Source organism: Vigna unguiculata, chromosome 11 (assembly GCF_004118075.2).
Source record: "Vigna unguiculata cultivar IT97K-499-35 chromosome 11, ASM411807v1, whole genome shotgun sequence".
Lineage (NCBI taxonomy): Eukaryota > Viridiplantae > Streptophyta > Magnoliopsida > Fabales > Fabaceae > Vigna > Vigna unguiculata.
Window position 1 is genome coordinate 34825036 of NC_040289.1, and position 72089 is coordinate 34897124.

The 72089-nt window shown below is 28.7% G+C and overlaps 5 protein-coding genes across 12 annotated transcripts in view; 4 read left to right on the plus strand and 1 right to left on the minus strand.

The window, feature by feature from the left end:
• Window positions 1-16616: 16616 nt before the first annotated feature.
• Window positions 16617-20155, minus strand: LOC114169471 (ruBisCO large subunit-binding protein subunit alpha). The gene is made up of 8 exons (XM_028054631.1): window positions 19933-20155; window positions 19636-19810; window positions 19432-19553; window positions 19114-19321; window positions 18876-19021; window positions 18305-18611; window positions 17555-18006; window positions 16617-17196 (listed from the first exon to the last, which is right to left on the minus strand). Exons 1-8 carry the CDS (start codon window positions 19987-19989, stop codon window positions 16909-16911), a joined length of 1755 nt encoding a protein of 584 aa, XP_027910432.1. The 5' UTR covers window positions 19990-20155; the 3' UTR covers window positions 16617-16908.
• Window positions 20156-34401: 14246 nt separating this feature from the next.
• Window positions 34402-34893, plus strand: LOC114170396 (transcription factor TCP15-like). The gene has a single exon (XM_028055874.1). The coding sequence runs from the start codon at window positions 34402-34404 to the stop codon at window positions 34891-34893; it is 492 nt and encodes a 163-aa protein (XP_027911675.1).
• A 2738-nt stretch (window positions 34894-37631) lies between these two features.
• On the plus strand, window positions 37632-44156 carry LOC114169039 (ABC transporter G family member 28-like). Of its 2 annotated transcripts, XM_028054054.1 has the most exons (14): window positions 37632-38124; window positions 38229-38305; window positions 38567-38833; window positions 39050-39113; window positions 39198-39344; window positions 39494-39528; window positions 39851-39924; window positions 40144-41012; window positions 41219-41515; window positions 41875-42363; window positions 42453-42601; window positions 43086-43375; window positions 43463-43602; window positions 43689-44156. In XM_028054054.1, exons 1-14 carry the CDS (start codon window positions 37877-37879, stop codon window positions 43843-43845), a joined length of 3303 nt encoding a protein of 1100 aa, XP_027909855.1. In that variant the 5' UTR covers window positions 37632-37876; the 3' UTR covers window positions 43846-44156. The 2 variants fall into 2 exon arrangements, with proteins under 2 accessions (XP_027909855.1, XP_027909856.1); XM_028054055.1 differs by lacking the exons at window positions 43463-43602; window positions 43689-44156 and having other exon boundaries at window positions 42453-42597; window positions 43086-43270.
• Window positions 44157-51644: 7488 nt separating this feature from the next.
• Window positions 51645-57016, plus strand: LOC114168868. 2 transcript variants are annotated; one of them, XM_028053835.1, is made up of 10 exons: window positions 51645-52045; window positions 52574-52621; window positions 53574-53690; window positions 54174-54623; window positions 55047-55486; window positions 55623-55722; window positions 55807-55866; window positions 56030-56119; window positions 56206-56325; window positions 56564-57016. In XM_028053835.1, exons 1-10 carry the CDS (start codon window positions 51716-51718, stop codon window positions 56879-56881), a joined length of 2073 nt encoding a protein of 690 aa, XP_027909636.1. In that variant the 5' UTR covers window positions 51645-51715; the 3' UTR covers window positions 56882-57016. The 2 variants fall into 2 exon arrangements, with proteins under 2 accessions (XP_027909636.1, XP_027909635.1); XM_028053834.1 differs by having other exon boundaries at window positions 51648-52045; window positions 52571-52621; window positions 56564-57013.
• A 12864-nt stretch (window positions 57017-69880) lies between these two features.
• The window catches only part of LOC114168384 (BEL1-like homeodomain protein 8), a 6736-nt gene continuing 4527 nt past the window's right edge, over window positions 69881-72089 (plus strand). For 2 of the 6 annotated variants that reach the window (XM_028053169.1, XM_028053174.1), the window contains exons 1-2: window positions 69881-70021; window positions 70996-72089. The exon at window positions 70996-72089 is cut by the window's right edge and continues 143 nt beyond it. In XM_028053169.1, the coding sequence (XP_027908970.1) occupies window positions 71039-72089 (1051 nt within the window). In that variant the 5' untranslated portion in view covers window positions 69881-70021; window positions 70996-71038. The other 4 variants (XM_028053171.1, XM_028053170.1, XM_028053172.1 and 1 more) reach the window with 4 other exon arrangements.

Genomic DNA, 72089 nt, shown 5'->3' on the forward strand with positions numbered 1-72089 from the left:
AAAACAAAAACACTTTTTGGACGCTCAAACGAACAATAGACTGAATCAATTATACTTTTGTGTGATTTTTGTTTCTCAAGCGATAAATGATAAATCAAACAAGCGACATTTTATAACTTAAGAGTGAGAAAGTCAAATAACTTTCCATTTTTAAGTGAAAGCAAAAATGTTGTGTTCAAGCAACATTATTTGTTTCATTGGTTTATGTTTAAAATATATAAATATTTTTGCATGTGATATATGTTTATGAGATGGATATCATAATTAAATCACTATGAATTGATATTGATATAATTATATTTATGGTTTGAATGAGTTTTGAGTTTATGTGTTATTTGAATTGAATGAGGAACAATAGATACCTGAGATAGTAAATCGACCTGGTTTATAGTGAGTGATATTGAGTATTAAAATATAGTATCGAAAGAAAATATCTTAATGTCATTAATAGTTTAAATTGTGTAGATTAAGATATCAAGTAGTGAAAAGTTATAAGAGGTTATTATATTAAATTTTCCAATGCATTGAACTACTTTCAACATTTCTCATAGGCTTTTATATAAGTAAGTTGGTAGTCTCTAATGAAATTATGGTCTCTTAGTCATCTATTGATATAAGAGATATACATGTTGATATCTTTTTCTTTGGGACTTTATAAAAACAATGAATATTAGCCATGTATAATGAAAATGTGGAGATTATTAATATATTTACTATATATGGTTTATTATTTGTTATGAAATAATTTTATGTTAGCTTATTATTGTTTATCATTTTGTGGTTTGATCATTATGATCGAATGCATAAGAGTAAATGGAGTTTTGTATTAAAAAAATGTTTCCAAACGAAGATGATGAAGATCATCCTTTAAGAGTGAATTCTGATGATGATAAAAGCAAGTCCAAGAACTTAAAGTGATCACAAAAGATATTGGAAGACTTGTATTTTGTTTAGGTATTTGATTGAGCCTTTATAATAAATCATATATTAGTTAATAGATTGTTTGTAGAAATTAGCTTATAGAGTCATAAAACACCATGCACAAAAAAGTTATGTGATAATTGATTATCATTAATCAAGTTTCTCAAGAGGGTATTTGTGATAATTGATTATCACTGCTGATAATCAATTATCAATGTTGATAATAGATTATCAACGACAATTGTGACTTGATTCTTCAGTTTCTTGACCTAACTTCTAAAATGCCTTCTATAAGTAAAGTTATAGGTATAAGAGTTGAGCTATAACTTTGTGTGGAAAAGTTTTGGAAACCTAGCGTGGGTAAACGATAACTTTCATCCAGTGTAATGTTGAGTGTTGTTATCACTGGCAGATCTTCACCAAAATTTTTGGGGGAGCCAAAATAATATACTTAAAATTTATATATTTAATATTATTGTGACTAATTCAATAAAAATAATACATAATCTAGTATATTTATAATTATCAAAGAAATTACATATATTTAAAGAAATATTTATCGTTTTTTCATATTTTTAAACTCATGGTAATTGAATTATAATTAAATTTTTCAGTTAACTTTTTTCGATGTAAATAATCATATTTCTGTAAAATATTCATCTTCCATTTTATTAACATGTATTTGATTCAAAAAATATTCACAAGCTTTCATTTCATTGTTATGCGATAAACAACCACATTATCATGTTTTCATCTTCACCAGTAGTTTCTCTATCAATTTTAAAAAATAAATTTACTTTTTTTTTCATTAATATACCTATTTAAAAAATTTGTTTAAGACTAATAACTAATTTATCATAATCTAATCAAAAGTTGAGAGACATAATTACTAAAAAAAAAACTATGATAATCAAGTTACAATTAAAAATCGACTATGAAAAATCACATTGTACATTGTTTCTTCTTCTATATTAATAAAAAATGAATATACAAAAAGGTCATGAGTTAAAAAATAATGCTAAATGTTAAACAAATAGTTCACTATCAAGTGATATAAGAGAAAATTACCTTATTTATTTATTTAATAATGAAAGAAAAAATATGAAAAAATGAGAATAAAAATACTGAGTTTATGTCTAAATTTTTTTAGCAACAAAAGAAAATAAATAAGTACGAGAGAAGAATACAACATATAAAAAAAACTCAAAAAACAATGAAAAAGAAAATAAAAAATATCTTAATAATTTTATTTCTTTATATATTTAATTTTATATTTTTATTTATTATTGTACTTTATAAAATAAATAAAAAATACTTAATTTAATTTTTATTAATTTTGAATCTAATATTATTTAATTTTAAAAAATATAAATAGTTTTAAAAAATTTAAAAATTTATATAATTAAAAAAAATTAAATAAAAAATAATGAAAAAAATATAAAAGAAATTGGGGGAGGGGGGCCGTGGCCCCCGCCTGCCCCTTCCATGCTTCGTTGGTTGTTATTGTTGTTATGTGAAATTGTTCATCCTTTGTGTGATTCAAAGGAGGTGTTCATTTCTTGTGAATTCAAGGAAGATGTTTTTTCATTTCTTTTGTGACTCAAGAGAGGTGTCTTCATCTTTTTTGGAATCCAAAAGAGGTGTTCATCCCTTTTGGATTTCAAAGGAGATGTCTTTCATCTTTTGTAACTCCAAGAGAAGTTCTTTCTCTCCAAAATTGTTCTTACTCAAATTTGTAATTTTAATTTACTTTTAATGTTTAGTTAATCCCTTATTTAAGAGTGATTGACAAATGGACGTATCTATTGATATGAACTAGTATAAAATAACTTGTGCAATTTTTTCTTCCATACTCTCTTTATTTTATTGTGATTGTTAAAATAAAGAAAAGTTTTTAATTGAACTATTATTTTAAAAGGAAAAGTTTAAAGCAATGTTTTTAGTAAGAAATCAATTCACCATCTCTCTTGAATTTTGTCCAAACGTAAATATTTTGTTTGCGATTCAAACAAAAAAATTTCTAAAAGTTATATAGATAAATTAAGGTAAATATTACATTTTGAAAAAATTACCTTGTATATATTATGATATAACGTAAAGTTCATTATTTTTATATAACAGGTAAGATTGCTTTTCTTTTAAGATAAGTTTTAAATGAATAAAGAATTGGAAATGTTTAAATAAGTTAGATGTTTATTCTTTATTTTATTAAAAAAATCAATCTATCTAGAATTCTTGGTTTTAGAAATACTCTGAAGTTTAGAGAGAATTTTGACCATTGTAATTTTGCTATTTTATAACTCTAACGAGGAAACTACTTAATGAGTAAGATTTTTTTTTATCATGGTGAGCTTTGGTAAGCGATTCAATCTCAATTGAAGATTTTTTTTCTCTTTCTTCTTTGGTTCCTAGTAAAGGGGAGATGTTATTAATATAAAGATCGATAGTTGAAAGATTATATGGATTTCTATTGGAATTTCTTGAAGTAGTAAGTGACCCTCAAGTTTGTGAGCACATTACATCTAGGTATGATGATTGAATATTTTACATCTAATAAATGTTTTTAAATTGTTAGATGTCCGAGAAGCATGTGATGGTGTAATTTATGTTTAGAGTATCATGATGAACTAATTGTTTATTTCTATCATGATAAAAAAAAATCATGGATCAAAACCAAGATATTGCAACTAATATGATTAAAACACACTATCACACCCATATTCAAATTCATGAAGACTTCAATCAATTCTAACTCTTTAATCATCGCAAAGGATATTTAAATTGTCTTCCAACTTAATTGGTTAAGAACCATACTAGCCTTACCAGAATGATAATCAATTAAAAATCATAATCTCTCTTTGCCTCATATTTAATTATTTTCATAAAAAATATATATATTTCATACTCATAATATCACTAAATGCATCGAACATAACATAATACAAATAATGACTCCAAGTTTAAGAAAAAACCCATTTATGTCAACTCTTAGTCATGATTTGAATAGTTCATCTCGTGTATCTTCAATTGGCAAGAAATACATGCCACTACTTTCTTGTTCTTCATCAACATATAACCAAGACCTTGTATGAGGTATCACAATAAACCTCAAAAGGTTTATCTAGATCAATAAAAATCAACATTGATGCATTGATCAACCTATGTTTTGGTTTAAGAAAATTGTCCTCACATCTATCTTTTCAAGCAAAAGTTTGATCGATATAAGTTAATTGGGTTAATGAATCTCTTGAAGTAACCGGTTAAACTCATTGAAATTTTTAATGTTTGATTTTGGGATATTCTCGATGAAAAGTTGTCTCAACTTTAAAAGAATCAATCGAAACTCCTTGATTTAAGATAACTCGTCGCAAAAATTGAACTTTTACTATCTAAAACTCACATTTAGACAACTTGAAATGTGATTAGTTCTCTCACAATATCTAATGCTATCCACAAATGTTCCATGTATTACCACCACAAACTAATGTAAGAATGGATGAAATATCTTATTCATGTAATTAATACATATAGTTGGAGATTTTCACCCCAAGGACATGATACATATACTTATCGTTATTATATTTGGATTAACATGTTATTTTTTGTGTGCATCTTTGGCTTTTACTTTGATATGATGATATTCAAATCTTAAAACAATATTAAAAAACACCTTGCACCAAGATATATGTTGTTGTATATAGCAACATATCACAATTAATCTCTTAGAGAGGTGGATTCAATTGTTTAACTCACCGTAGATTAATTGATATAAATTGTTGTCTAATAACCATGTTAGGGTTTGAACAATGTTGAAATACATGTAATGATTGATCACTACTTGAGCATTCACTACTTGATGTTCAAGAAAAAATTGCATATCAATTATAACTAACCATAATGTTTCAAACACCCAAAATAAATTATTTTTCACATTAACTTATGCATGCATTCAATTCAAACCATAATTAACTATTTAAAATCATAAATTCAACACAAAACTTATATAATTGAGTTATACATAGTTCATCCCATTCTAATTCAAGGAAAAACTTAGTACCAATCCAAAATAGATTCTATTCAAACACCTCCAATTCAATACAAAAATGAAAAAAAAATGTTATTAATTAGTTTCCCCTACTTGGAGAGGTACCATGCCTTACAAGGAAAGCAACTCCATAACTTCATAACCCTACCAATTTTCAAAATGAATTAATAGAACTTTTAAAACTGTAATCCTACACAATCAATATCTCATATATTGCCATTAATTAAAACAAATAAGACTTATAAGAAGAAAGACAATATTTATTGAGAATAAAATATAACTTACCTTAATCAAGATTCTCATTCAACTTCCTTGATCTCTACTACCACATTGTCAATTATATTATCTATTTGTAAATTAGATGACTATTCAATAAATATTTTAAAAATATATAAATAATTTATATTTATAGAAAAATAAAACTTAAATAAAAATAAATAATGAATTAATTCTGATGAAATAATTATATAAAAAATTCTATTATTGATTTATCAGTTCTGGTGAAAAAGAAAAACGTTAATCCAATTTTTATTTTTATTTTCTAAACTTGCTGACTTCTCGAAAGTGGAAACTAAGGAAATACCACCCACCGACTGAAGGTCAAAAATTAACAACCCACACATTCAGTGTCTCGAATTATATATATAAACAATATTGGAGTTCGAGAAGAGAGACAATATTATAAATAATAATGAAAAAGGGAAATATTCGTAAAAGTGGGTGAAAAATAAAGATATAATCAATTAGTTTTAGTTTTACCATTTATCGTAATTAATGTGAGATTTCCATAATTAGTCTCATTTTTTCAATGATAAAAAAGAAATATATTATCTCGCTTCTTATTTTGATTAATTTTGCAGTTTAACAAGCAAACAAATAGAGATTCGACTTTACTTTCTTTTATAACAACGATAATAAAAAACATAAATAAATAAATATATATATATATATATATATATATATATATATATGATTTTATAAATTCGAATTAATGAAATTGTGAAGATGGTTCTGATGTAATTAAGAGCGAAAAAATGGGTATATACGGTAGAAGTGGGAAACTTGTGATTTAGGGAAAAGAACGTTGCAGCAACTGCACCGTCAGCATCGTGAGTGACACACGTGTGCATTGACACTGTGAAATGGCAACACGTGGGGTAAGTAACAGAAGTAGGGTTGACAAACTCACACGCACACATTTTCATATATTCTAATATGTTCTAACTTATGACCGTTTCATTTCGCGTTGGTCTCAAGATAAGTTTGAATTCAACATGGATATCAACTAATTTATTTATTTACTTTACATTTTCAAGAGAGTTTAAATTTATAATGATTTAAATATCAATTTTTATTTGTTATTAGAAAAAGAATTAATTAAGTTTGAATCAATTACTACGTTGATATATTTTTAATTAAATTTTTATTTAAAACAATCTTCTATTTAAACTGTTCTGTTTTTTTCTAATTCATCAATGAAGATTTCTTTTTTCAAATGACCGAGAAAGAATGGAAGACAAAAAATCCATTGAAGACAAAATTAAACAATAAAATCATAAAAATATTTAATAAAATAATGTTTGTATAAAAAAATAATTAAAATGTCTTCAGTTTACTACTTAATTTTCAAATGAACACTTTTTTTCAATATGCCTTGCTTTAACTTCCGGCAGGAACTTTATTGTAATGTTAGTTTAACTATTATTATCACTTTAAATAACGAGGAAAAAGAAAAGGAAGAATAGGAAAACAAATCAATGGCTTCCATTTTTTCAGAATAAATTAATGAAATTTCTCTTTTCTTTTTCGTTCTAAGCGGTGCCTAGATAGATGAGAAACCGCACAATCTCCCTTTCTATATATATAATGGAAAAATTAATTAAACAGTACTTAGTTTCAAATTTTAAATTTTATTTTTGTTTTAAAATATAAAGATGTCAGTTTCTTTAAAAGAAAACCTCTTCCTTTTTGTATACGATTAAAACTCCGGTATTTTTGAAACTAAGAATTATATCCAATGAATTAAAAAAGTTAACGTTGATGTCTAATGTAACATCTTATTTAACAAACAGTTATAGACCATTAAACAAAACAAGTTGTATATATTACAGTTTAATATAGGATACTAATCTATAAAATCATATTACAGTTATCTGTATCTACTAGAAGATTTCTCAAGAAAAAAAAACACTATAACTTCAAAAGAAAACGAAGTCTATACAGCTGTATCACCGCTACCTTGCATTGATCCAACTACAAAATTTTCAACTACTCATACTATTCAAGTGATTGTTACAAGACAAAAGAGACACAAGAAAACAAGATACAAAAGAAAAATAAAGGGTAAGCTAATGAATTTAAAGAATACCATCAATTCACAATACATTAATATAAATCATACATGAGTAATTAATTATTTTATACAGATAACTAAAGCTAAGACTCAATCTAATTCACATATAAGTATTGATGTCAAGTCATCGTAAGTTGTGCTGTTGTAGTGACATTCGATGCTCTGCAGAATGGTAGAAAGTACCATACACAAGGTTAATCCATCAACACCTTTGGTCAAGGCAAAACCCCTAGGTTAGGATCTATTGCTCCTCTCACCACATACATATTCCTCTTTATTTAAGAATTTAAATGGTTATCAAATCGTCGGGATAACTTTCAACTGAACTCCCAGATCAATGCTTACACTATGCAAACCATTATTAATTCTCCTTGAATAAGTGTCCACACACCCTTATTCATAAATAATTTTTAGAACAAACATACATAATAATCACAAGCTTCTAAAGTAGCTCAGAAATAACTACTAACTAAGGTTTTGATCTACTCGCTCAGCGAGCACTTCCGCTCACTAGGCTAGAGGTGCAAAATTGTCCTTTTCGACCAGCGACCAAATAGCTCGTCCAACGAGTTCATTACTGGGACTTTAGAAAAAAATCTTTCAATTAATTTGTCCATTTAGAATTACTCACCTAGCGACTCCCAAGTCAGAAAGCCCCTGACTTTGAAACTCGTCCAACAAGTAGCCTCCCCTAGCGACTTCCAAAGTTTGGGAGCTTCTGATTTGAAAACTCGCTCAACGAGAAATGGCTCGCCCAAAGAGTTTGCATAATTATGCAGAATGTGATCTCTACATAATTTTGCAATTCGAAAATAGCACCAAACATCCCAAAAACCTTTACAAATACTCCACACAGATCATACTGAGATTCATCACAACTTTCAATATCAACTTGATCTTAAAACAATACCAAGCATCACACCTTCTCAAACAAGCACATAAAATCTAATTACCATAGCTTTCGCATACCACATATCATTGTCATAATTCAATTACAACACCAATTCATATTATAAACATGTTATCCAAAATTCTAACATGGTCATTACTTAAATTAAATCAATTAGTTTCCTTACTTGTGAGACAACCCAAAAGAGTATCTAACCCCTTTCATATCTAACAGAGTCCACAACTCAACCTAGGAATAACAGGAAAGTGATCAGAGAACATTGTTAGAACCACTGATACTGAAATTTCATAAGACAAGCTCATATGAAACATGCGACTCAAAATTTTCCACATGCACATAATTTAAAACCAAACAGATAAAGGGATAGAAAATCAACTTACTCTATTTGAAAAATTGATCGAGTAGAAATAGATAGTTCACCTCAGAGATCCCCTAACAATCTATGATCGTTAAACAAATGAATACATAGATTTTTATAGAGAATGGAGAGAGCTTTAAAGAAACAATTACTATAGAGATGAAGTGTTTATAACCAATAAAATTCATTTTTAGATTTCTATTTATACTTTAGCATTTTAATAATAAAATAATTGAGTCTTCATTATTTTTAAACACCTATCCATTTTTGTTGGGTTATGATTATAGTTATTGAAAGATTGTGATTCTATATGATTATATGACATTTGATCTTACACATATAAGACATTTGACACCACTTTTACACAAAAACCTGAAGGCTTGGTATTATGGGTCTTTATTCTTATATAGTGTTTAACTTTGTCTTTTCTATCCAATGTGGGACTTTGACTCTTTTTCTAATTTCCCACATCTAAAATTATTTTTGTAGACAAATAATTATTATCTTCTTCCTTATATAAAGATTCTATACGTATACATCTGAATTTTCTTCGATCATGTGAAAATTTTCACACATTGTCTCACGTTCAACATTATTTACGAGTGAACTATTTTTAATAAGTTTAGAATAAATTATAATTCTAATTAAAAATAAATAAGTTTTAAATGTTATTCGATCTTAAGAAATGTAAAATAAAATTATTGGAATTCAACTTTTGAATTATTGAAATTAAATAAAAAATGACTTATTGTTGTTATTACAACTTTATTATGAAATGGTTATTGCAATAAGTGTTTACGTGACTTTGTTATATGAATTGAGATTGTCTTAGGGGCTTGCATCCGAGTATTGGTTTCGAAGTGTATTTATTAATCTTAGGTTAACTAATTGTTTCCCTTAAAACAAGTTTAGGTGCATTGTGAAGTGGTTGAAATCTCTTCCATACAAATAATTAATTAATTAATGTGAAGCAGTAGAAAATGAAAAAAACAACCATTCTTAAAATAAATAAAATAAAATTAAAATTATTCACAGTTAAATAAAATAAAAAGAACATATGCTTCTGAACTTTTAGATGAATGAGTCATTGACGCAATTATATTTTTTCGATAAAGAAAAGTTATAATTTACGTTATTCAACTTTCTATTCAGTGTATAAACGTGCTTTTAGTATCGTCCCGAAAAAGAAATTTGTTATTTAATTAGGAGAATATACATTTATGAATATGATGTGCTAAAACAAAAAAGCGCATTTCGACTAAGAAACTCAAATATACAAAAATAAAAAATAAAAAAAGTTCAAAAGTGCGTCTTGGTACAATTATTATCCGCCATTGGTTGATACGGAATTTATTCTAAGCTGTATTTAGTACCTTTCCATTTGGCAACTCCAAATTTGCATTAGTTAAGAATGTTTCCATTGTTGAACAAAAATAGATTTAAAATAGGTGTAATATAATGATAAATAGATAAAATCATTAAATTTTAATAAATACAATCAATTACTATTTTACAAATTAATTTTATGATAACAAGTTACATTTAAATTCATTTTCAAGATTGACATCAGATTTTATGGTGATAATATTAATCGGATGGATGTATTATCATATTATCTATAAATATATAATTTTAGTACGAGATGTTCAATTGTTTTGATATGAAAAATATATAGTAAAAAATTGTTAAATATTTTTTTAATTTTTAAATTTAAGTGAAATTGAAATTCGTCTTTATTTTAAAATTTGATATATTTTGATCTTAAACTTTAAAAAACTAAATGTATATAATCCTTTTAACTTAAAGATATTACTTTTCTTACATGTTAGATGATGTATCAAATTTACATTTGAGTTGTTTATCAATTTTAAATTCAAATGTCAACTTAAAATATCATTTGACATGTAAAAAAACTATGTTAATTCATTTTAAAAGTTTTGAAATTAAAATGTATCAAAATTTATAACATAGATGAATTCAGATTTCACATTAAAGTTTAAGGACTAAAAACACATTTAACCTAAAATAAATTCAAATGTCAACTTAAAACATCATTTGACACGTAAATGGTCTATATTAATTCATTTTGAAGGTTTAAAAACTAAAATATATCAAAATTTATAATGTTGACGAATTTAGATTTCACGTTAAAATTTAAGGACTAAAAACATATTTAACTAGAAATAAAATTACACAAAACAAATATGAAATTGATAATACAATAATACAGTTTCTCTTATGTTTATTTTTATACGAAATGTATTATATATTTATTGCATGATATGAACATGATATAGAAGATTTGATATGTCCTAATACAGAAAAAAAGAAGTGGGAAACAACGCAGCAAAAAAGTGAAAGGGCAACAAGAAAAAAAAATGTTGAAAATGTAAAGAGGTGTATATAATATAATGTAGGGGAATGCAAGAATGGTAACCATGAAAGAGGAATTTGATGCTATGTATATGCTCGAATGGTGCGTTTGAAATTATTTTGATTTAGATGCATTTTGTGTGTTTAGGGTTTGATTCAATAAAACAAGCATCTATCACATTTATATGATGGGATGCTTAAGTACTTTCCCATGACCTAATATCATTTCTCCACCATCTATACTTCTTTTTAAATATAAAGTTAGTTTAATAATTCATGTATATAATAAATTGTGATTCATGGGTGGAAGTTCCTACATCGACTAAAGATAAGGTCAATTCACAATATATAAGTGAATGTAATTCTCATCTTGCAAATCCTCATCTCACAAGTCAGTTTTGTGAGATTGAATTAGATTTAAAATTTACTTTTAACATAATATTATAGTGAACTAAAATAAATTTTATAAATCTTCAAAGTAGAGTGATTTTAAAAATATGAGAAATAATTGTTAATTGAATTAAAATTTTCAATTTGTTGAAAAAGAGACGCGGAAACAGATACTTTACAGCAAAAATGATAAAGGGTCAACAATCATGAAAGTCCGTTTCCCATTAGTGAGTTTCGTTACATTCAATTTTCTTATTCTTTTAATATTTTATGTACGATTCGTTAACATCAAGAAAACACATGTTTGCAAAATTAGTGTATAAATAACGAATAATAGTTCGTACGTGGATCATTTTAATATTTGTACTTCATGTAAATATTATTCACATTTTCAATTTTTTATCGTTTAAGGTCATAAACATTGAAAAAAAAATTATATTTGAAGTCTTTTTTTTTCTAAGTATATTTGAAGCCCAAGGACCTTGACCTATTCCTTTCTTTTCCTTTTTTTTTTATTCTTTAACTCTGGACTTCTTTTTCGTCTTTAAAATAACATTTCTTAAATATAGATTTATCAATTTAGAGATGACAAAATACAACACAATTATGTTGAATGAAAATTGAATTAATATTTACAATCAAATTTTGAACTTATAATCATGAGTATTTTGAGATTTTATTTGTCCCTGAGAAATAATATTTTTTAACTAATTTAACTTTCATTTTTATTTTAATTGTTTTAGTAATTTTTACTGAATTTCTAGAAATATTGGTGCATTTTACATATTCTTTTGTTATTATCAGAGACACATATAAGAATTTTTTATGTAAAAATATTTAATTTCAATGTGTTTTTATTTTTTACTTTCTATACATCTTAAATTAGTTTTATATTTAAACATTTTTTTGAATTTTATAATCATAATCCAGTATTTAAAATTTCTATTATTCACACAATTTTAAATGCATGCCCATTATATATAAATTATTATTATTATTTATAATTTAAACTACCCTCCTCTCCCATCTAGTAATTCTCAATTTTCATTTTAAACATTTTAAATCGATCTCACCCTTACACGTTATTTAGTTTCGTTATCTTAATAATTTAAGCTGAATCCACCTACTTGGGTAATTATGCCTCATTGAAACACCGTTCTTATTTGATTCAAATTAAAAAAAATAAACTATTTGTAAAGAAATATTTAGTAATTATATGCAAAGAATCCTAAAAAATAAACATATACATTTGGAAATGTTATATTATATTCATATTTATTTATAAAAATATAAATATTAAATAATAAAACCAAAAAACTACATTTCCCATCTAACCAGGCTCAACCAAGAATTCTCATTTCACAAAAAAATATACATTTGGAAACTTACCCAGTAGAAGCCATGATCTAAATATGTCTTTAAAAGAAGTTTTAATCTATTGTCACATAATTTTATGGTTCAATCTATCACAAAAATAGATTTTAAATTTAATTTTACTTCAAAAATTATATTATGAAATAAGATTTACATTTATTATCTATAATAATAATATATAAAGAGATTCCTCTTTTGTGTTCACATTTCAAAATTTTAATTTTATCATTTAAAATACAATTATTTATTAAATTTTTGAAAATTGACTGTTATTTTATAAGCTTTTTATAAAATAGTCTATCTCTATTTTTTCTATTTATCAACAATTATTCTCTCATATTTCCTGATATATTTCACTTTATTTTTAATAAATATAATTTTGTTTTATATATTAACTTAATAACATTACATTACAGTATTATCGCATATTTAAAAAATGCGTATATACAATTGTTATCGCGCCACTAGTATATTATAATTTTAATTTATGACATTGTGAACATCATTAGTTAGTTGTTACATGATTGGTTAGTTGTTACATAATTAGTTAGTTGTTATTATATGAACGAGTTTAAGTTGAAGTAAATTGTTTTAGAGTTGAATAAAGCAATGAAATAATAGTGTAAGATAATTAGAAGAAGATACAAAAGAGGAAACAAATGATTGTGACGAATGTGTGAAGATGAGACACACAGAAATGAATGCACCAATAAATGAATGATTAGTACCTTTCACAAACCCAAAACATTTTTCACGTTCACATTATGAAATTGGGCCTACCAACCAGTGTTGGGTTTGGATCACGAGTCTAAATTCGTAAATTTATTTTTAAATAATTTTGAAAATGTTGTCTCTTAAAATGTGTTATCGGAATAGGAAATTAGAAAAAAAATAAAATAAAGGGTTTCACATTGTAGAATTTTATACTTACGAAACTACAATACAAATTCTAAAATTTTGAATTTTATAGGAATCACAACTATCTTATTTCCATCCTAGAAATAAAAGTGGATTCTCATCCTCATCTTTATATTCATGTTTATCGGTTATAAAATTTTCATATAAATTAATTAATTTTTATAAAATAATAAAAATCACATCACTTGAAACAATTTATCTAAGGTTCGGTATCAAAAGTATTTATTCTCATTTCTTCAATTTTAAATATTTAAAAAGAAATAATAATTATACAAATTAAAAATCTCACTACAAAATAATAATTCAATAAACATTAAATAGTTATATAAAATATTAAATAATTACACATAAATAAATTTTATTAAAAAAGAAAGTTGATAAAATTAAAAAAATATTTTTTAAATATTAAAAAAATAAACATTCAAGTTTAGAAGTACTTCAAATGTTTTGTTACTTTGTTTACTTTAAATTCTACTAAGATATATTTTTTATACACAAACTGAAAAAAAAAAGCACAGAACACAAATATCAAAGGAATAATATTCAAATTTATATATAGATTTTGCATTTTTGAAACTTTAATCAATGATGGATGTTGTAAATTCAAATTTATATATAGATTTGCATCTTTGAAACTTTAATCAATGATGGATGTTGTAAATAACAATGGAGATAAAATATTATATTATAAAAATAATATTTCATTATCAAACAAGATAAAAGAGTTAGATTTTTTTTCAAGAATGTAACAAATGAAAAATAAAAGTAGAATATTAAGTTTGCATTTAATTTTATGTTTCTTTATAAACAAATAGAACATATTAGTAGAAAATAAACACAGAGTAAATTATTAAAAAAGGCGAGAGGAATAGAAAACATAATCTTATTAATTTTATTATATTTAATTTTACGTTTTATTATTTATTAAGACATATAAAAGACATCCTGACTCTTGCATGCTATGTTCGTATATATATATATATATATATATATATATATATATATATATATATATATATATATATATATATATAATTTACATGTATTATTTTATGTGTAAAATCTTCTTTAAAGACTATGACGTGTATTTGAATTTGAATCAGATTCTGGGGAATGTTGGTCTTTATATGAACTTGTATAAAGTTGGCATCAATAAAGATGCTACCTAAACGAAGAATCAAGTTATTGACTGCGTACACGCGACAAATATTTGAGATCAGTTTTGCAAAGTAACAAACCTAAGATGAAGAACATATATTTCTAAGTAATGAGAGTATAATAATAATATTTTAAATTAAATATAATTTTAATGTTTAATCTTTATATAAAGTTATTATGTTCTATCATATTATAAGATAATGTTAATGAGCTTCTTGTTGTCTTGCATATTTATTTTACTAGTCTCATCTTACATGTGAGTAAAAGATATGAAAAAATTATACTAATCTTAATTACCATCCATGTCTTTACATTCGAAGAAAGGAAGCTAAGAATATTCAATTCTTTTAAGATCCGTCAATGACTGTCGTTAAATTAAACATTTTTTTATCTATTTAACTTTTAATTTGTGTTAACTATTACAAAATTTAGAAATAAATAGATAAATAATAATGTTAAATCATGATGTTGTTGGATGAATCATAATTTTTTCTTTAAAGTATAAATTACTTTTTATTTAGTTCTCTAAATATATCTTGATCTTGGTAAAGACTTATGTTTTAATTTTTAAAATAAGAGTGTAATAATAAATTATAAGTGTTAATCAATTTTTAATTTGTTTAGGAGAGGTGCATGAATCATGACGATGCTATATGTAACCTCTCATTTATCATATAACTATTTCATTTTTGCATATAAATATTTACATATATTTATTTATATTTAAAAATTTGATGTTAAAGTGTATCGTATTCTTTAAAAGATAATAACATATAAAAAAGTGTGTCGAATAACAAATTTTCATAATTATTTATACTCACTTTAGATAGTTATAATTCTTCTATATCAAATGTGATTATAATAATCTCTACACAAACAAAATTACAAAATATAACAAAAAACACAATAGTTTTACATAATTAAATTGTACGTATAAAAAACAATTATAGTCTCTATATTATAAAATTTTCTCTTAATAAAAAGTATTATTTACTTATAAGTAATATCTGATGCAGAGATAAATTGGTTTATCCCAAATAGGTTCCATAATTCAAAGTTCGTGTGAAGTTTTATTTCTCTGCAAGGAGAGAGAGAGAGAGAGAGAGAGAGAGAAATTATACCCAAAACATTTTTCTACATCATATACTTCTATCTATTTTTGAAATGCACCTATTATATATTTCTTATTTATTTTTATCTCTTTCCTTTCATCACATTATATATCCAAACAATTTTTGTCTTTTATTTATTTCTCTCTCTAGGTGTAGATAAATGTTTTGAATATTCATGAAACATTTTCCAGAAGTAAAGAAGAGAGTGTGTTAGTAAAATAGAAGAGTGTAGTATCGACCCTATAAGCCCAAGAGATGAAGCCCAAGCCGGAGATAGAGCCCAGATATAAAAAATGGATGCCACTCGTCAGCAATATAAGAAAATTCTTGGCGTTAATACAAACATATTATACTTCCTAAAGTTGAATTATCTCGAGGAACAAGTCAGAAACGACCTATAAGAAATACTATGCATTGTGCTATAAGGAAGCACAACAAAACGAAATATTAGATTCCGTAATTTGATGATTAAGTGTAATTTACCTGCCGGTTGACCGTGTAAAACATTACCTAATTCTCTTCGATTAAAATAACAAACCGATTCATAGACTATTAAAGGCTTAGACAAAACACTGATTTTAGATTTCTTGACCATGTCCTTCAATAGAAAGTTAACACTATTTCACAGCAGTGTAAGTAAATTTTAATTTTGAGTCTTTCATACTACCATGTAGAATGAAATGGTAGAAACAATAGAACCATAGTTTCGGGGTAAAGCGAATGATAATTTTTTAAACGAAAGACTTAAAATTAAGAGTCAAAATTACCTATGCTTACACACTAAAACTTGGGTAAAAATATCAAATGACTACCTTATTTCAATCATAAAAATACCATGACTAGGATCCAATAAATAACTTCCCTCTTCTCCGAAGCCAATCTAAAACCGTTTATAAAATACATTTTTTTTTCGATTGAACAGACATTGAAACACTTACGCTCTTTCCATTTACTGCACAAAACTGTTCTTCGCCGTAGCCTAATAATGACCTAAAATCAAACAGTAAGGCCTTGTGGGGCACCAGCTACAGGTGCCTTGGGCTTTGGTTTTTCCACCACAATTGCCTGCGTGGTCAACACCATTCCAGCAACTGAAGCAGCATTCTGTAACGCACACCTTGTAACCTTGGCAGGGTCGATAACTCCTGCATCTACTAAATTCTCATACCTGTCTGCCATAGCATTGTAACCAACCTCCCATTCACCATTCTTTATCTTCTCCACAACAACTTCACCTTCTATTCCAGCATTTTGAGCAATCAATGCAGCAGGTGCTACCAGAGCCTATACATGTAAAGGCAGAAGGATCAGTATTCATACTATTTTTTAGATTTATATCAGGGTATCACATGACATATTAAGCTTATTCAGATTATAAATATAATACAAGATACATTTGTTCAAATGCATATAAGGAGAAAAGATAAATTTATCTCGAGTTATTATGTAGAAACCATTTTCCACTTGAGGCATCCTGAGATGTGAAGGGATTTCAACAAGTATCTCAACTAATAAGTTTCCGGTGGAATGGGATTGTAGCTTGCAGTTATTGCGGAACGTCTTGTGAAAGCAATAATTACAACATACTGGTCAAAGAAAGTGCAAATTTTTAAAGAATGTGCAAGTTGATAATTATTCTTACCTTTTGCACAATATCAGCTCCTAGCCTTTCGTCTGCATCCTCAAGCCTGTCCTTGATTGCTGGGACATGAGTTGAGAGATGAACCAATGCAGTGCCTCCACCAGGGACAATACCTTCCTCAATGGCAGCAAAAGTTGCATTCTTCGCATCCTCAATTCGTAGCTTTCGATCCTCAAGTTCAGTTTCTGTAGCAGCACCAACCTTGACGACTGCAACTCCACCAGACAATTTAGCTATCCTCTCGGCCAGTTTTTCAGAATCATACACTGAGTCCGTCTCTGACAGCTCCTTCTTTATCTGAGCAATTCTCGCTTGCAACTCATCCTTTGTTGCCGCATCAGCAATGATGGTAGTAGAATCCTTGGTCACGGTCACTTTCCGAGCCAAACCAAGCTGCTCCACTGTGGTATTTTCAATAAGCAGTCCCAAATCTGTCGCTTGGAACTCAGCACCTAGCAGTTCAACGTACACAGTTGTCAACAAAGTATCTCATGAAAAAAGCAAATTAAATACAATAATACTACAAAATGATACTTTGACAACAAATTTATGTTTCCTCCTTAAAGACATACTTTATTATAGACATCGAAACTGTGTCAGTTCCTACTTATAGAATAAACTTTGAAAATGAATTATAATAATACTTCTAACATGAACAGCATTAACAAAAAATCCACACTAGCCACAAAATAACGTCTGTGCTCAGACATTATCCAACTACAAACTTAGAACATATGTACGTTCACATACCAGTCATTATAGCAATGTCTTGAAGGAGGGCCTTTCGCCGCTCACCAAAGCCAGGAGCTTTGATGGCAGCAACGTTAAGGATACCACGCAGCTTATTCACAACAAGTGTGGCCAAAGCCTCACCGGTGACATCCTCAGCAATGATAAGCAAAGGAGCTCTCAATTGAGTGGTTTTCTCCAACAATGGAATTATGTCTTTTATTGCTGAAATCTTCTGGTCCGTAACCAACACTCTCACATTCTCAAATTCAACAATCAACTTCTCAGGGTTTGTAACGAATTGAGGTGAGATATACCCTCTGTCAATCTACAAGATTAAAGCCGTACAATTAGACTCATAAACAAAACAAAACTTTGGCTCTATTTAGATAAACTTAACAAAAGAAACATCAGTTAAACTTATGTTTCTCAAATTATAGAAAAGCTAAATAAGAGGGCTTCAATAGATTAAAGAGTATAAATTGATTTTAACTTATGAAAGAAATAAAATTCATGTTGTCTTCTTTTTTTTTTACAAGTACTTGTTGAAAAGTTTATCTTATATTGTCATTATTCTGCATAGAAGTCGCACCTCCATTCCTTCTTCAACTTCAACCGTCGTCTCAAATGAAGATGAAGACTCAATGGACAAAACACCATCAGGTCCAACCTTATCAATTGCTTCCGCAATCATTTGCCCAATCAACTCATCATTCCCGGCAGAAATAGATGCAACAGCTGCCATAACACCAACAGAACACATAAATAAGAGCTCTTAAAGCAGCATCTACCTAGCAACAACATAAGCAATACCAATATTAGAACAATACCTTTGATATCATCTCCACCTTTGACCGGCCTTGCTTTCTTCTCCAACTCCTCCACCAATCCCAGCACAGTTTTGTCAATTCCTCTTTTAAGAGACACAGGATTAGCCCCAGAAGTCACACTGAGAAGCCCCAGCTTAATAATTTCGCGAGCAAGAACCGAAGCGGTGGTTGTTCCATCACCCGCAGAGTCATTGGTCTTACTAGCAACCTTAATTGACATTTTCACAATCGTTAGTCTTACTAGCCACCTTAATTAACATTATTCCAAAAAATCTAAAAACACCACCAACAACAAAAACAACCATAACATTCACGAACCTCTCTAATAAGAGCTGCACCAGCATTCTCCATGGGATCGGGAAGCTCAATAGCACGAGCAATGGTCACACCATCGTTAACCACTTTTGGACTTCCAAACTCATCCAACACAACATTTCTCCCTAAAAAAATTCCAAGCAATGAAATAATCATTAATCTCTGTTCTACATAACAAAACAAATCTGGGATTTACAAAAAAGCCACCTCTCGGCCCAAGAGTGAGCCCAACGGCGTCGGCGAGCTTGTCAATGCCGGCCTGCATAGCGGCCCGGGAACTCTGGTCGAACGCAATCTCCTTCGCGGAGGCCTTCACTGCGAAACGTTTATTCGGTTGCCGGTAATTCACTCTTCCGTTCTGGTTCACTCTTCGGGCCAGAGACTATAAAAGAAGAAAAGAAAACCGAAACCGATTAATTACACACACAAACAGAGATGAGCAAAAAATCTTGGATGTTAATTGTTACGAGGAAAGTGGAATTGAGTTGAATTTGGAGAAGGAACCTGGCGGTTAGGAGAACGTAGAATAGAAGCTGAAGAGAGAGCATTTGCAGAGGCCATGGTGTGGAGTGAAAGGAAATGGATAAGGGAGTGGTAACTCTAATACACTGAAACAGAAGGAAGAAGATTAGGGTTTGGGCTTTTATGGAGAGGGTTGGGGTTCTAGAAAATTCCACCTATTCCAGAACCGTTGAGGAGGCTCTTGTGAATGCAAATTGCAACTTTGTATTTGTCGCTTACTATTATTAACTGCACCAGGTAAGAAAAGAAAACCATTTCCTAAATATAAAATCGACTTTATGAATGAAATACTATATTATAAACAATTTTATTTGTTCGAATTAGGATTTTTAACTGCGTGAAATGTAATTTGTTAAGTAATTATTGTTTGATTAAAGTTTAATATGTGTACCCGGTCTATAAATTATGAAGTTGTTACAGTTTTGTTTGTTAATTGGTTAATACAATTGTATTATTTTGTATTTTACTTAATTCACATTTTAAATAGAGATAAGTTCTTCCGAATGCTATATATGTTGTTTTAGAATCATAATCGTCATCATAAAAAAGTTCACTTTGAATTATAATAAAATAAAAGTAACGTAAATAATAATATTATAAAAAAATGTGATAATAATAATAATAATTAAAAATATTGTAATAGAACGGGATAGGCTTAATCTTGCTGTTTTACTAAATACATAATTTCTGAAGCATTTTCTTTGATAGAATCAGAGTTAACATTGTTGGAGATTAAGAAAGATGCATATTTATTTTCTGTAAATGTGGCGCACTAAGAGAATCATGTTACCTTATGATTAGAAGAGACTCTGGTAGTTTTGTATAAAGATTAAACATTAAAATTAAGCTTTTGCAAAATTATTGGTTAAGATTTCTAATGACAAGAATAATATTATTAAGGCTACAAGAAGAAAAATGTGTTGGGATAAATGGGTGGAAACAAATATATCCTATTAAGATAGGTGATAAGCTTCAAAGAAAAAGTTAAAATCGTGTATTATCCTTACCAATAATTCTTATTTATTTAATGTTAATACAGTTTCTATAATATCATAACAACTAATATGTTATAAATGTTAACGTTGTAACTAAGTTATCTAATAATAACATAATAGTAACTATATAATTATAAACAATTTTCCACTAATAATAAACAACATTCTATCAATAAATTCTAAATATTCTACTAAATCAAATATATTTACATCCCCTCCAATTGATGCTTTTAAATCAACAAGCAACAAATTACTAATCAAGAAACCATGATATTGACAACATAAAGGATTTGGTGAATATATCAAGTTAAACTAATGTAGATACATGAGACAAAGTGATAATTTGATAGTCATATTTCCTGATTGAGTGACAATATCATTATGTGATTCGGTCTTTCATGGTATACATGATTTGCTGCAATTTGTATAGCAATTGTGTTATAAACATGAAGTGAAGTTGTTGTTTATAAGAAACCAAGTTCTGAAAGAAGTCCATCTAACCAAATAATATTAGAACATAATGGAAATATTGCTTGATATTCTACTTCATTAAAAGATTTAGAGACATGGTTTTGTTTCTTAGAATTCCAAAAGATAATAAAATTACCTAAAAACATGCACCAACCAATAGTAGTTTTCTTGTGTCATGTCATCCAGCTTAATAAGCATCAATGTAGGCTTTAAGGTCTGATGATACACTAGTAGGTAAGAAAAGATCATGACTGGTAGTGTCAAGTAGATATCTAATAATATAGTGTACTATTGAGAGATGCAAGTGCTTAGAAGTTAGCATGAATTTGCTAACCGTATGGACAACAAAAGAAATGTTAAGTTTGGTGACAGTTAGGTAGATAAAATTACAACTGACTTCTGGTAAAAAGTAGGGTCTAGTAGAAGTTCCTCTTCAATTAGTCTTAAATATATTTCTATTGATTCACATAGCCTTTTTTTTCTAAAATGTACTTTTTAATCCTAAGAAGTAAGTAACTTGGTCAAGATCTTTCATGTTGAAAGTATTAGTTTCTTGATTATAGAGATAGCCTATTGATATGATATGGTAACTATATAAAATCATCCACATAAACAAACAATATGACAATTCCTTTTTGTGATTTTTTGTATAAAAAGTGACATATCACACTTGCTTTGTATGAATGAAAAACCAAGCAATGTGGTATGAAACTTTCCAAACCTTAAACCATATTGTAGATGCTTGTTTCAAACCATATAATGAATGCTTCAATTTGTAAATGTTATTAAGTAAAGATTAAAGCTTACCCTTAGGAAGTGTGATGTAAACTTCCTATATGAGGTAACCATGGAGGAATACATTCTTAACATCCATCTGATATATTTGCAAAGATTTAGAAACAACAATGTAGTAATAGTATGTACAGTTAGCCACATGTACAAAAGTCAACTCATATATATAGTCAATGCCAAATTCTTGGCTATATCTAAGAACAACCAATCTAGTGTCAAAGATAAAGGACAAGAAAAATCATATTTTTGTGGAGGTTTGTGAATACAAGTACTACAACATATAAGATCTTATTGATAGTAAAACATTGGATTAAAAATCAAAGATAGATCAAAAGGAGGTCTATGAGGTAATGTAATAGTTGAATGTCATTTAGACAACAAGGTAGGTTTTGGTGTTGGTTTTCTTACAGAAGTGCTTGAAAATAATGACAACATAGAAATTTAAGAAGAGATGTTGCTTGTGTTAGTTGGAATGTTATATCTACTTAAAATATTACATTTCTAGAAACTTGGAGCCTTTATAGATTAGGATCATAAAATAGAAAACCTTTTTTATTGCTTGAATAACCAACAAAAGCACATATAAGAAATTGAGTGCCTAGTTCAGTCAGGTGGAAGGAGATGGACATAACAGACACAACTAAAAGTGTGAAGATTGGATAAATGGATGTATATTCTAATAATCAGGAGAAGAGAGAATAACTGTTTAATGGTGAAGATGACAAAAATTAATAAGGCAGAGGGTTGTGGATAATGTTTCACACCAAAATCAAGGTTGTACAAAAGATTCCAATAGAATAGTTCTTACAACATCAGGAAGATGATGATTTTTTTTTTCAACTAATACATTTTGTTAAGTTGTAGAAGGATAAGAACTTCGAGATAAAATACCATTTTCTTGTAAGAACTTTTGGAATAAATTGGAAGTGTATTCTTCCCCCATTATCAAAACGCAAAATTTTAATTTAGAACGAAACTTGAGTCTTAACATAGGCGTGAAAAAAAATATGAATGTAGTGAATGCTTCATCTTTAGATTTTAAAAAATTGACCCATGTAAACTGACTATGGTGATTAATAAAATTTATAAAATATTTGTAATTAGAATGAGTTATAATATGTAATATCCTCCATAAATCACTATTAATCATATCAAAATGTTGATTTTCATTTGATTGATGAATCAAAAATGGAAAAACTTTACTTTTACCAAGTTTGCACGAAAGACAATCCAATTGAACAACACTAAGAGATGGTGAAATGTTATTACCAAAAACACCAGATTTTAGTAAGTCATGAAGAACATATGACTTTTAGTGACAATGATGTTTATGCCTCTTTTGAAAATTAACTTTAGCATAATTATACAAGACAAAAGGTAAGAAAGAACGTGGAGACAATGGAGAAAGGCATCCCACTTTAGCCCCATTCATTATTATCTTCCTTGGTTATTGATCTTGCATATGATAACTAGATTTTGAGAAAGGCTCAGAGAAATAAAATCTTTAGTTAAGGATGAGAAAATAACACGAATTGTTGTGATTAGTAAATTATTGTCATTTGTAGAGGTTTGTAAGAGTATCACTAATGTTGGCCACAGTGGCGGATCTTCGACCAATATTTTGGGGGTGCCAAATTTTTTATTGAATTACTCTTTTGGTCTATTTTTTGTTAAAAAACGTCAAGTTGGTTTTCTAATTTTTTTTAGTCTCAATTTGGTCTGATTTTTTTAAAAATTGATGCAATTTATTTATTTTCGTTCAATTTCTTGAAGCAGAACAATGATTTTTCATCATGTCAGTTACACCAACAAAGCAAATCATTCTTATTCAAAACTTCAATTTTAATTAAAAAAACTTTGATCTGATTCAGAAAATTTAACGAAAAATGACAAAATTGCATCATTTTTTCAAAAACCGAGATCAAATTGAGACTAAAAAAACTTTCACATTTTTAACGAAACAAAAGTAATTTCAAAATATTTATATAAATTGGTAAAAACATTGTTTTTACTTTTTTAAAGATAATAAAAAGTAATAAAATTATAATTATTGTTATCATTATAATTATAAAATAAATATAAATAATTTTTATAATTTTACTATAATTAATTTTCATTTATAATGGTTAAGTTTCAAATAAAAATAGTCAAATAAAAAAATAATTAAATTAAATAAGTGATCACTTAAAAGATAATGTTAATAAATTAATTAGTTTTATTTTAAAAATATTAAAAAGGTAAAATTGAAAATGTGAAAAAAAAATAATAGAAATATATTAAATATAAATATGTACAAAAATTTAAAACATCAAATATATTAAAAATATTAATTTTTAAATATATATTTAAAATTACATATTAATTAAATTATGTAGATCTAAAAATTTTGGGGGCCCATGACCCCTATATCCTTTCAAGTCCGCTTCTGGTTAACCATATGATTGGATGCCCTAAAATCAAAATGTAACTTCCATATTTTTAAAATACTACATTATTTATTTTTTACCTTAAAAATAAGATTTGGCCTTTACTCTTCTGATTAAGTTCATATAAAAGAATGTTTCATGTATTATCTAATAAAGTACGAACAATAAAAAAATAAATCAAGTACTTTCTAAGAAATATTGTAACTAAGTAAAATAAAAATAATAATAAAAATAAATAATAAAAAAGAAACAAAAAAGGAAAATATGTTTTAATATATATATATATATATATATATATATATATAATTATTTTGAAAAAAAATACTCCGAGTGATAAGAAGAAAAAATAAAAACAGAAAAGAAAAAGAAAGAGATAAGATAAAATAGGATAAGACTTAATTAATTGAATGTAATCATGATTAGGTATAAAGTGGACACATTCTTAACTTATAAAAGGATTAAGTGAAAGAGAATATGTGAAGAAATAAAAAAGGAATAATTTGAAGCAAGCGATAGCCAAAATTTTCAACTTTTAAAAACTATTGCTAGTTTGTCCTTCAATTAATAAGATAAGGGGAATGATGTTTTTGTATGTTAATCTGAATAAATTCATGTGTTTTATTAAGTATTTATTTATTTTTAATTATATATTATTTTATTTACTATGTTTTAAATTATTTTTAATTATTATGCTTTTTATTTATTTATATTTATATTATTTAGTTTATCTTTAGTATAGTTACACATTGAAAATATTTATTTAACTTAATTTATATTTGGTTATAAATTGATCTTATTTATTTATTTTATTTTATCTTCATTAATGTACACTTTTTTTATTTAACACACTGATCACCGGTCTGATTTATTTATTTAATTTAATTTATCTTCAGTTACTCACTTAATTATTTCTTTTAATTTGTCTAGGGTTTATATCCATTTATGCACTAATATACTTATTTATTTTTTTCATTTATTTCTAGTTATACACTCGTCCTTTATATTAATTTGTATTTTTGTTATTATATTTATTAGAACATTCTAGTCCATATATATTTATTTATTAAAATTTATGTTTTGAATCTTATTTTATTTGATCATTATTTTATAATTTGAAATTAGTCCCCTTCCAACATTTTGGACTAATTTAGTATCCCATCTTTAAAAGTGTGTGAATTTAATCATTTTAACAAAATTTTGTTAAGTTTATTTCACGTGTCAAACACATATTTTAACTAACATTGAAATAAAAATATATCAAGCAATATAAACACCTCAAATGGTATCATAAAACACATTTGAAATCTTAATAAACTTAATAAAATTTGGTTAAAAGAATTAAATCCACGCATTTCTAAAGTTGGGACTAGGCCAAAATTTCAAAGAGAGACTAATTTAAATTTTCACTAAAAGTTAAGGGACCAAAAATATATTTAACCAAAAAAATAAAAATAAAGTAAAAGTAAACATTATTTTATTCAGTAAACTTAGGTAAAAGAAAGTTAGTTATATGTTTTTATTGTTATTTTATACTATTCGTATTTGTCTTAGTGGTGTATATATTATTGGTCAAGAAAAATGACAAAGTTTAATAGTCATCACATTTTATGATATTTGAAAAATGTCCAAGAGTATGTCAATTAAGAAAAAGCCTTATGTTTGGTTTCAATGACTTGAGATAAAACCAATGTAAAAGCATTTGTATTTGGGAAGTCATAGTTTGGTACACTACAAATAGGGACCATGGTGGGGGTATAAGGAAATTTGTACCAAGTACGTGAATATCTAGATAATTCAGAATAACGACTTGGATTAGGATATCCACAGGCTAAACATAGGACTATCTGATACTTGCTTAGGATCGTCAAAGTTAGGTAATGAATATTTATATATCTTTTTTGGACCAATAAATGATTGATATTCTCAGGAAAGAAATAATTATGATTGTACCAATGATCTTATGATAAATACTCAACTACCCAATCACTTCCCTAGTAATTTTTAATGTTCATGATGGATCATCAGAAGTGGAATATGGGTTTGTATGTCTGATAAAATGAGATTAAATCTTCCGGTTGTAGGTCCAATTCTTGGCCCCTAATATCTATATTGTTTGTTAAGTCTTTTAAGATTGATATTTAATGTTTACAAAGACCTTGTTCTTTACACATGTACCTATTGTACAAGTAGAAAAAGAATCTACATAATAAGAGTTGTTAGGAAAATTGTTGGGAGATCTTCTGGAGATTAACTCATGGATAATTTATATTAATATTATTAAGAGATATTAAATATATAGACAATCTTCTATTCCGATATAGATATCTTAATATTATACAAAATATATATTTTTGCAATATTTTACCAACAATTAAATAAATGTAAAATATTGATATATATATATATATATATATATATATATATATGAATATGAAGTTATGTTATTATTAATATTCTCTCTAGAAAAATCTTATTATAAAAAAAATTAATTCCATTTTTTATCAAATAATTATTATTTATATAATAGTCGGGGCATTACATAAAATATAAAGATAACATGAATTAGAAGGTTTACTTTAAACTCTTAAAGCAAAAGAGCTTAAGTTTTCATTTGTTGGACCATTTTCGAGGTCAGGTTTGTATAGGAGCATGAACATTTTGAATGACAAAGCCACGAGCAATAGAAGAACAAATAAGTTATAAAAGTTGTTTAATTTTTCTTAGGAAGTATCATCCTCTAAGTATGCCTTGGGCAACATAAGCAAAATAAGTAAGGTAGATTTTTGTTAGTCTATTTGTGCTTGGGTTAGACATTATTCTTCACGAAGAAGCTCATAAAGGGATGCATTCAAGGTGGGACCAATAGTCCTATTTATGAGATTAGATAGAAGACCCCTAAAATCACATTTCAATTTCGTAAGAAATTGATCTATTTGAGTAGTTTCATGAATTTTTTTTTACTGCAATTTGATTTTCAGCAAACAAATCCTCATAATCATCCTTTTGTTTCTTTCTCAAGAGTATAACTTGTACCACGAGTATGACCCCAAAGACCTTCACCATAAACAAAGATCTTAAACTAGAATGCCCAAGATGGATAACTTTAGTAGTAAGACGACCGCACATGACATCATACTTTTCAGTAGACATGAGGCTAAGAATAAAACACTAGGAAGAAATCATAGAACAAGACTATGGCAAACTAGATTAAAAAAATAAGAGACTAACAATTTAGCATAAATATGGTAGGATCGCAACCTAATTTGATATTGTTCTTATCTAAAAAAGAGGGTAGATCTCCCGAGGTGGAGAGAGAGAATCTCCAAGGAAGTTGAACTCCAATCATGAGAAGGAACTACCCACAAATTCTCTAATGCTCAAGTTGGTAAGAGCACAAGAAAACTTATGAATATAGAAGTGAGTATGAGAATTGACTTAATACCTTATGTGGGATGAATATGTATTTATAGGATTTTGGGCCTTTCAAGAAAGGTTGAAAATATAATTAAAATAAGCATGAGATATAGTAGATTTAAAGGTGTCAAAGTGAGCCAATTCAACTCACACGGGTTGAATCACCACAGGTTAAGTTAACAATGAATTAGCTCAACCTGACTCACATTTTTATGAGACAAATGTTTTTTAACCCGACTCAACCAACCCACCCCGGATTAGTTGGTTAGTGGGTTGACTCACTTAAAGATGTTTTGTTCGTTCAATTTATTTTATATATTTATTGTAGTACAATCTAAGTGGATTGATTCGATTCATTGTTTTATAGAAGTACAATTGATAAGTGTAAAAAATACTAATTTTCATGTTTGATTGAACCTTTTAATTGTATCCATTCATGTGTTTTGTGGAAAGACTTAGGATATTTTTAGGTTTCTTTTTAAGATATGTATACTTTATCTTTTTCTCGAGATTATTGTATAGGAAAGTGAAGGATTGGAGAAGAAGAGTCAAGACCTTATCACCCAACGAGAATGTCTTGTCAGCCAGCAAGATTGCTAGGTCGCCCAACGAGAATGTCATCTCGCCTAGCGAGAAGACAATTTCTAAAGTGGTTAAAGTTTCGAAAGTTACACAAAACAAAAAGTTCTGGTGTGTGGGAACGCAACAGAGACAGAAAAACACAGGAAAGGCTACCCTAGGGCAAGAATAATTCAAATTCCTTCATTCATTCCATCAATTTCATCCAACTTTTGTGCTCTAGATGATTAGGAGTGACTACACTCCTTTTTCATTGGGGTTAGATGTAATGAATTTGTACTCTTTGTAATTTTCCTATGCAATATAATCTCTATCTTTGTTCATATGTTTTATCTCAATTATTCATGTGCATAATGGAAATCTTTGCTATTTGGTTATATCTAATCATTGAAAAACAAATTGGAACTTAACCTTTGATAGAACAACCATAAGATTGGGTTTAAGGAATAAACGTAATCTCTAGGTCATTCTAGACATTGTATCTTATTGCAAGTCTTGTGTTAAAATAGTTAAGGAATTAATGTTTTGACACATTGACTTAGAACTTGCCTCTAAGGAATTAGGGCTAATATGCTTATTATGTGGATGTTTGAGCAAGATAAAGATATTGTGTAGGAAATATTGCATTATTATGGTTATCCAACCTTAGTGAAGCCTACCCTAAATTATTTTATAACTTTATTGTTTAGTAATTTTGTATGTTTATCTTGTGAATTAAATCAACCATTAATGTTGCCACCATTGCTAAAATCAATAAATAATTATAATTAGACGAACAAACATAAATCCCTTAGGAAAACGATACTTGGAGTTCCATTTTAATACTTGTAACAGATTGATACACTTGCCAAAGAGTTAACAATCAAAGTGTTAACCTATTTTTCCAAGTGCTATTATAAAGATAATAGTTAAAAATTAAACGGTAAACCTACATAATTTAACGAACAAATAAATTAAACATTTAACTATTAAAACATTATTGAATAACATTGTAGTATTTAAAAAGATCAACTTGTCAACTTAAGATAGTAAATAATTATAACAAAAAAGTCGTGAAAAAGTGATAAAAAATTACTAAAGAGTTGTTGTTGGTGGGTTGTGGGTTAACCCACATTTAACCTGGCTCAAACTCATAATGAGCTACATTGACTCTCCATTATGACATTTTTAAGTATGTTATTGAATACCTGCAAAAGATATCATCATTCAGTTATAATTAATATCTTTTATATATATATATATATATATATATATATATTATATATATATATATCCAATTTATTTGGATAAATAGATAAGTAATTTGTCATAAATATTTGGTTATAATTATATCTCTTAATTTTGAAGAATTATCATTTAAATAATGATAATACAATATGTATGATATATAACATTAATACGTTATAAATGTTAATCCTTTGACAAATAATATAGTTGTGTTGACTTAAAATAACTTTTAAATATATGAAAAAGGAGTAGAAGTCACAAAGGACTTCAATTCTAGATAAAAGAAACAAAAACTTCAATTAGCTTTAATCTTCATTTTTTTATTTGAAATAAGGTCGTACATGAATGACATGAATTTAATGCATTTTTATTTAAAAAATATACATTTTGAGAATTCTGATTTAAATAATGATGATACAATATGTGTGATATATAACAATTAATACGTTATAAATGTTAATCCTTTGACAAATAGTATAGTCGTGTTGAATTAAAATAACTTTTTATATAAATGAAAAAGTAGTATAAGTCACACAGGACTTCAATTGAACAAAGAACTTCAATTAGCTTTAATCTTCATTTTTTTATTTGAAATAAAGTCATATAGGAATGCCATGAATTAATGCATTTTTATTTAAAAAATACATTTTGAGAATTCTCATTTAAATAATGATAATACAATATGTATGATATATTACAATTAATATGTTATAAATGTTAGTCCTTGGACAAATAGTATAGTAGTGTTGACTTAAAATAACTTTTATATTAATGAAGAAGTAGTAGAGGTCACAAAAGACTTCAATTGTAGGTAAAAGAAACATAAAACTTCAATTAGCTTTAATCTTCATTTTTTTTATTTGAAATAAAGTCGTATAGGAATGACATAAATTTAATGTATTTTTATTCTAAAAATACATTTCGAGAATTCTCATTTAAATAATGATAATACAATATGCGTAATATATAACAATTAATACATTATAAATATTAATCATTTGACAAATTGTATAGTCGTGTTGAATTAAAATAAATTTTATATAAATGAAAAAGTAGTATAAATTACAAAGGACTTCAATTGATTATAAAGAAAAAAATAACTTCAATTAGCTTTAATCTTTATATTTTTTTTATTTGAAATAAAGTCGTATAGGAATGACATAAATTAAAGTATTTTTATTTAAAAAATACATTTAGAGAATTCTCATTATAATACAATATATATATATATATATATATATATATATATATATATATGATATATTACAATTAATACTTTATAAATGTTAATCCTTCGACAAATAATATAGTCGTGTTGCCTTAAAATAAATTTTATATAAATGAAAAAGTAGTATAAGTTACAAAGGACTTCAAATGCATATAAAAGAAAAAAAAGAATTTTAATTACCTTTAATCTTCATTTTTTTATTTGAAATAAAGTCGCATAGGAATAACATGAATTAATGCATTTTTATTTAAAAAATACATTTAGAGAATTCTCATTTAAATAATGATAATACAATATATATATATATATATATATATATATATATATATATATTATAATTAATACATTATAAATGTTAATCCTTTCATAAATAATATAGTCGTGTTGACTTAAAATAACTTTTATATAAACGAAGAACTTCAATTACAAATAAAAGAAAAAAAAATTTAATCTTGATTTTTTTTAACTTAAAATAAAGTCGTATGGGAATAACATAAATTTAATGCATTTTTATTTAAAAAATACATTTCAAAAATTCTAATTTAAATAATGATAATATAATATGTATGATATACATTAATATGTTATAAATGTTAATCTTTTGACAAATAATATAGTCGTATTGACTTAAAATAACTTTGATATTAAAGAAGAAGCAGTAGACGTCACATAGAATTTCAATTACATATGAAAGAAACAAAGAATTTTAATTAGCTTTAATCTTATTTTCTATTTGAAATAAAGTTGTATAGGAATGACATGATTTAATGATTTTTATTTAAAATATACATTTCGATTTAAAATAAAATTATGTCAACCTTTCATAACTCTAATCCAAATCAAAATGCATTGAAGTAATGTATTTTGATTAATTATTTGTATTCAAATTGTTATAATTTTTGTTTGAGACATCTTGCACCTTTATGAAATGTCATTGCTAATAATAAAAGGGTTCCAAATAATTATATTGTTGTTGCACGTTCTTCATGGATGATTTAAAGAGCCTCATGTCACGGTGGTTTAAGTACAACATGATTATTGTATACAGAAATTTTGTGGATAAATAGAAAAAAAAAATACTATATATTTAATATAAAAATATATATTAAATGATGGAGTCAAACTAAGTAAAATAAAATACATTTTTCCATGGGTTTCAAAAGGACAACATCCTTTCACAACCCTACTAAATGGAAGATAAAACATCTAATCCTAAAATGAATTTTCCTCTAAAATTCAACCTGTAACAAGTAAAATATTGTAAGAATTAATATTATATTATTCCTTCATAAGGTTATACTATTAGAAATTCTCATATTATATGATATTTTTCTTGCAAATTTGTAAAAAAATTTACAAAAAAAGACTTTTTACTACCATTTTTTCTAAGATTTTTAATTGGCAGGTAATTTTTTCGTGGTAATCATTTCCTACAAAATTATAAAATTTGCAAGTATTTCTTACAAAATTTGTTGCGAAAAGTGTTTTTTACAACATATTTTACAATAAAATTGGTAACAATTTCTTGCAAATTTTTTTTCACAACAAAATTTGTAAGTGTTTTTTACGAAAAAATTTTGAAAACAAAATTGACAAGAAATATGAGTTTTTTTATATTTAACACAACTTTTATAAACAATATTAATCCCTTTAATTGATTTTTTTTTAAAATACAACATATAAGTATTATTTTACATTTAAAGCAATTAGCAGTCAGTTTTATCACGTTAAAATATTTATCTATGTATACATGTTCACATTGAAACATATGTATACTCCACATTCATATGTTTTTGAACGTTTTTTCTGTATTGCCAAATCATGAATGCAATAAGGGAGAATAACCATACACCTCATATACATGAATTCTTAAATACTTTAGTATTATACTTTTTCAATTATAATTATAATTTTATCTTTATAATTGTTTAATCAAAGTTTACATTAAATTTAAACTTATGTTAGAGTTCGGGTCTCGAGATCCCAAGTCTAACAATAGAATTTTTGTCGATAATCGTAGGCTTCCACTTCTAAATGACGGAAAACTATAATCATGAAAGAAAGGTTATTTAGGTGGTCTAATGCATATTTTTATATGGGACAATAACATTTTGACTACTAATTTTAACAACTTTCTCTTACAATTTTAGGTAACATTTTTTAAGTGGTTCTCTGTTTTTTCATTTTTTTTATTTTCAATATTTTAAAACCACTTAAAAGACACCACACCATGTTGTAAGAGAAAATAGTTAAAATTTAGTAGTCAAAAAATCATTTTTGTTTTTTATGTGAAAACTAGAAGCAGGAAGTGTTATGAAACGGTTTCTTTGTGAGTTCTTATATGTTCCATGCTCATGAGTTGTCAACTTGATTTGTTACAGTGCCTAAAGAGAAGACAACTAAGATGCTTTAAGGAGCAACGTTTAAAACTTAGATTGAACCACCAGTGCAGAGAAGACAACTAAGCTTCGTGTGTTTCAAACGTTTTAAGTTCTAAACTTGAGTGCTGTAAAACTCACATTGCTTACTTGTCATGTATTTTTACCTGCACTTTCCACAAAAAGTTAATGCAGCTTCTAAAAATGCACCAACTTTCCTTCAAATACCACCAAACATGGGATTAAAATGATTGAATTTGAAACCTTGAATAACACTAAAAATGCTCATTTTGCTCAGGCTTTCTCGGGCGTTACAAAATGAGGCATTGAATGTTTTATCACATTCAGTCACAAGCCAAAAATTCAAGCTCAGATTATGCTTAAACCTTCCCAATTTGAAACTTAAGGTAAAAGAAATATGATCTGCTGAACTGTACGTCAAAGAGAAAAGAAAGTTGTATTAAATTAAAAACAGTTCCTTATTTGTTAAAACAGTACTGTCATATGGTAACTCATGTTAACTTTTAATATAAATCTTTATTACATATATAAATTACCAAAGTGAATCCTGATCCTAATTGAGAATAAAAAAATTATTTAAAGAACTACATCTAAAATCTGTCCATTTAAGCAACCATCCAAAACAGAAGAGTCTATCAATTAATAGGAATAACTCTACATTTTTTACAAAATTTCTTACTGTTCATCCAACTCGTTTTATGTGGTAAATAAGTAGTAAATTTTTTAACTTTAAGACATTAAATACATTTATTGTTTTAATGAATACTTTCTTTATAAAAATATTTTTTAAAAAAATGTTATATTACTATTACTCCATCAACAAACGTTTCTTGTGGTGGAGTGGGATGATTATAGTATATAAAGAGGGTTGAGTTTATTAGGTCTTGTTCACATAAAAATTCTCTGGTTAAGCAAAAACCATGGCTTCTAAAACCCCAGTTCCTCACAAACCCAGCAACACAAAGCTACCACCTCTTAGGGCAAAGAAAGATCGACACACGAAGGTGAATGGCAGAGAAAGACGTGTTCTTTTGCCACCTTTGTGTGCTGCTCGAATCTTCCAACTCACTCGTGAGTTAGGTTACAAGACTCACGGAGAAACCATAGGGTGGCTTCTGCGCCAGGCGGAACCCTCCATTATTTCTGCCACTGGCACTGGTATATCACCTTCCATCGTTGATTTAACATCATCGTTGTCATCACCGTCTTCATCGTCACCACCGATATCTCAGGACAACAACAACAACGTTGTTGGTCAGCATGCAAGTTCGGTGCATGTGTCGATAGACAATGAGATCAATTCCAAAGAGACGTTTCTGCCATTGGATTTTGATGTGTTTTCAAACTTTAATGTGGAGTTTTCTGCTGCTGAGATCGAAATGCTCCAATCATTGATGACGAGGTTGGGCTGAGGTACAAGGTGGTGAAGGGATAGAAGAGAAAGAATGAAGTGATATCTATGGCTTTTCTTAATTATTTTTAATTACCAATTATATACAAAGTTAATCCATGTCCTTGGTATTAATTAGCATATATAATATAGCTTGTTCAATTGGTTGCCCTAATCACATGGAGATTACAATGTCCTGTGTTGGGTTTTTTTTTTTCTTTGTTGGAAAAATTTTATCATTACTAATAAACCAACATATATAGTAATTTACTGCACCTAGGCGGACTAAGGAGACCACACTGCCAAGACCGCCTACATATAACCTCATAAATAAAATTATTAAGTAACCAGTCAAACAGATACATATAGCAGCCCAGCCCGCCTATTTCAAAAGATAAGGTATAATAGGTTGATGACATTAAACTTAGAATATTGCAGAAAAAGGCCTTGATATCAACAAACACTAACACAGGGCCTGGGCCAAGCCCAGACCCTCCTAGAAATTCAAGTATTGACCAAGCCCATAAAGGCAACCATAATTAATGACTCTATAAATATACGTGGACCCCAACAATTAAGAGACACGTTTTCATTAATTCCTTAATCCAAGATTTGACTTTTTTGAGAACCATTTTGCTGACTTGATCGTCGGAGTCCTCTCCGCAGATAACCTTAAAGGTCCAAACCGAATATACTGGCAGATGACATGCGCAAACCGAGAAAGAGTCAACTCGAAAGGTCAAAGATTGAAGTAAAACGTTGTTTGTGTCCCTAATCTCTATTATTTGTTTTTGCAGGAACAAGTAATAAAATTATCGCACTCTCGTCAGAAATATAATCTTAAAAGACTAAAAAAAAAACTCAGACAATAAATAAAACTTTACACATCAAATAATTTGATTTAGTTTTGTACTTTTTTTTTCTTACCTATAAATTGATGAAAAAAAAGTACGAAATGAAAAGATAGATCACGCCTTTCGTGCAACTTATTAATAGTAAATATAAAATAAATTATACATTTTATTGTTATAAAAAATTAATTTAAAGTTCAATTTTGGTTTTGTAAAAAATTATATATTTTTTATTCCTTTAATTTTGAAATATTGAAATACGCCAACTAAACAATAATTAAGGCACAATACTTTTATACTATTAAATTAGCATTTTAATTTTCTGTATATCTAGTTTGATCTTCATCTATCCAAAGCAAAAACGTATCGAGCTTTGAAGTACAAAAATCTGAAATAGTATCATACTAAGATCAATCGAGATCGATGTTTATGTTCTTATAGAGTATAAATGCATTCAAAAGACAGAATCAAAGGGATAAAAGAAATGTCTAATTACATTTGCAGAATGAAATATTATAACGGAGTGAAGTATATGAAATAGGGATAAATAGAGATAAATAGAGAGGGTATGATAGTTAGAAGATATATCAGATGGAAAAGTATGTAGAAGTAAGCACGACCACTCCTAGAAAAACGTTGTCAATTTTATTTTTAATTTATTTTAAAAAATATTTATAAATTTTGTTATGAATAATAATTTGCAAGAATTTGTTATCAATTTTTTTACAAAATATTTTTCATTAAAAATTTTGTGAAAAATAATTATATATTTTATAATTTTGTAAAAATAATTATTCATAAAACAATTACTACCAATTAAAATTTTTAGGAAAAATAGTAAAAAAAAATATTTTTTTACAAAATTTTATAATAAATTTATAAAGACTCTCAAATACTTCATTTAAAAGCTTTAAAAATTATCATGACCGAAATATTATTTTTTCTGTATAATGATATTTTCAACTTGCAAACTAAAGATCAGAAGGAACTTATATCTTGTCAACCAAATCACCATGCACAAACATATATTCATTTGGTGAATGTGTCATTTTTTAATTATCACCACAACTAAGAAAGTACTATCGTTGTCAATTTTGCTACACAAATGTTTCACCGTATTCTATTTCCTTTCTATGATAATGTTTGAATATAACAAGTATCACTTTCAAACATTCTATGTTCTCGTTAAATGATGTCTTATTTTATATATCAATTTACTTCCGAGAATTTATTTCTAAGGAGCATTTTCTATTTAACTCATTTATATACATTTTCACATCACATTAATGTATTACTATAAAGAGATAAAGATTAATTTGTTTCACATTATAATGAAAAATTAAACTGTATTGATATTTAAATAACATTAACCGCGTGTGACATGGAACTTTGATTTTTTCACAAAAGATATATGAAATCATACCTTTACATACAATAATCTCATTGACATTAAAATCCAGGGATACATATTTACATTCTACGTGAACAAAAATTTCATATAAAAGCATACTTCCAAATGAACTATATACACAGAAGTAAACTTTACATTGTGCATAACTAGAAAATTTATATATCATTACTAATGTTTATTTTTTATATATTATTAATTCCGCTTTAATATATTTATTAATAGTAAAATAGTTATATAAAAATAAACGTGCCTAATTGTACTTAAAAGTATATATATACACGTTTTGGATTGAAAGATGTTAAAATGGTAGTATTAGTGAAAATTAAAATATGATGCAGTGTGAAGTTACAAATGAGTCATTTAATTATGAGTGTGACACTTGTCTTAATTGCAACACCATCCTAGCAAAAATGCATATGTTTTTGTATACATTGGTTTTGATCGGTGAATTTATAGGTTACATAAAATGTACTCAATCATGATATCGGCAAATGTTGTTTCCCTATACATAGCAAACTCTTCCTCTTTGTCGCCATTTCCTTTACGAAAATGTGAATACGCAACTCATGCGCTTTCTTTCTCTCTCTCTCCATCTACATTCTGGTTCTCAATCCTCCATTGTCATCTTAGCCTCTATCTGTTATTATGCTTCTTTTCATCATGAATCCAACCCTATGTACCTATAGTTTTTTCCCTTTCTTCTGATACAAACTAATAAATCTTCCACATTGTAAATAATATATATGATGATGAATCTTCCTAACCAGACAAGGAAGGTTCCTTTTGTAACATTTGTTGTATTAATAAGCTTCGTTGTGGGGCCAAAGCTAGTTTTTGGCCAGAGTAGTACCGGAGGAAGCGCTGGAGGTGGTAGTGCCGGTGGTGCTGGCCTTGAGATATTCGCCCAAGAAGTATATCGTGGCATGTCCAATTATACAACTGTGTTCAAGAAAGTAATAAAACAAGAGTTGGGTTATTGCGTAATTGATGTGTGAGTCCCATCATGAATGTTTTTTCATCACAAGCTGTGAACAAATACCTTTATTCTTGTCTTAAATGATGTCGATTCAAATGTGCCGTTTTGTTTTCCTCCAGGGACGCTGATTGGAATGGGGCATTCAATTTCAGCAAAGATCTCACCTTTTTGACCATCTGTGCCCAGCAAATGAAAGGTTCTACTAAATTACTTTCATCGTTAAACATTAGACTTCCATTGAGATGATTGTGTAGATGATAAATGCACAAAAAATTTCATATACTCACAAAGAATCCATATGAATGATCATGTCAGTATTGATGATGATGCAGGGAAAAAGTTGTTTTGGGAACCTTTTTATTACCATTTTTTGATACACCTTGCATGAATCTTTGTCAAGTTGTTAAGTTTTTTCTGAAGTTTTTGGGATAACTTGTGTTTTGTTTGGGTATTTTAGGAGATATTACACAACGCATGTGCACAGAAGCAGAAATACTAGCTTATGGCCAAAGTTTTAGTGGGAAGTCAAGATCCAACTTCTTGAAGCCCAACATAAATTGTAATTTGACCTCATGGGTTAATGGTTGTGAACCTGGATGGGGTTGTAAAGCTAATCAGAAAGTAGATGTTGACAGTACCAAGAAAGATATACCTGTTAGATCTGTAGATTGCCTACCTTGTTGTGAAGGGTTCTTTTGCCCTCGTGGTCTCACTTGCATGATACGTAAGCATTTATGTTCATACAGCAACATCATACCATTAGTTATTGCTTTTATTTATCTATCTGTCTATCTATCTGCTATTGGCCTTGTCCATTGATGTGATATACAACACTCTGACAGGTTCAAATCAAAGAAAATTGTATATAAGTAGTCATGTGAATGTGTTTGGATGTTCTAATTTCATTCATTTGTTGCATATTTTTGGTTTACTACTGAAGCTTGTCCATTGGGGTCTTATTGTCCTCTTGCACAACTCAATAAAACTAGTGGAGTATGTGAACCGTAAGTCCTTCCCTTTTAGTTGTAATCGTTCTACATCCTTGTTTTTGGCACACTTTAATATTTATCAACAGAATCAATATGCAGATATCGTTATCAGCTACCTCCTGGAAAGCCTAACCATACTTGTGGTGGGGCAGATATCTGGGCAGATATTACGAGTAGCAGTGAGGTATTCTGCTCATCAGGGTCCTTTTGTCCCTCTACAATAGTAAAAAATCCTTGCAATAAGGGGTATTAATATCTATACCTAAAACTCTTACTTTCTAACTGCTTATCATGTTACTATATGCTTTTGCAGACTCTGTTATAAAGCACTTGTTTTAACTCTTATTTTATCACTCATTTGTATATTCTAAACTACTTTTATATATGAATTATAGGTATTATTGCAGAACAGGTTCTACTTCTCCAGAGCGTAAGTTGTCGAAGCCTATTAATTATTTGATGTTTCTATGTTGATTTTAGTAGTAATCAATTTTTTGTGTGGCCATTCTCATTCTCTATTCTAAAGTTAAGGAAATCTGTACAATGTGAATGCAGGTGAGTTATTAGTTGAGTCAAGTATTAACGAATAAAGGAGTTGACAAACATGTTAACATATATATCACTCTTAATCTTTTGATATATTACTTTAATTTTACAAGCAATATATTTGTTGGACATCATGGGTATGAAATGTGGCATGAAATAACTCTGACGAATATTTCTCTCTCTGCCTCTCTCTTTAACTTCTACAGGGTGTTTCAAATTGGCAACTTGTGAGCCTAATTCAGCGAATCAAAATATTACTGCATATGGTGTCTTGATTTTTGTGAGTAATATTTACACATTTTCGTTTTAGAAAGCATATTTTAATGCTAGAATTTATCTTTCCATGTCTTTCTTTTTTACTTTTGAAGGTAACTCTATGTCATATTTAGAGGCAATGAAGAGTGTGGGAATTCAAAAATTTCCGGATACAATTTTTAGCATGTTTAGGTTTCAGGTCCATCATGATCCAATAGAACTAACTCTTAATTTTTCAACACAGGCTGGCTTGTGTTTTTTGCTTATTATCATATACAATTGTTCTGATCAAGTTCTTGCAACTCGAGAAAGAAGACAAGCAAATACACGAGAGAGGGCTGTTCAAAGTGTGAGGGAATCCCAAGCCCGTGAAAAATGGAAATCTGCGAAAGATATTGCTAAAAAGCATGCAGTAGGACTACAATCGCAACTATCACGTACATTTTCACGCAAAACTTCAAAGAAGCCAGAGTTGAAAGGTTTTGGTTCTAAACATTCAGATTCTTCTATACCACCTATTGGTAAAGGCAAGAAAAAGGATAAAAACAATCTCTCAAAAATACTAAATGATATTGAGCAAAACCCCGATAATCCAGAGGGCTTTAATGTTCAGATAGGAGATAAAAATGCGAAAAAGCAAGCACCAAGGGGCAAACAATTGCATACTCAAAGTCAAATTTTCAAGTATGCATATGGTCAGATTGAAAAGGAAAAGGCTTTAGCAGAACAAAACAAAAACTTAACCTTTTCTGGAGTAATTTCAATGGCTAGTGACATTGAGATTAGGAAGAGGCCTACCATTGAAGTTGCTTTTAAAGATTTGACCCTCACTTTGAAAGGGAAAAACAAACATTTATTGAGATGTGTAACCGGTAAACTATACCCTGGTAGAGTTTCAGCTGTCATGGGCCCATCTGGGGCTGGCAAGACAACATTTCTTTCTGCTTTAACTGGAAAAGCAACTGGATGTCACACAACTGGTCAAGTTCATGTAAATGGTCAGGAATCTTCTATCAGGTCATACAAGAAAATCATTGGGTTTGTGCCACAAGATGATATTGTGCATGGAAATTTGACAGTGGAGGAGAATTTATGGTTCAGTGCTAGATGCAGGTATATTATAATATATATGTTACACATTTGTTCTCTAGCACGACTTTTTATGCCAAACAAGTACGATGTATAACATGTTCAGGTTAATTATTTGGCTACGTTTCTTCACAAGTTCTGTTGATAAAACGTTTATGAGTGTATTGAATTGAACACGTTTTCTTACCATCTGGTTTTCTCTTAACTTTTTTATTTGTATGTCATTGTAGACTCCCTGCTGATCTACCAAAAGAAGAAAAGGTGTTAGTGGTTGAAAGAGTCATTGAGTCATTAGGTCTACAGGCAATACGAGATTCTTTAGTTGGAACAGTGGAGAAACGAGGAATCTCTGGAGGTCAAAGGAAGAGAGTGAACGTTGGATTGGAAATGGTCATGGAACCTTCCCTTCTAATTTTGGATGAACCCACATCTGGTTTGGATAGCTCATCTTCTCAATTACTTCTTAGAGCACTTAGACGTGAAGCTCTTGAAGGTGTAAACATATGTATGGTCCTTCACCAACCGAGGTAATTTTCACAATTTTTCTACACAGATCAAAACACATCTTAAGTGAACCCCCCAAGATTAGTCTCTTGGAATTCTAAGACTTGGTTACTTCAATCCTCCACTTTTCTAGACCCTCTTTAAATCCATGACAGCAAAAAGTCACTCACTTCTCTTCTTAATAAAAAATACAGTATAAAAAGATAAACAAATGACATTTTTCAAAGTTTAGAGCTGAATAAAGGTTTTGAAAAATTCACGAACTAGAGTGGTAGACACTTACTAGTCTAACCTGTGAGTTTGCTTAAAATGTACCTGATATATCACACAATGGTGTCATCTACTGAAAATAATGCCTTTTTTGTGCATCCATGGTCTCCAGTTACACCTTGTTCAAGATGTTTGACGATTTTATACTGCTTGCAAAAGGAGGTCTTACAGTGTATCATGGACCAGTGAACAAAGTGGAAGAGTATTTCTCAAGCATGGGCATTAATGTCCCCGATCGTGTCAACCCTCCAGATTACTTCATTGACATTTTAGAAGGAATAGTAAAATTAAGCCCAAGTTTAGGAGTGACCTACAAACAACTACCTGTGAGATGGATGCTTCATAATGGGTACCCTGTGCCCATGGATATGCTACAGAGTGTTGAAGGAATGTCAGCCCCAAGTGGTGAAGGCTCATCAAGTGGAGCAGCAGCTGGTGGAGAAGAAGAGGCACCTTCTTTTGCTGGAGAACTTTGGCAGGATGTAAAGTGCAATGTTGAGATGAAGAAGGATATCCTTCACATTAACTTCTTAGCTTCACATGATCTGTCCAATCGGGTTACACCTGGAGTGTTCAACCAATACAAGTACTTTCTTGGAAGGTAATAAATTACAAGAAGAGGGAGGGAATATTTCAATCAGTTTTCAGTTTTATTTTTTTATTTTTTTATTTGATTTTGGTTCATTGCAGAGTTGGTAAGCAAAGACTAAGAGAAGCTAGAACACAGGCTGTTGATTTCTTGATTTTGCTACTAGCTGGCCTTTGCTTAGGTACACTTGCCAAAGTGAGTGATGAATCATTTGGAGCAACTGGTTACACATACACAGTAATAGCAGTATGTAAGTTTCATATGAATTTGTTAACGTGTAAAGTGCTAGTAATACACTCTTTAACAACACATACTTTTGAACTCACCTTCCTCATCGATTGAAATTTATTAGAAATCACAAAATACTGTGACTCACTAAATATGAACTGGGGTCCATCTACTAAAGTGATTTCTAATGAATTACATTTAGTACTACTAATAATAAGTATGTTGAAATGGAGTCTAGATTCTCTGGGTCTTTTCTGTGTTGTCCTCTACTTAGCATTAAAAATATATTATGTTAGTACTTTAAAAATCTTTTTAATATATTTTAAAATTCCAAAATCAATGGTCATCATTGTATTTTGAAGATACAGCAGAGGAATAACATAGAAAAACTTAATAGAGAATCTAAATTCGTTGAAATGAGTGTATTGCTAGCAATTTGTTGTTGTTGTTGTTATTATTGATGTCAGGTTACCTACTTTGTAATGTAACTGATGCTTTACTTGCAGCACTCCTTTCTAAGATTGCGGCATTGAGATCATTCTCATTGGATAAGTTGCACTATTGGCGAGAAAGTTCTTCAGGCATGAGTAGTTTGGCTTACTTTCTATCAAAGGATACTGTTGACCATTTTAGCACAATTATCAAGCCACTAGTTTATCTTTCCATGTTCTATTTCTTCAACAATCCAAGATCATCAGTCACAGATAACTACATTGTTCTACTATGTTTAGTCTATTGTGTCACTGGCATAGCTTATGTGTTAGCAATCTTCTTACAACCAGGTCCAGCCCAACTGGTAAGCTTTTAACTCTGGTTTCACTTTAGGTGATTTTTCTGTCTTAACTAATTTTAGTTGTTACAAGTAATTTGTTGCATTATGCAGTGGTCAGCGTTACTTCCAGTAGTTTTGACTCTAGTAGCAACCTATGAAAATGAAGATGATAGCAAATATGTTAAATATCTGTCAGATTTGTGCTACACTAAGTGGGCTCTTGAAGCATTTGTAATATCAAATGCTAAAAGGTTTGATTTATATATCAGATGCTAAACTATGGCTTTTTTTTTTTTCTTTTCCATATGCTATTTTAAGACGAGTTTCTCCCATGCAGATATGCTGGAGTTTGGTTAATTAGTCGATGTGGTGCTCTTTATTCTTCTGGGTACGATCTTAAACATTGGTATCAATGCTTAGGCCTTCTTATTGTGATGGGAATAATTAGTCGCATGCTGGCATTTTTCTGCATGATAACCTTCCAAAAGAAGTAATTTCAACAGTTCCAATCCCTCTAGTTTCATCTTGGGCGAATTAAAGATGTTTTGTCCACAACTCTGATCGGTGATACAACTTGTGGTCTGTGCCCGACAACTATGTAAAGTAACATCACATGAAAAAGTTTGGTAGAGCTAGTTTGATAAGTCTTAGGTGTGGATAACAATATTGCGTTGTTCTTGCTATTGAGCAAGTTGTGCATAAAAGACTAAGCTTCAACAATTTTGAGTTTAACATTATCATTCATGACTCCATCATTCTGTTAGTGGTGACATTATCAATTAATTTGTATAGGTTTTTATTCTTCTATCTTTCAAGTACAGTTTCCTGAATGGTTGGTGGTAATAAACTGATAATATACGTGTGCTATGTAAAAACACTTTTTAGTGTGGATTTGTGAACACATTATAATAACCTAATAACCCATTTCATTAAACAAGAAAAAGAAGAAGATTGAACTTAGCATCTCAGTTTAAAAGAATGAGTGATGTTAGCCACTCATTGATTTAAAAAAGTTAGAGCTACTAACCTTCGTATAAAGGTTCAACTTTTTTTTTGTCTGAATAAATATAATTCTCTTTCACTACCAAGTCAACTTTTGTTTTAAAGAAAATTCTTGATAATAGTTGTTTTAAGGATGTAATTAAAGTTTTGATGATCCATTTGTTGCTATGATGAGGTCATAATTAAAATAAGAATTGGGTTTACGTGTAAATTTTATATCGATAAAAGTAAAGTTTCGGGATTTTTTTCTTTTTATTTTTACTCTTATAAACATAATTTAATTTTGTAATATTTTTTTAACTAATATAAATTTTAATAATTATATATTATAAAATTTGTTTATTATCATAAAAGTAAAAAATAGATATACAAGTGTCTCGTTGCTATTTTATTATTAGAAACAAAAAAATTTGTATTTATATAGATATATGGATATATTCATGAAGAGCAAAGTTACATAAGAAAAAACAAAAAAGAAAAAACAAAAGAAAAAAAAAGGACAACATAAGAATCATGTTCCAATAACAAAATTAATATTACTCTTTTTCATTCAAGTTGAGACGTCTTTCTATATTTTTTACCTTTGTTTAGAATTAAGACATCATTATAAGAAAACTTTCGTTGTCTTGTGGGACATATTATTATCTTGATGTTTATTTCTGTGCAATTTGAGTTTATTTGTTACGCAACAAAATTGAAGTTATGTTTACACACTGGTTTGTCCCACATTTCCATCTCTACTTCGTTGCCAACAAAATCTACTCTCATATAAAGTATAATCATTTCAATTAACACATACAAGAAAAATAGTTGATGCCTTGGGCATGTTCATGTGCTCACTAAAGTGAGGAGGAGCTCGTAAGCAATGACATATTGAAATTATAATGATGTTTATGTTATGCTTAATGCTTTTATAATGTTTATTTATTTGGTTGTATATACGCTATATACACGTACTATTAACATTAAAATGCATGATATGATGTATGTATGACATATATAGATCTTATTTGGATCACTTATGGATGATCTTTTGTAGGTGATAAATCCTATTTGGATCACTTATATACATGTAAATGTATTGACATATGAGTATATAAGGTTTGAGTTTGGATAGGGTGTTCTTGAATGAGTGGTGATGGATTCCCTATTAGGCCTTGGGTTGTGGTGATAAACTTGAGACTCGTTTAATAGAGATATCCTAACTTCATTGTTGTCTAGTTACATATATAAGGTTTTAAGTGCTAAAAAGCTAAAAGAGGTTTACATTTAACTTGGTGGCATGTGTACATCTAGCTAGATAGATGTTTTACATCACATTGACATTGTGAACCCATACATGATTCCAGTATGTATTAGGTGTTAACCTCATGTGGAACATGTTTATCATAGTTTGTAATCTTTCGGATGATCTCTTATATTTAATCATGATATGATGTGTGATTATATATGAGTTAGTTTCATCCATATGCATGTTAATGATATGTGTATGATATAATGATGTTATATTTATGTTTCAATTTCATTAGCTCATTTTTGTGCATTAGTTTGTGCCCATTGCGATGATTGTACCTGATATAAAAGCACATATTATTGACCGTACTATATTTTTAGGGTTGTAGAATATGAACACGAGGTATATGTGTATACAAATTAGTAGACATAGTGTGTATGTATCATGACTAACTGACAGAAATAAATATAGTGGCGGTTATAACCGTCAGTAAACTACACCCTTAACTAACACTAAAAATTAAAATTTTAGTAGTATTATCTTCATCTTCAAAATTAAAATTTATATTTATCATTCCCATACCCATATATTTTTTTTATCTCATTCTTATCTCCACTCGATAATGGGTATACTCATACTCATGACTGTATCCTCATTTTTACTGTTTCAATATCATTTAATTAATTTTTATAAATAAATTATGATAAAAATATGAATTATTAAGTATTTTATATCAAAAGAACATATTCAATATAAGGTATTTAAATATAAATGATAATTGATAAATTTTAAATTAGAGTATCAAATGACAATTGAATAAAAGTAAAATAATTATATAAAGTATTACAAAATTATGCATAAATAAAATTTCATAACAACAAAAACATCCATTAATTTTGAAAATGTGAATGAAATAAAGTTGATAAAATATTTTTTTTATAATTATATAAAATTATCCAAGTTTAAAAATATTTCAAATATCTATTTACTTCATTTCTCTAAATACTAATATTTTTTTATATATTAATAAAATTATAATATACTACTCGAATGAAATCAAACAAAAAAAATTAAATTAATAACAATTCAAATTTAAACATTGAACATTTATCTTTTCAACTTCATGACAATGAGATTAAATGATTATACTACTAGAAATAAAATATCTTTATACAATTACGATGGTAAAATTATATTTATGAGAATGAGGTAAAAAATAAAAATAATTGCATAAAAAATCTATAAAACAATATTCTACATGACAGAAAAAACAACCGATAAAACAATATTCTACATGACCAATTTTGTCTCTATTGAATATGTGACCAAATTTAATTTTTATATCAAAGTTATAATGATGTGAATTTTAATATATTATATAAAAATATTTAATAAAAAATATGAATTTTAATATAAAAATTAAATTTGGTTTCAATTTAGAGAGAGAACAAATTGGTTCATGTTAACAAAAATTGGAACTAAATTGAACAAAAATAACAAATATAAGGACCAAATTGAATATAGAACATTGACTTTGACACGTGACACGCCGCTGGGTTGACACGTTGACATTTAAAAAAAGTTTTAAAAAAATTAGAAAAACAAAAATAATTCATAAAAAAATAAAAAAATCCACGAAGTGACACATAACAGTCACTATTCATAACCGTTAATGATTTAAATGGTGTTAACAGAAAAGAATCTAATTAAACAAAATTAATAAAAATTAAAACTTATTTAAATACAAAATTAAAATTAGAATTTATTTAACGAAACTTTGACAAAAATTAGGATAAGAAAAAGTATTTAAACCTTTTAAAAATAATATGAATTCAAACTTTTGGGTCTCGCGTGGTTCCTTCGGTTTAATGTGTCAGATCCGTAGATCTCTAGCAACTTACGCCACAAGGATTCAACAATCCGTTCTTCCAGAAAAGGTTAACAATAAATTATATTAAAATTTTAAATTGACACTTTTATCTTTTAAATTTTAATGATATTAAAAAGTTCAAAAAACATACTTTATTGGTGATTATTTTAACGAATTAAATTTTCTTATAAAAAAATAAATTTTGAAATAATTTTAACATATTTTATATTTTTATCTATATAAATTAAGTTTATAAAATAATTAATTTTAAATGATAATCTCACATCCACCAAATCAAATACATTAGAAAACTAAATATAATAATATTATATTTATTTTACTTTTAAGTTAAAATCCTAACACACGTTATTATATTATTGTAACAAGTTGTAAAGTGGATAAATACTACAAGAAAATAATTAATTAAATAGTAATTAAATTTAGAGATAACAATTAATTAGTTATTATATTGGGTATGCTAGACCATTTTATAAATTAAAAAGGCTTAATTATGTTTTAAGGACATGATGAATTTGAAATTGAGTCCCTAATCAATTTTTATGGTCACTTGAATATTAAATAAATTTTAAAATTTTCAATTGAATAATTGTTGTTAAATTTTATTTCTTGTAATCAAGTGATGTAGTTGTTAAGTGTCTGACATGATTATTATTTTGTTATGTCATCTTATTAGGTTGTCGCCAAATATAATTTTATTATTTTATTATTTTTAAAATTTTAATACTTATAATTATTATTTATGATTTTATGATTTTATAATTTTAAAATTTTAAAATTTTATAATTTTATCGTTATGTCGTCACATCGTTATTTCATCATATTGTTATATTGTCATATCGTTATATTGTTATATCGTCACATCGTCATATCGTCATATCGTCATATCGTTGTATCGTCGTATCGTATCGCTATATTGTCATATTGTTATATCATCATATTTTTTTTATTTTCATATTATTATATCATTATATCGTCATATTGTTATATTGTCATATCATCATATTATATCGTCATATTGACATATCACCATATTGTTATATTGTCATATCGTTATATCGTTATATTGTTATATCATCATGTCGTTATATCGTCATATTGTTAAATCATCATATCTTTATATCATCATATTGTCATATCTTTATATCGTCACATCATCATATCGTTTTATTATTATATCATCATATTGTTATATCGTCATATTGTCGTATTCACTATCAAATCTAAGATCCTAAGTCAGCGGGGACAATTAGAAATTAATATGTTATCAATCAAGCAACCTTTTAAATAAAAAGTAAAGAATTAAGGAGAGCTAAATCAATTTTTTTTTCTAGATATATAGTAATAATTTTAACAAAATCAGGAGGTGTTTGCTTACGCAGAACTGCATGTAGATCCGCCACTGGTCATATATCACATTTATAAAATTATAAAATTATAAAATTATAAAATCATAAATTATAAATTTGTAATTTACAAAATTTTTAAATAATAAAATTACATGTGACGATAATTGAGCAAGGTAACATGACAAAATAATAATCACTTGAATCACTTAATAGACATATTAAAGGTAGCAAAAGAAGTTAACAATGAAATCAAATTGAAAAAATTAAATTTAGTGAATACTTGATAGATCATAAGAATTTATTAGAAACTCAATTAAATTTTTTTAAATTTATTATGAACATAAAACATAATATTAAACTAACTAAAAATTATTCTGTTATTAATAAAAAAAGTTATAATTGATTTGTGAATTAATATTTTGGTCTCTTATTATTAATTACCAAAATTTTAGTTAACTTATTATTATTATTAGTTCTAAATTAATCTCTAAATTAAAAATATGAACTAATATGAAATCAACAATAGGAAGTAAGTAAAACTTTGTTAGATTCAATAATAAATAGTTTTTCTTGTATTCTCTTCTCCCATGTACAATTTTAATATTGTTGTCTCATAACACCTTCACTTTTATTATTGAAAACTCGAACTACAAATAGAAAAATAATTAATTGAGTTTATTTTAATAAAATTATTTCTATTTTTAGATATTTAAAAAAAATTATTTATCTATATTTAACATTTGAATAAGTGGATTGTAAATCTTATTAAACTATAGCACAGGACAAAATACATAAAACAATTCTTTTTATCTTGTAAGCTTTAGTGGAAAATGAATATATACAAACAAAATTTTGTATAAGATTCTTTTAACATTAATTATATCAACAAAATTGATAATACTTTATATTGTAAAAAATATATTATATTATAAACATATAATATCATTTTACAAATAAAATGAAACATAGAGTATAAGTAGTTAAGACTTATTACTATTATTGCACGTGACTTTCTGGATATATAGCTCCATTTTTGTTTTGACCTAACCCTCCAATCAAGCACAGCGTCTTGACTAAGCTTAGCTTCTTCATAAACAGTTTTTAAATAAAGTAAGTTTGTCTTCATAAGGCAGCAAAATAGAGCATTTGTATCGTACGCATTAAGTATTACCATTAATCTAGTTGCTGCATCAAAATCTGCCACAGCTTCTGCATAAATATAAAACCTTCGATTGAACAAGGAAAACAAAAGCTGGTTTCAATTTTTCACACTGCCAGTACTTAATCACAATATTGCAATAATCTCTCTCTAAACTTGGCAGATAAATACAAAATAAATCTTTATTGAGTAATCATCAAAATTTCATACAGAAAAAACTGGGTATAAATATCATGGCTTCTGCGAGTAGCATGACGAAACAACATAGAGGTAGCATGAAATCAAAGCATGGGCACCACACACTCACCCTTCATTTCTCACAGCGAGCTATTTTACTGTGAATAATTACAACTAAATTTTTCACAATTTTTTTTTTTTATAAATTTAAGATGACATTTTTTAAATGCTTTTGAAATATAAAAAAATAAAAATAAAAAATTATTTAAAAAATGTGATATGAGATTATAAGAAAAAGTTGTAGTTGTTAAAAAATTTTGGATTAAATACGATTTTGGTCTTTCAACTTTTGGTAAAAAATAGAATTAGTCCCTCTTTGAAACTTTGGACTTAATTTAGTCTTAAAACTTTAGAAAATGTTAAGTTTATTTGACATTTCAAATGCATTTTATTATAAAATTTATGTTAATATTAAAGTGAAAATGTATCAAATAGGTAAATAATTCAAATATTATTATAAAATGTATTTAAAACGTCATATAAACTTAACAAAATTTGGTTAAAAGGACTAAATTCACGCATTTATAAAGATGAATGACTAAATTGATTAAAAATTTTGAAGAGTGATTAATTTTAAAATTCACTTAATCTTGGGAGAATAAAATTTAACTCAAAATTTTTATTTAAAAGAATTCGATGAATAACGTCTCTTTATCAGAAACCAATAGTAAAAACTAGTTTCTTGTTGCCTCTACAATTTTTTTTTCTTCTTATTTTTCTTATTAGTTCATATATTGAATAATAATAAATTTTTTTATTTATTAAATATTATAAAATTGAAACTTTTCAATGAGTGACTCAGAAAATTTAAAATATTTAACTGAAATAAGAATATTCAAATAAAATTAAAGTAAAATAAATTAACTTTCTTTTCTATATAAATATATTTTAGAGACAAATGTTATCAAAAGAAAAATATTTAATGATAATTCTTAATGGTTTGTTAATGAAATTTGAAGTTTTGTTTTGAAAATTAATATTTTATTAAATATATTGAATATTAACAAAGAAAAATAAATAATAAATAAACAATAATTTAAGTTTTCATTTAAAGGAACGGGATTCTGTATTTTGAAAAAAGTAATGATAATGTGACACATTTTGTATACTTATCTGATATTACTTTTTATTCTTTTTATTTTTTTTATTTTCTTTACAGTTATAAAATTTTCATTTTTTATGATTATTTCACCTTTGTAACGTATGTTAAACAAATATAATATATGTCAAATTATCATTAAAGAAAAAACTGTAAAAATGTATTATATTGACCCCTGACAGTTATGTGTGATACAAAGTACAAACTACAGCTACAAAACCACCTTTAACATCATCAACCAAAAAGGAAGAGGATAGCTTTACTTAAAGTGATGTAATTAGAAAGGAACTTAGGATGGGAATGAATCTCAAAAACTAAACCAGAATTGCAAGCTACGCCAAGAGACCAAACCAAACATCACCGTCTTTATTTTTTTTTTTTTTTTTCACTCTGTGCATGATGTCCCACTCCCACCAGCATCCACAACCTCAACAAAGACGGTTATTATCTCTGTGTCTGAACCAACTTCACGAACACCCTCCTGAAAGCTCCTTCTCATCTTCTCAAACACTCTACAAAACCAAAATCCCCTTATGTCTCATTCACTCTCTAACGTCAACCACTCCTTCATCAACCCACCAACACTTCCACTTCCATGAACCTCACACCCCCTCCCTCCGTTCCTGTTTTAATGTCTCTTCCAGACGTTGGGCTACCTTCAAGCTTGGTTGCACCTCCATGGACCCTCTAGATCTCTCATCATCGCTTCACTCTCCGCAGATTATTGTAAGTCTATTCATTTAATGAAGCTGAAAGTACCAGAGATAAGATAATTTTATAATATATAAGTAAGATGTAAACCTCACCTTACAAGTCAGTTTTGTAAGATTGATTTAGATTTACACTCCACTTCCTAACATATGATCCTATCAACCTTAGTTTTGTAACTGAAATTGTGATTCCAGAGGTTTCAACTCTTTCTAATATTATCACGAGTATATAGTTTATTGCAAGAAAATTGTCCCGTGTGTGTTTATTGTTTTGCTGAATGTAAACATGATAATGTAATATATACATGACGGTTAATGGAATCAATACGTACATGGCGTATGTTAAGTGTTTAAGATGAAGACACATGTGGTTGGTTTGTTTTATGTGTATTTCTCTTCTCTCTCTTCCTGTTTTGGTGTTGCTTCTTTTGTATTCTTTTATAAAGCAATGCACTTGTTTGCATTCAGAATTTCGGATAACAAAAATATGTGTACGCTGTTCTAAAACACTTTTCCCGGCGGTTTTGTTCTATGTTTGCAGAAGAAAAAGAAAATTACTGGGCGGCAAAAGAGGGAGGAACTTGAAAGAGAGGTATTTGCACATTCATACGTAATATTTTGATGGAAAATTCTAATTACCATGTAGAATGAATAGTATCTTGTACAAACAGAGGATGAGAAGCTAATCTCTTAAATTGCCTTAATCTCTTCCACTGTTGCATGAACATTTCAATGAGTGTTGATTCAATTCATATACTGATAAGAAAAATAAGTTTTCCCTGTATGAATAGTTGAGTTTTTCCTTTCTTGAAAACATGTTAAAGAAGTCTATAGTCTACGGGAGATTTTTAACATCACTTACACGGAGACATATATATTTTGACTGTCTAACTAAATATTAATTGGTGATCTAACAGTAGATGATTAATGGGTAGCATGGTTTAATAAATAATAAATCTCGTTAAGATATATTCTAATTCATAATTATGATACTATTCTTAGATTTGTTGATTGCAATTTGCAAAAGAATTTGATCTACATGAGGTTAATTAATATAACATGTGCTATTTATCGGCACCCATAACCAAAAGTGTGAAGTAAATTATTGATTTGATCACGGTGTAGAGTATGGCTCTATATAGGTTTTAGGCATAGATGTTGGTCTGCAACAGTAATGGATACTTTTACTAGTCAATCAAAGTAGGAATGAAAAGTGTCGCTCTCCTTTTGAAAAAGCTACCACTGGATTCATCATTATGTCAAAGTATAGCAATACTTCGTACAAACTTTCGAACCATAGGTTTACTATTTGTGACAACGGAGAGTACTAGCACTGAATCAGAACCATACCCTCAAAGCCACGCCCTTAAATGGGAAAATTTGTACACGTTCGTCTCATGCTTTAGCTGTTCAACCGATTAGGTGTATATAATTAATGGGGACAAAATTGTGAAATCTGTATACTCTTTTTACTGCTACATGTGACCATTCTACATGGTGAGAACATTACATGACTTTTTTTTTTTTCAATTATGTAATAACAGGTTGCTATGCTTCAAAGGTTGTTGGACCAAGAAGAGAAGTTTCATGAGATTTTGGAGATGGTGCATAATAAACCAAATGGGTCAGCTATATCAATTCCCAATTTTCTTCCACCTAAGGTAGTATAATTCTCTTAACAATCACAATTTTCTATTTTGTTTTTGCTTTCTTTCTCTCTGGGTAGAGTGGTAGGCCTCTTTATTCAAAATTTGGTTTTGGTAAGTACTATGGGCTTATGATAGTCCTTTGGAAGTATCGAGTAGGGATATGGGTTCAATAGATAGAGCAACTTAGACCATGGTGATGTCTGCATAGGGCTCTTAATGACCTACTTTAAAATTGAAAAAAGAATTTTTTTTTTCTGTATTAAGTATATCCATAAAGGTTATAAATTCACCAACTGAATTCCTAAAATTGATCTCAATTCAATTTAGGTGGGTAGAAGTTATTTTATGCAGAAAGTGGGTAAGTAGGGATGTACTTATTGTTGATTGAACTAAAAATAAGATCAAACAAAATTTATTAAGATATTTCATAGTTGTTTTCTGTTTTGCATTATTCACCAGCTTGGTTTAGGAACTATAATTATGCAATTTGTGCAGATGAGAGAAGTGTTAGGAGAGCTAGTGATGGTAGAGAGTGAAATTGCGAGACTAGAAAGCCAAATAAGCCAACTTCAAGCTGGTTTGAAACATGAACAAGAAGTGACAAAGGAATCAAAGTCTAAAACGTGGAATCAAGGGAATTTCAGTAATTCTAACAATCACTTATCAACTTCTCCGCTTCCAAATCCTAGTCCTATTCGCAGAAGTGTTCAAGAAAGGATGGCCTTTGAAACCAAGGCGTTGCATTTCATAAGCAAAGCTATAAAGGGTGATTACAATCTCAGTGATTTCAGTGTAAATGAAAAAGCAGGTTTTCTGAAAACTTCTGTAGAACAGAAAGAAAATAAGTTCCAAGAAGACGTGAAATTTCATGAAAGAATTCCAAGAAAAAATGGGACAGTAAAACCTCCCTCACCTATGCGTGACCCACGTCATCCATCACCCAAGGTATGTATGCATGCATGACAATTTTCCCATTCATGTTGTAGCTTTATTTTCCTTCATCAGAATATGTTTTGGCCATAGCGTTTTGTTACCGTGTGAAAAAAATTACAATAAAGTTCATGGTTTGTTCTTAAATACAATCTTATAGACAACGAAGAAGGAAAAAGTATTTACACCATCTTAAATTTCAACTTCTTGACGATGTGAAACTATTAGACTATTAGACGTGGTAGGAAGAGACCATTCTATAAACTGTAGATATATACTAATCTCAGACCATACATTAATAGTTGAACTCTGTATATATCATTTACTCTATGAACTATAAAGTAATATAAAAATTTGATAAGAACCAGTGTTACATGAGATGGATATTGTTGTCAACAGTGTGAATTTGCTAATTTGCAATTAGTTTACAATTTTCAGCTGCGGGAACGCAATCCAGAGATGTACTTGGATCTTCCAACGAGATCACTGTTGGATCCACTTCTGTCAGAAGAGAATGATCTGAAGTGGCAACCCAACAAGCTATCTGAGAGCATCATGAAGTGTTTGAATTTCATATATGTAAGACTACTGAGAACTTCAAGAGCAATGGAATTGGAGAAATCAGGGCCAATTTCAAGGTCTGTGCACTCTTCTTTAAGCTCAAGAAGCTTCAGGGTGGATACTGGGTCAATCCCAAAACCAAGCCTCTTGTTGCAAAAGGAATCTAGGCAGCAAGACCCTTATGGTATCTTTAACACAGAAGAGTCCATTCCAAGGGACATTGGTCCTTACAAGAACCTGGTTATATTCACTTCCAGCTCTATGGATCCCAAGTTTATCTCAAGTCCATCCTCTATACCATTACTGAGGAAGTTAAGGTATGGCATGGATGATATCTACATTTATGAGAAGAATCAAAATGTTGAAACCATTGTAAGTTCTACTTTACAATGAAGAGGTACATAGTAAAAGGAACAAAATTTAAGGTAACAGTTAGTTTTTTGTTGTTTGCAGGATCTTGATGAGCAATCTTCAAACAGTTGACTTGAAAAGCCTTACAAACCAACAGAAACTAGCATTCTGGATCAACGTGTACAATGCTTGTATCATGCATGTATAGTAGAAATTTCAATCTGATGAATTTTAATTACAGGACATAGATCAGAAGGACTATGCTTAATGTATTGTCTTGTTTCAGGGATTTATCCAATATGGAGTGCCATCCACACCAGAAAAACTGCTTGCATTGATGAACAAGGTACATTAAAAGTATTGATATACATGTTACTTATCCTGTTTCTGGCATGTTGAACTCTGCCATGGTTTTTTCACAGAAGACAAGTAGCTTACTAAGACAATTTGTTTATGTTTATGTTTCATGTTAGAAACATTTTCTTGATGTTGAATTCACTTCCGTGCAGGCAACCCTCAATGTAGGAGGCAACCTAATAAATGCGCAAGCAATAGAGCATTTCATATTGAGGAAACGAGATATTTCTAACATGAAAGAGGTAAACAATAAACATGATCATCTCTTTTAAATACTGAATCAAACTAAGCTTCAGTTTTGTTACAGTTGATATATCTGATGGTTTAGGTTCAGCATAAAGGTGAGTGGGAGGAGAAAGAATCAGTTGTTCGAGAACTTTATGGACTTGAATCTGTTGATCCTAATGTTACATTTGCTCTGTGTTGTGGAACTCGTTCTTCTCCTGCTGTAAGTTCTTCGGCTCAAATCTTTTTTAACAGTAATGTTAGTCGTTAGTATTTTGTTACTCGAGAAGTTAAACCTATAACTTCGTCAGGAAGAAAGAGTTGAACACACAATTTTTTTCACTTTCCGTTTCAACTTTATCCCTGAATCAACCTTATAACTCCGAGTTATTCTATGAATTGGTTTTCACCTCTTAAGATATTGCTTCTAATTTTAGAGATATGATGTGCACTTGATGCAGGTGAGGATATACACAGCAGATGGAGTTACAACTGAATTGGAGAAATCAAAACTAGACTATCTTCAAGCTTCAATTCTAGCAACTAGCACGAAAAGAATAGGATTTCCAGAGCTTCTTCTCATGAACATGCTTGATTTTGCTGCAGATATAGAATCATTGGTTGAGTGGGTATGTAGCCAGTTACCCACATCAGGCACTCTAAGGAAATCAATGGTGGATTGCTTTAGAGGCCACAATAATACTAATTCTGTGAAGGTTTCTACCATTGTTGAAAAGATACCCTATGACTATGAATTCCAGTATTTGTTGACAATATAAATGTACATTTGTAACACTTCTCCTTCTTCTTTTGTTAGCCAATAAAACTTTGAGTGTATAAAATATAAAAAAGGGCAATTCTTGAACCATCTCGCACTACACCATTTTCTTTCTCTCTTCCTCTGTTTGTAAACTTTGTAGAGCCACCAGTCCTATACAGTCATCGAAACTTTATAAAATATAGGGTTAAATATGATTTTCATCCTTCAATTTTCAGTAAATTTTAAAATTAGTCTATTTTCGAAATTTTATACCAATTTAGTCATTCATTTTTAGAAATAAATAAATTTAGTTCTTCTTACCCAATTTTGTTAAGTTTATTTGACATTTTAAACACATTTTATGATAATATTTGAGTTAACATTGAAGCGAAGCGGAGATGTGTCAAACAGTATAAATAATTCAAATATTATCATGAGATGTGCTTGAAACATTAGATGAACTTAACAAAAATTAGTGAAAATGATTAAATTCACGCATTTTTAAAAATGAAGAACTAAATTGATAAAAAAAATTTGAAAAGGAACTAATTTCAAATTTCGCTGAAACTTAAGGGACCAGAAACATATTTAATCTTATAGTATATTATCGTGTGCATATATTATTTATTCTATTGATACGTAATTACTAAAAAGTATACAAGAAATCAGAAAAAGTTAAAATAACTCAAAAAGTGTAATTTAGAAAAAAATATGAATTGTTACCAAATTTAATGCTGCTAATTAAATTAACAAAGTTTCATAGTTTTATTTTGTAAATTGAAAAAAGAAATATACTGTGAGTTTGCTAAATAAGTTTTTATTTTATTCTATGAACATTGACACATTTTCGAGTATTATGCATGCTGTTACCTCTGAATAATTCGGCCTCAATCCATATTTTATTTTTAAATTTAAAGAAACCAAAAACCTCGGAACCCAGAAAATATTTGATGACAACCCATGGGCCTGGGCTAGAGGTTCAGACACAAATGCAATTGTTAAACATAACCTTTATATATAACTTTTTTATGCATACCCTTTAATTTGTCCAAACAATTTTATATTTTTTAAAGATAATCATTTTATGGTTTAATCATATTTTTATTATTTAAAATTTAGACTAATTGTGTTTCCCGAATCTAAAGGATTTCTCTTTAAAATTAGAAGTAAAAACGATTTCAACCTCTAAACACAAAATTTGATGGATGAGGAGTGATGAGGTGTTTTATTCCTTAGAAGGAAGGGAAAAGAGGAGAAATTCGTGTTTCGATCTTAACAATTTGAAGAAATAATTTTTGTTTTTTTGTGAAGTTTAAAAAGGAGGGTGGTAGAGGTTATATATATTATTTACCTATTGAAAATTAATTGCATTAGGGCCGCATTGTAGAAGGGGTGGAGAATCTAATACGTAACATGTCAACAATTCAATAACAAACATTTAATAATGTTTAATTATCATATAACATTAATAATTATTTGTGAATTAATTTACATTACAGTTTATCATTTTATTAAAATATATATATATATATTTATGTGTTATTTTATTAAATCTTTTATGTCTTTTTAAAATATTAATTTGTTAATATTCACACGTTGTACATTTACTTATACAAACTAAATTTCATACAAATTTTAGTAGTATACAATTTTTTTTTCAACACATCCTTTTAGCCTTCACATTCTAAAAGATATCTTAAGATACATAAATAAACACATAAGTATTTCAAAGTCAAGGACTTAGTACAGTTCTATTTTTTATTTTTTAAAAAGAAAACTACAATACATCATTCTTATAATATTTTTGAACTAATTTCTTCATTTTCTATATGAGCTCCAATGTTAATATCATTATTAAAAATTCTCATATTACATGAGATTTCTTTTTACAAATTTGTTAAAATATTTATAAGAAAAAACTTTTTCTTATTATTTTTTTTAAGAATTTTAATTAGCAGGTAATTTCTTTGTAGATAATTATTTCTTACAAAATTATAAAATTCGTAAGTATTTCCTACAAATTTTGTTACGAATAGTGGTTTATACAAAATACTTTATAAAAAAATTGACAGCAATTTTTTGCAAAAAAAATTTCATAACAAAATTTATAAGTATTTCCTAAAAAAAATTCAAAACAAAATTGGCGGGAAATATAAATTTTTTTTAGTAGTATCATTTGCGTACATATATATTTTATAAATATTATATAAATAAATATTTGAAATATAAATATAATATTGAAAAAGAGGCCAAAGATAAAAATAGAACTACCATAACAGATTATTTTATCCCAAATTTATAACCATGCAATAAAACATTGAAGACTAACATTTTTCGATTTTTTAAAATATTTTTTAATCTAATCTACACAATTATGAAATATTCTTTAAATCGGTTTCTATTTTATAATTTTTTGGGTGTTAATTTAGTTTACACTTTTCGATAAAGAGAGAGATTAAAGTGTATGCAGAAAGCACTTATAAGATGTTTGTATTCTTTTAAAGTGTGGTGTTAATGTGAGGGTAACAGGAACAAAGTGTGACAAGGAACATATATGTTGTCTTCATAGGTGATGACCAATTTTAGTGAAAAATGAGTGGCATTAGAGATTGCTTTAAGTGTCTATCCCACCACGTCATTTCTAACTATCCATTACGTCTTATTCTTTTCCCAACTTCATTGCTCCATAAAGCATTAGGATTCTCAATAACTTTAGTCAAAAATTTTCTATATTCCAATAATTTCATAGACAAGACATATACGTAGTGTATTTCTCACTTCAATGCATGTATGTATATATATGTATTCAACACTCCATGTAAAAACATACTATCATTGTACATAGTATAATGTTACAAACAATTTATACTATTTTCATCTTTACACTTTTTTTATGTCGTTTCAAAGATTTATAAAAACATTAAATATTTTTTTCTGTTTTCATTATTTTTCCAATTACTGGTTAATAAAGACAATTTATATAAAAAAATTATTCACTGAGTTACTTATTTGTTTTTATTAATCCTTATAAAAAAAAACTAAAGATAACATACTTTTAAATGAAGGGGGTATGACGAGAATAATGCGGAACCGAAAGGTGGAGAGAATAATTGAAGACACCATTAGAATAGAAAGAGAAAATGATCAAATGAACAGATTTTAAAATAGGAGTTGTTTTGACAACTAAGATTTTTTTTAATAGATTTAAATTATAAAGTATTTGAACATATTTTATTCATGCAAAAATTGATAAAATATGTTTTGTAAGAGCAAAAATAGAAACTCAAGAACTTGCTTTGACCAAATTCCTTAATTTTACACAAAAACACCTTCTATTGCATGTAATGTAAATAACCTTGTCAAAATCGTAATAAAAAAATCTTAAATAGTTTATCACCCATATTTTAAAGTTATTTATTTTTATCATGACCTAAATTGAAAGGCATTCATCAGAAAGTGTTTTAAGTTCTATTTTATCCTAACCTAATAAGCATCTTCACTGTTTGCAAATTCAATTCAAATGGTCTGTTACTTGTATTTCAAAAATAATAATTAACCTTAATGATAATCATAAAATATTTAACTTTAATAATCTCTCAGTCGATGAACTTAATATTTATATGACATCGGGTGATAATCGAGGTCAAAAAATATCCTTTTGAACTCGTTTCAATATGTTTTGATTATAAAATTAAGATAAAATAACGAAAATAATTGGACAAAAATCTTTATTGCACCGGTGTTTGTAATAACAAGGGTAATTTAGTTTTGTTGAGGATGAAAAAGATGATAAACCATTTGGTGAGAAAGTGTTGATGCATGAATGGATATGATTTGTGAAGGGATGCAGAATAAAGTAAAGCAATTACGCACCAAAGAGGAAGAAGAGGGGCCAACCAAACACAACACATTACACAACGCATGCTATCATGCTGCCGTTTCAACAACATCCCTACATTACACAAAATTCTCTTTCGTTATTAGCTTCATCATTCTCATTCGCAACCTCATCTTAATTATGTCAATTCAAATATTCATTTACTCACAACATCTTCCGTCCATCACAGACCCCACTTCTTTATATGCTTTCATGTCATATTAAGCAAATGAATGGTCAATCTCACTCATAAATCATCCCATCTATCTCTTTCCCAAACCATTTCTTTTTCTTCTCCATATTCTCACTGTTGCCTCACGCTTATCTTGTCTTCTATCACCGATATGTGTTTGGGATAAAAAATAGTGGTAGCCCGGTGGTTCGATATCGGGTGGAATAAAATATTTAAAAAAATTTGTTATGATAGATTCTGATACTATGTTAAAAGTGAGTTTAAAATCTAATTTAACTCTACATAATCAGCTTATAAAGTGAGGATTGCATCTACTTATATATCATAAATTGACTTTATCTTTAATCGATGCCAGACTTTTAACACTATTTTAACAAATATAATATATATATATATATATATATATATATATATATATTAATATATATTATACTTAGACTGTATTCTCTGGCTAGCTGTACATCAGAAGAATCTCATTTCTCACCTTTTCTTTCAATCTTGTTGACTACACATGTGCATGAATATACCTCATTTTGTCACTTTTCTCTGTGAAAAGTTGTGTTAAAAATAGTAAAAGCACGATTAGCCACTAATGCAACAATTACAAAACTTTCATCCCAGTATGAACACATTTCCTGTGAATACTTATTTGGCATGTCTGATTTGATGGAAAAAAATAAAATTGAAACCATATGTGACAGTGTACAGAATCAACTATATGTTTGCCTCCAATCATGAATCGGAGAACTATAGGAAGAGATAGAGATCATTTTAGGAAAGTGATATACTTGTGTTCCAATTTTTGCTTATTTCAAAGTATTAATTTTAACTTTTTTTCTTATCTGATTAATCTTCAAACAGCTTGATTATTTTTACATAAAGGTCTCTATTTATAGTCTTTCAACGCATTCTTAAACGTTTCGATAATAAATGAAATAATAAATTTAATAAATTACAAATTTTAATAAAATAAATTCTAATTTAATTATGATATTATGTTGAAAATAAATTTTAAATCTAATTTAATCTCATAAAATTATTGTAACATAAAATTTATATTTCAATTATATATTATTATATTGTTTTATTTTTTATTTATATGAAACTTTGAAAAAAAGATCGAATGATTAGTCAAATAAAAAATGATTGAGAAAGATAAGGTGGTAATGGTTAGAAGATGTTGGGAAAAATGCATGTAAGGGTGTGGGATTTTGCATAGGAAAAAGGTGGAAGTGCTTAAATGAAATGGTTGAGTGTTGATTCACTCTTGGTGAAAGGACAGGCTATCACGTCCATTGAAGAGTGGCAGTGGGGTGAATAGAAGAAAACCAAGGTGCCAAAGAGAGAGAAAAAGAACAATGAATAAATCAAAGCTTGACACTGACATGCACTCTCTCACACTGCCCCACATGTGTTTTCTGTTTCAGTTTTTTATTTTTTCATACCAATTATTTTTCATTTACAAATAATAACTAACTAAAAAAGAAACCTTTTTGATATTACTTATTTTACAGTGAAGGTGACATTTTCATATATACTTCAAACCCTAGATAGCTTAGTTATAAGATATACACACAAGTTGAGAAGATTTATGAGACTACACACACTTTTATTTGTTTATTTATTTTACAGTGTTACCTGCCGCAACTTTAGCATAGGAACCTATCTTTTCCACAGCTAGGGTTTCTGTAGTGACATCATGCTATGACCTCACTTCAATTTACTCTTCCAATTATCCAAATACTATTTCTTCTTCTTCTTTTTCGACTCTTCTTTTTAAAACAACTTTATTATATTTATGTTACACTTTCATTTTGTGCTCAGCTTCATCATCTTTCACTCTTTGTACAGAACACAAATTAATTTGCTAAAAATAATATATTAAATTTAGAGTTATCATGAACATATTTTTGTATTCAAAGTTTAAATTTATATTGCTAATTATAAGCTTAAATAGTATATGTTTTAAATTTAGAAGTATTATGTTTTGTGATTACCTGTTTCTTTAATATCTTTTGAATTAAATACCATATACATTTTTCATTTTGTTTTAATATAAAGTAAATAATACTTTATTAATGCGATTTATCAACGAGAGCTAGAAATGTTAGTTTAGAATTATTATAAAAGAATCTACGTCACGTACAGTTTCTTTTTTTTTTTTTCAAATCAAACATCACACATGAATATTACACAGTATATATAGAGGCAGACACCATTTTCAGGAGACATTTTTATGTATGCCATCCTTCTCCCGAGACATGAAAGTTGAAGCATACGAAAAACTGAGATATCATATATGGAAAATATTTACTGAAACTGTTGATGAAAAAATAAATACTAACAATTGTAATCAATTATTGTTAATTCAAACAACAAATCTTGAGAAGATTAATTATTTTAAAAAGAATACGCTTTGAGTTTAACGTTGATTAGTGGGTATCATATTAACCAATAAAATTTAAATCTTACAAAATTGGTTAACAGAATGAGATTTATATTATAATTTACAATAAACACTGTATCTTAAATTTGTCGTACAGTTCCTCATCTTAGCAACATGTTCGTATGTATGCTTGTTTAATTATATAGGACACTGTAGTTAGGTAGGTTATTGCAATTTGTGGACGGTTTTATGTTAGTGGTTGATTGAAAATATTACGAAGATAATCAAAGCTTATATATATATATATATATATTAACAAATATTATTTTTTTACGGTGCTTTTTGTAAGTCCTAAGTTGACATTTAGGATAATACTAACTTTATAGTTTTTGATGCTAAGATCTTATTTGGCTTCCATAGTATATTTTATATATTAATATTTTTATTTAATTTTTAATATATTAAAAATTAGATATAAATAAAACTTACATAAACAAATAATTTAATTTATCTATCTATATAGAGAGAGATTAAAATATATTTATGTAATTTTTTTTATAAATAAAAACAATAATTTTACTAATTCATAAATAAAATTGATACAAAATGAGAAAAATAAATATAAACATTAAGGATAAAAAGACCAGTTAAAAATATTAATTTAAAAGAAAATGAATATCACACATCAAAATGAATCTTTCTTATTCAAGCCATTGAGATGTTACTGATGTATTTTATATTCTTGTTTACTATTAACTATTTTAAAATTATAATATTTTGAAATTTGAATTAAAGAAACATAAAATGATAAATACAAATTGCTTATTCCCTAAAAACATATTCACTTTTCTATTTTTTTATAATATATTTTTCTCTATTTTTCACCTAAACCCGTAACTTAAATTATTCCTCAACATTATCTTTATTCAAATTATAAATTATACACATTAATATAAAAATTATATATATATATATATATATATATATATATATAATATTTATATTGTTTTGTTTCAACATCTCGCCAATAAAAAGAAAGAAGAACCAAACCAAACCAAAAAAAATTAATTATCTTAAATGGTATCAAGAATAATATCTTTGTAAATTATTAGAAGTTTTTATATACTTATTATTCATTCTAGAAAATTATTTAAGATCTTTAAAATTTAAGATTTTTATATAATAAAACATTTTATTCACAAGAAATTTTATGAGTATGTATATTTTAATTTCTCTGTATTTCAGCTACCGTAATTTATTTATTTGTTTTTCTTTCTTTTTTCACACACGTTATTTATACTTTTTTAAGCCTATCAAAATTCACTTTATTATTTCCGCTCTAAAGTAAAGGGTTGTATTTTGTAATTGGGCCTAGGGCTGGCCCAAGTGATAAAAACCAAACTCTAATCTGACCTAACCCTCTCACTCTCACTATTCCGCAGAACCAGCCGTCACTCCCATTGGTCCTCACAGAACATTCTGCTAGGGTTTGCTCTAGGTCTTCTTCAAGCTAACGCACACCAGCTCCTATTCCACGTAAGTCACTCCTCAGCTCATGCTCATTCTTTTCATGGTCTATGTTCGCTATTATCGTTAGGGTTTGGTAATAACCCGCCCCTTTCTTCTGTTTTACCGTTCATTCCAACTGATGACCATCATAGGGACAGTTCTGCTTTTTGTGTGCGTGTCGGAGCGCTTTGCTAGCTTGATTTCCAGGTACGGGGAGTTAGGGTTTGAGCTAGGTTGTTTGTTTTCTGCCGTTCCTTGAGCTTGCGAACTGTTTGTATGGATTTAATCGTTGATCTGGATGCGTGGACCATTTTGTGTGTTTTGTTGGGTTGAATGATGAATCTGTTGCAGGTGAGACCAGGGCGAGAACTGATAATCTCACCCAGGCGAGTCTGGAGGAGGCTCGCCCAAACCTATTTCGCGAAAAGTCGCCCAGGCGACCTGCTCATTATTTTGAGCGAGTGAACCACTCGCCCAGGTGAGAAGGGTCTCGCCTAAGCGAGATCCCGCAGTGGTTCCTGTTTCTTGTTTCGAGCCTCGCTTAGGCGGAGGGGGACTCGTCTGAGCGAGATTGTCTCGCCTGAGCGAGGGGCTGGGCGAGACAGAATGCGGTTTGGTTGCTTTGTTGCCTTTGGATGAGTGGTAATTGCTTGGGTATGCTTGTATGTTGAGATGTATGTATATATATATGATGGATCGCCATGTATGTGTGACATGATTCTTGAATGGAATGATGGGTGTTGTGGAAGTTCGGCATGTGAAATTTATGAGTGAGTTGGAACTTATGGGACATGTTATTGATATGAGGTGAGCCCCTATACTCATGGGGAGGTGGTGATAAATGGTATGGATTCAACATGCGATACGAATGAGGTGTTATTTTGTTGAGATTGACGTGGGACTCTGAGCCTGATTGATATTCTCTTATTGTGAATTTATGCTTGTTGGGTCCGTGTCAGTGCGTAAGTCCTTGGGGATCTCTAGGTGAGATTCTCAGGACCGCGCTTTAGTGGTCGGGACGTAATTCCATAGCCCCTGTTAGTGGGTGTGCATGGTGGTGCCCCATCTGTATAACTAGGTAAAGATTCAAGGTAAGGATTGCATCCTGACACTCTAAGGGGTCAGTTAGTCTCACTTAGAGCGGACTAACCCCTGTGATGGGAGTAGCAGGAGGCCTGAAATTTATTAAGGGCTAACCTTGTGGTGAGGGAAACTTGATTCATTGTAACATTTGTAACACATAGCTCGGGGGTGAGCAGCTCGGGAGTGAGCAGAGGTATCCACCACAAGTGCAAGCATCCGCTAAATCCGACCAGGTTATACGTATTCGGATGAGTCGAGTCAAGTCGTAGTGTATTGAATTAAGAGTCATGACATGCTTGGTTGTTGTATGGATATGGAATGGTGACAATATAAGTGACTGTATGATGAATATGTTATTGGCTCTAGCTTACCCGTTTTGTTGTATGTGGTTGTTCTTTCTTGCGATGATCATCAATTTGATTGATGGGAGCAGATGGGTGAGATTCTCGTGGCCAACAAGGGAATGGTGATTCTGCTGCTTAGCCATCTGGATTAGAGTTATTTTCCTTCATGTTTTTCTTTAGGGCTATGGCCCATGTATCGCTTTATGCATTTTTTCTCTACACTTTTTTGTTAGACTTGTATCTGGTTTCCGTTGGCATCGTGGTGTGCCCAAGTTGTAGGGGTTGGGTTAAGAACCCCAAGATTACGCTACTACACTATTGTTACGTGACGTTTCATTTAATTTCGTTTAATAATTAAATGGGACGTTACACTTTTCAGTGAAAAAAATCTTATAATCATATACACAACTTTAATCTTTTCTATAAATCAATATTCATTAAATTAGTTCTAATTTATCTTTATTTTATTTTATTATAATTATTTATAATTATCAACGCCTTCTTATATATTATTAAATTATAAATAAACTTATATAATATTTTAAATAATAATATTTCAAATAAATAATAAAATTAATCGGAATTAATTCGACCATCTTAACTTTTTTTTGTTTGCATCTTCCTTATATATTAGAAAAAATATATAAGGATAAAAGATATGTAAGCACCCTCTAAAGATATTTAAATTTTGAAAGGTAATAATTGTAATTATAAAAGAAAAAAAAAACAGTGTATAATGTAGAATATAGGTTGCATGTGAGGGTGGTGGAAATGTTCAGACATATTTACATGTTTGGTTATTTGATAGGTATGAGATTGTGAGCTGAAATGTGAAAAAAGAAGAAAAAGAAAGAGATGAGTCTGAGTTCAACATACGAGGCATCTCATCAAGCTTACGTCATCTCTGGATTATACCCTCTCTGTCTCTCTGTCACACACATTAATTACTCTTAATTATTATTTTCTTCTATTTTCCTTTTCGAACCTATCCTGCACCTGCTGCACCAGATCAGATCTTTTGCTTAACGGCAGTGATCATATCTCCATTTACCGATAAACTGAAAAGCCGGTCACATTCTTAACTCCGTTTCACTTCCGGTTACCGCAATCATTATTAGTTCCTCCGTTCAACATTGTGTCAGCTGTATTTCTGGATTTCTATCCTTCAATCATCAAATCACTCACTTATTATATTACTCTTATTTAAACCTTGGGATTTGTTACTGACACTGCATAATTCATCATTTTCATTTCTGCAATTTCTGCTGTAACACAAAGTAATGTGCTTGCTTAGTAATACAAAATATTCAAACAAATATTTTTAAATTCCATTCTCCAATTTTCAGAAACTTTTGTTAGCTTGGATTTTTATATTTTTAAGACCAATAAATTCAACTAAGAGCGAAGTAGTTTAGTTGACAGAAAAAAAATCACCTTTTTCAAATTTTTTTATCACCATTTATTGTTTGTTTTCCATAAATTAACTAAACTAAAAATACTTGTAAACTTCTAAGTATTTCTTTTATTTTACATTTTATATTTTTTCATGCAATCACCGCTTTTACTTTGTTTGGATGAGAAAAAAAAATGTGAGAAAATAAATTAAAATAAAGTGGAAATAATTTTAAACTATTTTAGTTGACAAAAGTATAAATATAAAAAGTGAACTTCATAATCAATTTTTATTTTTATTTATTTTTGAATAGATGTATTAGATTTATTTTTCAGTCTAATTATCACTCTATATTTACCATTTTCACTCTATTATTTTAACATTTGTGATTTTCATGTGCTTAATATTATACAAAAATTTTGTATTTGTTCTCTCAATAATATTATCATTGTTTTACCTCTTAAAAATAAGAAAATTTATAAATAAGTAAACAGGCTGAAAAAAAAATGTTGAGTTTGGTTGTTTTTCTTTCCTAGAAAACTTGTTCCATTTTCCATAAAGAGAAGTTGGTATTTTGGTGTAGTATGAGGCGAAGAAAGAGCCCACGGTGACAGAATCAAAAGACACTGACAGTACAAGAGAGATGAGACAACGTTTGTTTGTTTACGGAAAATGAATGGCCAGGACTTCCCAGAATACTTCCAACTTTTATCAGTTAAAAAGAAGAAGAAAACTTCTGAGTTAAACACTGTTACTGACAATGATTAACATCAAGAGTCTGTTTTCTTTACTGTCTACACATGGAACATATATCTATCTTATCTTACAAATATTCTTTAAATATATTTTATTTTCATCCTTGTTAGTGTCATTATCTGCATCAAAGAAGACATAAACGAAAGAAAATGATGTATCAGAGAGAGTTGAAACAAGTTGTTTATTGAAAGATGGAGAATAGAAGAAGTTGAATACAGTACAAAGCTCCCAATCTTGAAGAAGTTGATTGATGGAATAGCCTCCTGAACACCGTAGTGCTTGAAAGGCTACTCCAAAAAAACATATCAGAAAATAAAAAAATGTTAATAATTTAATATTCTATGTTTATAGCTTTTTTCTGGTTTCTCCGGAGAGGTTGTGATCATGAATATAAAGCCATTATCTTCATTTTATAAACCAAGATACGAGTTTATTAATTTTATATTTAACAAAACAAAATTAGAACCTACAAATACATGTTTTGAAGCACACACCCAGAGTTTCATTTGTCCAGTAGGTAAGAATAATATATTAAATAATGATGTTCATATGTTATGTTGGAAGCATAGACCGGTCTGTATGATTGGATTTATTTGTTTATTTATTTCTATAAATGGTCATTCATTTTCTGCAAAACTTCTGAAAAAGAAAAATAATCTTTGGAAAAATAAAAATACATTGCTCGATTGACTTTCTCGTTTTGGAGCATGCGTATAGATTTTTCAGATTTTCTCTCTGGGTTTGAAAATGTTTGCCCCACGTTAGGTAGGAGAGAAAAAAAAAAGGTTAGTTTTGACTGTTTCATGTCGATTTTAGCTTTCATAAAAGAAAAGTTTTTCAATTATACAGCTACTGTGTTAAAGTGTGGGTTTTGAGAGGAGCTTGTTGAGACAAGGTTTGAATATGTTTTATAGTTGGTCTCTATCTATTATTATTGTATGTTCAGTTCAAGAAAAAAAATCCATCTTTTCAGGACTTTAGATAATTATGAAGAGAAGTTCTCTCTCCTTTTTAGGATTTATATTATTATTGCATAACTTACTTTTATCCCAAAAAGTGAGGTTAAAGTTTTGGATAATAATTACAAACCATTATTACATGATTGAAACTGTTATTTTATTTCCTACATACATACATGTTTCATATGTTGTTGCCTCAAAGTTTCAGGTTTTAGGATGATGCAGAAGGGGTGGAGGAGACAGTGACAGAGTCGGAAATACCAAGAAATAAAAAGGGCGAAAAGAAGATGGCAAGAAGCTGTGGAAAGAAGAAGGAGAAGGGACCACAAATGTTGGAGCTTCACCCAGCGTCACACATTTTTCTCACCCTCTCAAGTTTTTTTTTTTTTTTTCTTTTCCAAACCTAAAAAAGTAAGAACAAAATTAAATATTTTTTAAGAATAAAAAACAGAAAACAAAACACACGTAACTTTATGTTAATTCAGACGTTAAAAGTAACGGCTGATAATCGCTTTTGCAATCATTGTAGCACTGCTTAACTTCACCCTTCTCACTTCACATTCATTCATACCAACAACAACAACAGCAACACTTCCCCAACCGGAATCTTCACACTTCCCACCAAATCTCATCAAAACCTCTTTTCGATCGCACCTAAGGTATTATAAACTACCCACCATGCCACTTCCTTCACCACTATTCTATATCTCAAACTTCTACTTCTTTTTTAGTATTATTTTTGTAAGCAATTTTTTTTTCTCTCCCCGTGAATTCATTGTGGTGTTGTGTTTCTTTTTCTTTGTTAATTTCAGCGTATGCACCACTCTCAAGGTGGTTCTTTCTTCTTGTTAGTTTTTTTAACGAAGCGTGGGTAAGTTCTTGGTGGTTGAACTTGGAAACCTCCGCTAGATCCGTTGGAGTTCGAGGCTGGATCAGAAGTTAGGGTTTCACTTGTTGTCGTGTTTTTACGTATCCCGTTAGAGCTTTAACTTGTGCCTGTTTTCTGTACTTCCGTAGATTTCACGGCTTCGGTGAGTTATGTGAGTGAGTGCTTCATCTTCAACCTTACCGACACATACATAGGAAGAATGTTATACCGTTGGTTTTGGTGGTTGAAATAGTGTCATATAAAAGCTGTTAAGGAGGGCAAGTTATCCTATGTATCTGTTCGTTCTTCCTTTGTGTTTTTCTCATTGCTAAATAAAGGTACAAACAGAAGCGAGTGAAAAAGAGAAGGAACGCAAGTTGCTTTATTAATTTCACCGTATAGAATAATAAATTAACCAACTCTATCTATTCTCGAAACACAAGACGGTCTATGTTTATCGTTTTTTTTTTTTTAATTTTCATGTCAAATTCTTGTTTTTGTCGTCTGGACCTATTTTGCTGCTGTTTGAATTTTGTACCTATTTTGTCGACTGTAGTGTAATTCACATTAACAATTTAGTTATTTTTTCGTCGAAGTTATGCAGATAAACACTGTTGCTTGCTTGTTACTATACTACGATTGAAGTTATGATGCATATGTTTGTTTGTTCGTCTGTTTCTTTTTGTGTTTTTTTGTTAATGGTTGTTGTTTTTTCTCTCTCTACAATGTGTGGGAGAAATTAATGGTATATTTACCTGTGAAAAGGGTTTCTTCGGTGGAGTTAGAGTGGTGGGACTAGGAAGTTGGAATGAGCAGCTTAAGGCCTGAACTGCATGTTGCCCAACAACTTCGGCGGGACAAATTGAGGATCCAAAATAGTTCCCAACATTTGCAAGAGTTCCCAAGCAACCTAGAACAGTTATCGTTACACCCAGGTTTCAACTTGGATCTTCTTCAAGTGAGAAATGTTCGAAATGGAAACATGCTTGACGAGGCCCTTTATTCATCGGATATGATATCTTTTTCCACTCCAAGAAACCCGTTGGAGTGTCAAGAACTGATGATGGCTCAGTATGGTTCCACTTCGTTTCCTCATTCATCGTCCCCGAAGGACCAACAATGTGAACCAGAACCACGCCACTTGGGTGCTAATTGGATGGTGAATTATAACGAAAGCAACCCCAACCCCAACAACAGCAACAGCAACACCTTCTTCTCTTCTGAGCTTAATAACAATGCTTCTGGTGAAATGCATTACCCTCCCTCTTCGTCTGCTTCGCCTCCTCTTTACCATAATGCTTTGCAGGACATGTCTTACGGCGTTTGGGGAGGAAACCATGCCGAGCCTGTGCTTCATTATCAAGCGAACAACGAGTTACGTTTTGGGGGTGCTAATTTATGGACAAACAGTACCGCAGCAATGGGTTTCAAGAAGAATAACGAACAAGACATAAATCCTCATCAGGGTTTATCACTGTCACTTTCATCAAACTCACAATCGAAGCCTTGTTTTGAAGAAGGGTCTGCATCAGATGACCCTACTCAATATTCAAAGTCATTGAAGTCGTCCATGAAGTTGAACGCGCTTTCAAACAATACTGTTTATCGAAACGTTGGCCCCCTCGGTCCCTTCACCGGGTACGCCACGATTTTGAAGAGTTCGAGATTCTTGAAGCCGTGTCAACAGCTGTTAGATGAGTGGTGCTGTCAATACGGATCAAAGTCTGCGAAAGGAGGGGGTTGTGACGTTGCAGAGTGGGTCTCTCGAGATGTCAGTGCTGCATCTATTTCTGCAGCTGCTAGTGATGCTCTTAATGTTGATGAAAGTGGAGGTGCTGCAAAAGGTGTTAGCAATCTGG

Bases quoted from the DNA above. Each gene is read 5' to 3' on its own strand.
- LOC114169039 (XM_028054054.1), top strand. From the start codon at position 37,877: ATGATGATGAATCTTCCTAACCAGACAAGGAAGGTTCCTTTTGTAACA. The intron at 38,306-38,566 runs GTTCTACTAAAT...TGGGTATTTTAG, and splicing joins CTGTGCCCAGCAAATGAAAG to GAGATATTACACAACGCATG. The intron at 38,834-39,049 runs GTAAGCATTTAT...TTACTACTGAAG, and splicing joins TGGTCTCACTTGCATGATAC to CTTGTCCATTGGGGTCTTAT.
- LOC114168868 (XM_028053834.1), top strand. From the start codon at position 51,716: ATGATGTCCCACTCCCACCAGCATCCACAACCTCAACAAAGACGGTTA. The intron at 52,046-52,570 runs GTAAGTCTATTC...CTATGTTTGCAG, and splicing joins TTCACTCTCCGCAGATTATT to AAGAAAAAGAAAATTACTGG. The intron at 55,487-55,622 runs GTATGGCATGGA...TGTTGTTTGCAG, and splicing joins CCATTACTGAGGAAGTTAAG to GATCTTGATGAGCAATCTTC.
- LOC114169471 (XM_028054631.1), bottom strand. From the start codon at position 19,989: ATGGCCTCTGCAAATGCTCTCTCTTCAGCTTCTATTCTACGTTCTCCT. The intron at 19,811-19,932 runs GTTCCTTCTCCA...CTTCTTTTATAG, and splicing joins TACGTTCTCCTAACCGCCAG to TCTCTGGCCCGAAGAGTGAA. The intron at 18,612-18,875 runs GTGCGACTTCTA...TTAATCTTGTAG, and splicing joins AAGTTGAAGAAGGAATGGAG to ATTGACAGAGGGTATATCTC.
- LOC114170396 (XM_028055874.1), top strand. From the start codon at position 34,402: ATGGCTTCTAAAACCCCAGTTCCTCACAAACCCAGCAACACAAAGCTA.